The sequence below is a fragment of the Pinus tabuliformis genome, chromosome 9 (assembly GCF_031772625.1).
Source record: "Pinus tabuliformis cultivar Carrire ecotype Pingquan chromosome 9, CPIR1, whole genome shotgun sequence".
NCBI classification, from domain to species: Eukaryota; Viridiplantae; Streptophyta; class Pinopsida; order Pinales; family Pinaceae; genus Pinus; species Pinus tabuliformis.
In genome coordinates, this window is record NC_142307.1 from 207,414,820 (window position 1) to 207,486,908 (window position 72,089).

The 72,089-nt window shown below is 39.4% G+C and overlaps 2 protein-coding genes across 2 annotated transcripts; one reads left to right on the forward strand and one right to left on the reverse strand.

Moving 5' to 3' along the window:
• The first annotated feature begins 16,219 nt into the window (after window positions 1-16,219).
• Window positions 16,220-17,206, forward strand: LOC149147870 (uncharacterized). Its single transcript, XM_089441984.1, has one exon. It carries the CDS (start codon window positions 16,220-16,222, stop codon window positions 17,204-17,206), a length of 987 nt encoding a protein of 328 aa, XP_089298110.1.
• A 9,778-nt stretch (window positions 17,207-26,984) lies between these two features.
• Window positions 26,985-28,542, reverse strand: LOC149147871 (putative UPF0481 protein At3g02645). Its single transcript, XM_089441985.1, has 2 exons — window positions 27,586-28,542; window positions 26,985-27,482 (listed from the first exon to the last, which is right to left on the reverse strand). Exons 1-2 carry the CDS (start codon window positions 28,540-28,542, stop codon window positions 26,985-26,987), a joined length of 1,455 nt encoding a protein of 484 aa, XP_089298111.1.
• Between the last annotated feature and the right edge of the window lie 43,547 nt (window positions 28,543-72,089).

Below are 72,089 nucleotides of genomic sequence, written 5' to 3' on the forward strand. Positions count from 1 at the left end.
CGTGTTTAACAAACACTCTCCAAATCCAAGTTTGTATTCCCTCATTTATCTCTCCATTCTCTTTCTCCACATTCCTCCCCAAAACACAATCCTCCAAAACAAAATCAAGACCAAGGATCTCCCTCTCCTCTCATCATCCTTCCCCTTTTATGTCTCTTCCTCCCATCCACCTCAACCACCTATCATAAATGTCATGACTATCCCCTCATCCTTTCATTTAGTATCCTTAACTTTTCTTACCATATCTTCTCCCAAGTAGATTTGAGAAGACATTTTAGGGATAAGATATGGATATTTAATTTGGAAATTAATTGGAGAAGACCATATCTTCTCCCAAGTAGATTTTGAGAAGACATTTTGGGGATAAGATATGAATATTTAATTTGGAAATTAATTGGAGAAGACCATATCTTCTCCCAAGTAGATTTTGAGAAGACACCTTGGGATATGGATATTTAAATTGGAATAAATGGAAGGAGACCATATCCTATCCAAAATTAAATTTGAGAAGACAAGTTGGGAATTGAATAATAACAATAATAAAATTTATATCAGTAAATAAATTTACAGTTTCACAAATGTAGGTATGTACCAATATTTCTTGATAATTATAAATCAATATTTTTAGGTAATTTAAACACTAATAAAATTTGCATGATAAGATTAAGTAGGGCATTACATACACCCCTCCTTCAAAAAACTTCGTCCCGGAGTTAGAGTAAAAAAGATACAAGGAGTTTGAAAGCAGTTTGACAATAAGACATAACCAAATAGAGAGAGAGTTATAGTAGTAAAATTTGATAAGTCAGAAAATAATACGACTTCCCATCAAGAGTCTCCAACTAATCTATATCCTCCTATCCTTCCTAACCTACTTCTGTTCCCACCCTATTCATCCTCTGTTTTTATATACTATGGCATCAAATATACCAATCTAACCACTGATAAAACCAATATGGTGGAAGCGTCGACTATATCGACCTAACTTCCCCAGCAGGCAACTAGCAATCGTCATCACAGGTCTAGGGGAGCGTGTCCATCACTGCCCTCCCACGATTCCAGGTTTGGAGGTTACATGGTGGGAAATACCTCCATCCCTCCTCTCAACTAGAGTCAACAACCTAATATGGACCACACTACAGTGATGGTTGGATACTTGTCATCGAATAATCTAACCAAGTAGCCTTATCGCCTATCATTTACATTTTATCCATGTCATAAGAGTCCATATCAAGTAGATACCAATGTAATACAACAATGTACATCATACCATTCCTCATTGGATGTCTCGACCTTCCCCAATGGAAGAGTATATTTTGGTTATCATATAGTTCTTTCCAATATGCAAGTTAGTTCTCATCCATGCATATATATAACAACAAAATATATATAGATACATGATCTTAAACATCATATTATTAAGTCTAGTATATGTTAGCTCTGCTACATATTTGGGCACTTGGAGGGTCAAATACAGGTCTGGCCATGCGGTTTGTGCTTAAGGAAGGTTCGCATCAGTCATCTGTCATATTCTCCTTCACTTTTCTTATACTCTCATAACCCCCGCTATCTCTGTTTTCCTCCAAAACTCTGTATAAACCCGTATTCCCTTAGGTCCCTAGGCACAAAGTTTAAAACCATAAGACCGTGATCACATGACCACGCGCTTTCACAAGCCCTTTCCCCGTCACATCCGACGAAAACATGTGCAACTAAACCCCCGCCATCTTATCGCTGACCGCGCGATCCAACGGCATTCAGTTCTCCCACACCTGAGCTGCCCGCGCTTTAACTCGTGATCAAAGCGATTTCCTCCACCACGCGTCGCATGATGATTGTGATCACGAGCCCTCATATGATTACTGTTTTCCCCCAAAGGCGGTGCGATAAATACCACCTGCCGCCAAAACCATCCTCCCCGCCCGTTAACCTCGCGCACCTTCAACATCCGCCTCCGTATCTCCCAATACCCTCCGCCGATCGATTCTCGTCGTTGATTTGCGCGATCCAACGACCGATCTTTCCCCTCCGTTCATCCATACTGTCCACGTCCATAGCCATTCCATGCATCCGAAGGACGAAGGTGGCTAGTATTCAGTACTCTTCACAGTTACTCCTCAATGATCGTCTTCAACAAGCAGCATGGTTGAGAAGGAAAGGTACAAAGCCGAGCAAGTAAACACATTTAACAGTTATGGAATTCTATCCTCTATAGCAGTCCACCTTCCCGAGAAGGACAACAGAGCATCCAAGAATATCACTTTTGTTCACTACAGCAAGCAATTGTACTCAGAATTTATGCCAAGCAGTTAAAGTGCTTGTTGGTCCATTATGACCCCTCCACGCCTAGAATAGCATAACGTTTTTGTAATCAAACTCTATATATACCCAAAAAACAGATGTAATCAGGGTTGATGGTTGTTGTTTTGATGTAAGGTTCAACTTCTAGAGACTGTAACTGCTTTGATACTTGCAGCGTCTCGTCTTCATTTTCAGCTAATACAAACTTCTTTTGCTGTTAATTGCTCACTTTCCATCCCTTTTTTGTTCTAGGCTATGCTTGATATGCATTTTTCCTGAACTCTTGATGTGTAGCATTAGAGGAGTTGTCATCTTACCTTTGTGTTATAATCTTGTAGGTATTAGTGAATGTATTGACCAGGTTTCTTTTCACTTAGTGACAGAGAGCTATCATCCTGTCTGTGCACTAGGGAATTAGATTTGTAGACCTTTTTACTGGTTGCAGCCGGCCATCACAGGGTCCTGTGCATCTGTTGGTGTGGTCAGTATTCTCCATATTCACCCAATCCTTAAACTGTGAGTAATTGGTGGTCTAAAGCCTTGTAGTCTGGGGGTGTTCACGCATGTCTAGAGTCAAGCAAAGTAGGAGTGGTTATCTAGCTTGAATATGCATCATTCCTTCCATTCATCCATTTCCAACATTAAGTTGAGTTTGTGATGTCCCGAGCATCTCCGAGCTACAACCTAGGAGATTTTCTTGGGGTGATAACATCGATTGGCGCTATTTTCAGGGATAGGAGATTGAAGCTCAGCTTCCTTGGGAGAACGACATAGTTCCATGCTTTGTTGATAGACAAAGTCTGGACATAGTTCTGGTTGTAATCATCTATCTAGAGACTCTATTAGAGAACCTACCTGGTGGCGACTCCACATTCCAATTCTGGCTCAATTTGTGAGGCATACCTGGAGAAATCCTCAGAAATCACCAGCTGACCCAGTGCTTGACCCTGAGAAGATTGCTAAGTAGAAGAAAACCTCACTGAAAGGAGCATCAGGATCAGGTAAGTCTAACAAATATTATGCATCTCTGAAAGAAAATATTACAGCCGAGAATACACAGTTTGAAGATTTAGAGCCTAGCTTTGTTAGTAAAGAAAAACCTTCAGAGATTCATACAGATCCTTGTTCAGTCAATCCCCCTTTGGATCTCAGTCCAAAGAAAGCCTCCCAGACAGTCCATCATTTTCCCTCAATTCTGTCATCCATTTCATTAATTCCTACCATTCAATCTGCCAGTATCCTTCCACATATCCCAATTATGGCAGGCCAGCAAGCTCCCACAAAGATGGAAAGAAACATAGTTGCCAGGTATGGACCCTTGGTCTTGCCTGTTCCTTTGAATGTTATGCCTGTAGGAGAATATCAGAAATATATGCCCAAATTCACTGGTACAGAGGGAGTAATAGCTGAAGAACACCTCGAGTCTTTTTATAGTTATGCTGATAACTTAGATATCGGTGAAGATGATGTGTGGATGAGAGTTTTTGTTCAGAGCCTTGATGGAAAGGCTAGAAAGTGGTTCAGAGAATTGCCCCATAGGTCCATAATAGACATTGAAGCATTGGATTATGCATTCCTGAAGCAATGGGGAGATAGAAAAGACCTGCTCTACTACCATACAGAGTTTGGAAACCTAAAGAGGGAAAATGGGGAATCTTTGCTTGATTTTAACAAAAGATTTAACCATATGTATAGTAAGATACCAGATGAAGTAAATCCTACCCCCACCTCTGCCAAACTCACTTAAGCTAATGCTTTTGACTCTAATTTCTTCCTGCTTTTGAGAGAAAGAAGATGTGCCACTCTAGCTGATATGCAGGATGCAGCACTGGAGGTGGAATCAAATATTATAGCTGCAGAAAAGCTTAAAACACATGCTGATAGAAGAAGGCAGAGAGGTGAGGCTTCTTCTTCCTCTGCTTCATCTTCAAAACCTAAACTAGATAAGATGACCAAAATGATAGAGTCATTGGCTGCTGAGATATCTAAGCTAAAAGTTGAGCAGAATTCTGGCAAAGCAAGGTTTCAAAACACGTTTGCTCCAAGAAATCCAAATCCATTCAGAAGAGAAAATGAAAAATTACAAATCATTCAAAGGGGTAAAGAAGCAAATGAAGAACAAAAAGTTAAGGCTCCTTTTTAGAATGTAGTCATGGAGGAGGAGCAGTTTGAAGAAGAGGATGAAATTCATTGCATGGAAGATAAAGGTAGTGCTACCTTTTTGACATTGGCTGCATATGAAGAATCATTATTGAATGACCAAAGCAGTCAAGAGTGGGACAGAGAGGCTGTTTTGCAGACTGGTGAACAGCAAAGGTATAATCTGAGGTTAAAAGCAAACAATGTCAAGGAGATTCCTGCGCAAAGATCTGTTGTCCAAACAGAGCCACAGAATATCAGATAGAAAAGACTAGCAGCTGATCCAGTCATCCTCAAAGCACCAGCTCAAGAGGTAAGAGGTTCTGATAAGCCCCCTTCCCCTTTCAGTCTTGAGTCAGAAGTCCAGAAGCTAAAAATAGTTGTGCCTATGATAGAACTGGTAAAGAGTGAAGTTTTTAGAAAGCCTATCCTTGAGGACCTTGAGCTGAAAGCCATACAAACCCCCACTGACTATGTCAATTTGCAAGATGACAAGCGTGCAGTTGTGCTTAGCCCTATGATCGAACCCGTTGATAATAATTCTCCATCATTTTATGTCTCTTTTACCATTCATGACAAAATCCTCCACAATTGCCTGCTAGAAACAGGGGCCAGCCACAATCTGATGCCTAAAGCTGTCATGGAAGAGTTAGGCCTTGATATCACTAGACCATATCATGATTTATTCTCATTTGATTCAAGAAAGGTAAAATGCCTAGGATTGATCAAAGACCTGGCCATTACCCTAACTCAGCTGCCCATGAAGAGTATGATGATGGATATTGTGGTGGTAGATGTCCCGCCTAAGTTTGGCATGCTGTTATCTAGAGGATGGATTAAGAGACTAGGTGGGACATTACAGAATGGCTTATCTTATGCCACTGTCCGAGTTTTTGGAGGAGAAAGTAGGAGATTGTACAGAGAAGCACAACTGGCCTACATCATCAGTGATGAGAAGAATCCTTCTAATCATCCCATATATGCGGTGGACACTGATTTTGGAGCATGTATCCTCCAAATAGAAGAATCCCAGAAGGCCTCAATGCAGATCAAGAAACCAGTCAATTAGGCCGAGGGAGAGCATGGAAGTCTGGTTTGGGAGATGTTCTTTGATGGAGCATGTTCCAGGGAGACTGCAGGAGCAGGGGTGGTACTGATATCTCCAAAACAAGAAAGCACACATCTGTCCTTTAAGCTGGCTTTTCAAGCCACAAACAACATAGCAGAATATGAGGCTCTGATATTGGGCCTTAACGCAGCTAAAGACAGAAGAATCAGGAACATAAAGGTGTTTGGAGATGCTGACCTTATCATTCAACAAGTAAATAAAACATTTCAAGCAAAGCACCCAAGGTTGAAAGCATACAGAGATGAGGTATGGAGACTCAAAGATTCTTTTTATAATTTTTGTATCTCATATATCCCTAGAGCCAAAAATTAGCTTGTTGATTCCCTTGCCGTGTCTGCTAGCATGTTTATCCCTCCCATGCCTCCCAGACTAGTTTATGAAGTCCAAATGAAATGTAGACCATCCTTGCCTGATAATGTCCAGCATTGGAAAGTTTTTGAGGATGACGCTGAAGTGAATAGATTTCTGCAAGTCATTGATGAATTTTCTAAAATGAAAATTGACCAAGAAAATGAAGCCTTGGAAGAAAGTCCCCAATCCCAGCTTAGAAACAGAATTGGTAAAGATAGCATTGTCCAACTACCCAGTAATCATATACCTAAGGGTCTAGTTCCTTTAGAGAAGTTGTTTGACCAAAATGATGTCCCTTATAAGGCTGCACAAAAGGAATACCAATCTGCAGTCTGTAAGCATAATATAGGGAGTTCATATCAGCCTAGATATATAAATTTGTCCGCTCATTTGTCTGCTACCCAAAATGCTGAATACTGCAATTTAATGAGGCAATTTTCTGATGTCTTTGCCTGGGAATATAGTGACCTGAAAACATATGACAAAAAGATTATCCAGCATAAAATCCCTTTAGAGAAATACACCATCCATTTCAAAGAGAAGCTGAGACCAATAAATCCTTTACTCCTTCCTCTAATTGAAAAAGAAATAAAAAAGTTACTGGCTGCCAAAATCATAGTCCCTCTCAGATACTCAAAATGGGTAGCTAACTTAGTGGTAGTGAAGAAGAAAAGTGGAGAAATCAGACTCTGTGTTGATTTCAGAAACTTGAACAAATTCTCTAAGAAAGACAATTACCCTCTACCAAAGATGGAGCATTTGCTGCAGAAGGTCTCAGGGGCCAAAGTGATGTCTTTCCTAGATGGATTTTCAGGGTACAATCAGGTTGTTGTACATCCAGATGACCAAGAGAAGACTGCATTCACCACTCCTTGGGGCACTTTTATGTATTCCAAGACGCCTTTTGAACTAATGAATGTTGGAGCCACCTTTCAGAGAGCTATGGATATAGCATTTTTGGGGGAGAAGGAGAAGTTTGTCCTTATTTACCTTGATGATATAACAGTATACTCCAGCAACCATCATGACCATTTGCAGCATTTAAAGAAAGTGTTCCTGAAGTGTAGAAGGTTTGGGATTTCAGTCAATCCTAAGAAATCACAGTTTTCTTTAGAAGAAGGCAAACCGTTAGGACATATGGTTTCTGCTGCAGGTGTCAAAATTGACCCAGAAAGAGTAAGAGAAATACATACCTTATCTATCCCAAGATCAAAGAAGGATATCCAGTCCTTTCTGGGCAAAATAAATTTTGTGAGGAGGTTTATCCCAAACTTTACAGAACTTGTAAAGCACATTACCCCCATGTTGAGAAAGGGGTCAAAGACCAAATTGACTGATTCAGCAAGAAGATCCTTTGAGTCCATTAACAAAGCTATTACGGAGGCTCCCACTTTAATCAACCTAGATTACAGCAAGAAGTTCCACATATTTTCTTTTGCCTTTGAAGACACCCTTGCAGCAGTTTTATTGCAAGTAGATGAAAAAAACTTAGAGCATCCAGTGGTATTTTTCAGCAAAACATTAAGGGACGCTAGGCTGAGGTATGACATCATTGAAAAACATGCATATGCTCTTATCAAGTCTTTGAAAGCTTTCAAAGTTTATATTTTGCATTCCAAGATAATAGCATATGTACCCTCTACTTCAATAAAGGATGTCTTAACACAGCCTAATGCTGATGGAAGAAGGGCTAAATGGATTGCAAAATTAATTGAATTCAATATAGAATTGAAGCCCACCAAGCTGGTCAAAGGACAGGGCCTTGCCAGACTATTGGCTGAAGAAAATTGCAGATCATTGGACATAGATTTCGTGGGCACAATTGCAGAAAATGGTCAAACAGAAGAAGAGGAAGCAGCTAAAATAGGGAAAGAACAGTCATTATCAGAAAATCTAGCTTTTTGTGATTATTACTCTGCAATAGCTAAATTCTTGTTGAAGCTAGAAATTCCTCCAAACTTTACTCAAAGTCAAGCCATAACTGTTAAGCTCAGGGCAGCAAGATATTGCATTCATGAAAATCTGCTCTACTGGAGGGACCCATCTGGAATTCTTTTGAGGTGTCTGGATAAAGAACACTCAATATAGGCTATGCAGCAACTTAATTCTAGCATGTGTGGAGGCCACTGTTATTGGAAAACTACAGCCCACTAGGTCCTCAGAGCTGGGTACTATTGGCCCACCTTGTTTTCTAATGTCTTTTCATTTGTTAAATCTTGTGACAGGTGCCAAATATTTGAAGGAGAGAAGCAATTGAAGTCCCTGTCCTTGAAACCAATACATGTAAATGGAACTTTTCAGTAGTGGGGCTTGGATTTCATTGGAGATATCAATCCTGTTGAAAATAATACTTAGAGGGGGGGTGAATCAGTATTATCAAGTTCTTTTAACAAATCTTCCTTATTTACACTTTGAATTATTTTTGCATATCAGTACCATAAAATAATGAGCATGAACAAGAAAAACAGATAGTCACACCAAAGAACACCAGATATAAGGTGGAAAACCAATGTGGGTGAAAACCAACTGCTGCAATATGTCTCTATCTTCTTTCAAATTAGAAACTCCTGTTACAATGATTTTGTACTGGTGCAGTCCTTTACCAGTACGCAGGCTGCAACCTGCAGAGGGCTACAACTCTCTCTCGTTTTCCAGTCTCTCCCGGAAGGGAGCTACAACCCCCTACTTCTTTTCTTTCAAGGACCACTTTTCATAAATTTTCAAACTGGATCCAACAACAACATTGAAGCTCATAATCAAACAACCTTCTCAATCACCCAATCACCAGATCCATACATATACAATGATATTATGAGAGTTATCAACCAGATCTAGTACATAAAGATAAGTCATTAATCATGTTGTTATCTGAACTCAATACCAGTAACCAAACATCAGTTATGCACCCAAAACCCTGCAGAATAGTCAAAGGTAGTTAAAACAAATTTTAAGCAGGGATCGCAACTTCACTGGTATAGATCTGCGGATATCTGTACTACCTCCGCACCTGCGCCTTTTGTGGTGCCGCGACCACCGCACCTGCGCCTTCTGTGGCACCTCCGCACTGCGCCTTCTGTGGCGCCTCTGCACTGCGCCTTCTGTGGCGCCTCTGCACTGCACCTTCTGTGGCGCCTCCGCACTGCGCCTTCTATGGCGCCTCTGTGGCGTCTCCGCACTGCGTCTTCTGTGGTGCCTCCACACTATGCCTTCTGTGGCGCCTCTGCACTGCGCCTTCTGTGGCACCTCTGTGGCGTCTCCGCACTGCGCCTTCTGTGGCGCCTCCGCACTGCGCCTTCTATGGCGCCTCCGCACTGCGCCTTCTGTGGCGTCTCCGCACTGCGCCTTCTGTGGCGCCTCTGTGGCATCTCCGCACTGCGCCTTCTGTGGCGCCTCCGCACTGCGCCTTTTGTGTCTCCTCCGCACTTCCACAGCTGCATCGCTCGAGAGATCACCCTTCATAGATTCGCTATCAACTTCCCTTTCATAGATCAAACTTTTAAACAATAACCCAATATTTCAGATCTTAAGATATTCGATTTGCAAGAATGAATTAGCCAAGTGATCTCCTTTGCTTTATATACGCAAGCTTCTTCCTAAAATCATGGATCAATACCATAGATAACCAATACAAGGGGCCCAAAAACATGGGGCTCAATAATACCGAGGACTAACTACCATGGACCAAAGGTAAGTTCTCCAACATATACACACTTTTGACGAGGTACCATGGTCCAAAACCATTGGTTCAAATACCAAGGACTAACTACCATGGACCAAAGGTAAGTTCTCCAACATGAAAGTGCGTGAACTTTTTCTCTACATGAAATAAACTTTTCTCTACATGAAATAAACTTTTCTCTGCATAAAAGTGCGTGAACTTTTCTCTATATGAAATAAAATTTTCTCTGCATATAAGTGCGTGAACTTTTCTCTATATAGAATAAGCTTTTCTCTGCATATAAGTGCGTGAACATTTCTGCACTATAATTTATCATCTGAGATGAGTGGGTTGCCATCAAGTACAACATATGTATCATAAAGCCATACCAGAATCATAATGCCAACAATCTCCCCCTTTGGACTTGATGGCAACCTCAAAATCTTCAGCTCATTCTCCCCCTTTGACATCAAGGGCAAAGGGTTATGCTCCCCTTGCCCTTATCACATAGATTGTAGTCACACAATACAATCTATGTGATAAGAAAAGAAGATTATCTCACAATTCAATATATATCTTGTACATTATATTTTCGTAAATAAACTATATATATATATATATATATATATATATATATATATCTGTGTGTGTATGTATGTATGTATATATATCAAGGAAAATTTTAAGGATGGAATTTTTTTTTGAAGTTTCAAACATTGGCGAATCTCACTAATCCCTAATATGCAAATTATAAATGTTTATTGATATATTTGTAAAATTATTCAAATTTATAATTATTTTATATATAGTCTCTATATAATGTTGGCGATTTTTAAGGTAAAATAATTTTATATTCTAAAATTTGGGCGAATCATCTTTTATAAAATTGGAAATTGGCGAATCTTTTTTGTGGAAAAATCATGGAAAATTAGCCCACTGGGCGAACATTAGCCCCTAAAATTTTCCATATATATATATGTATATATATATATATATGTATGTATATATATATATATATATGTATATATATATATATATATATATATATATGTATATATATATATATATATATGTATGTATATATATACATATATATATATATATATATATATAGTATGTATGTATATATACATACATATATATATATACATATACATATATATATATATATATATATAAACATATACATCATTTAATGCAGTTGCATAGAATAACTTCAAGCTGAATACCTATTCACCTAGTAAAATTGTAACATTTACCCAAACTTTGCAAAACTCCAGTAAAATATAAAGTAGTACATTATTTATTTTTAATGATAATGTGGCGTGAAAATTACAAATACCAACCATTGGTAACCTGCACAATTACAAAGGCCCATCAGAATCCCTCATTATGTAAAACATCCCTCAGCTATAATGGACGACCTTCAATATGTAAAACAAACTGCACACAAAATGTTATAGATTCAGAACACTCTTAAACCATAGAAAAAATAAATAACACTCCTTTTCAAACCATAATTAAACAAGAAAAAACAAGCAAGAAAAATTAGTAGGCCATAGAAAAACCATTTATCATAATAAGAATTGAAAGACTAAAGAAGAGTTAGTTGAATATACCAACAATGAGATGTTCCTATCACTTCCCCTACTATTTGACAAGAGATTTAAAATTTTCTAAACAAACACGTTTTCAAAATGTAACTCAAAAAATGTAAAATAACCCACTACTATAGATTTCATAAAATAAATGCAACCACGTTTCATTTTTTTTTAATATTTTGTTTTCGGTTGAGAATAAAGCCAATGTTCATTCCGATTGACACAGAGCAGAGGAGCCGAGGGCAAAAATAGGGTTTCCAATGTGCTGATACCATTGCAGGCCTGGAGGTGGTATTCTCTCGATTCGCAGCACTGTATCGCAAAGGTCAAGAGCTGACCGACCGAATGGGGGCAGAGGGGTCTAGTGGGACCCCTACTTTCAAACAGATAATCATGCAGAAGCAGAGGCAAAATAAGGAGGAAGGGGTCAGGATTTCTGGGCTTGACAATAACAAGCAGAAAGGCAAAAGGAATAAGGAGAAAATACAAGGGGAAACTGACAAGCCAGACAGCTCAATGGAAGGCAAAGGCACAGTGGGTGAAAGCCTGACAGGAACTAAAGAGAAATTCACCTCAATAATTAAATCATCAGAAAAAGAGGAATGAAAAGCTGAAGAAGACAGGGAGCAAACAGATAATAGGCAAGGAAAGCCGGAAAAGGAGGGGGAGACAAGCACAAGACCCAATAAAAACTCTTCATCAAATCGGGTCTGCAAACCAAAAAAGACCAATAACCTCAAGGTAGTAATAACTGACCCAGAGATACAGGCATACAGAGAGCACATGGCAGAACATGCTGTCATTTGCAAATTTATGGGCATTTGGCCATCTGAAAGGACTCTTTGTCATTGGATCAAACAACAATGGAAGCCGAAGGGGGATGTAAAGCTTCATTTGGGAGCCAAGGGCTTCTTCACAGTTGTATTCTCCAACCTGGAAGACAAGGATAGAATCTTTGAGGGTGGCCCATACTTTTTGGCTTCAGCTGGTCTGTACATGTGACCATGGAAACCAAACTTCGCCCCAGAGAAAGAATCTTTCACCCAAGTCCCAGTCTGGATTTGTTTTTTCTCTCTCCCAATAGATTATTGGGGTCTGAATGCCTTGAAACAAATTGCTGACCAGTAGGGAACATTTATCAAGGCCTCGGAAGCAACTTTACAAAAGAGATATACATCTTACGCAAGAATATGTGTTGAAATGGACGTTTCCGGGGCACTGCATGAGGGGCTCTGGCTGGAATACAGGGACGAAGATTACTTTCAGGCCGTAGATTATGAGCAGATTCCCTTCCGGTGCCGCAAATGTCATGAACATGGGAATTTTATGAGAGATTGCCCTCTGATTAGGAAGGAAGAAGAGACCGAAACAGCACAAGCCAACAAAGATCAAGAAACCTTCATAAAACCTAAGTCTAGACAGAGAGCAAACAGAAGGAAGAATAATAAAGGTAATACAGGCAAAAACAACCACAACAACTCTTTCGTGATCTTAGATCTTGAAACAGATTCGGAGGACAAGCTCAAAACCCTAACATCAGATGCAGGGCATGATGAAAAGGAAGAACCAACCAGGGAAGGAATGGGGGAAGGGAACCTCAACAATGAAGTTCAAATGCAGGAGAGAAAAGAGGAGACAGAAGAAGAAACTGACATGCTCACCAGTGATGGTGGAAGTGAGGATCAAGAATGGGAAGAGGCGCTAGCCAAGGAGGGGATGAACCTAACAGTAACTGCAGAGAACTCGAAGGCCCAAGGAATAGAGAATGCACCGGAAGAAGAAATCAGGAAGGTAAACGACCTGTTCATAGCAAGGAAAAAAGCAGAATTAGAGAAGCAGAATAGGAAGCTAGGTATAGTAAAAGGCAATAGTTTCCATTCGAAAAGTTTTTTATGGAAATCATCTAGCTCAAAGCAGAAGAAAAGAAGAGGCCGTAGAACCAGTGGTGAAGTTCTACAGGAGCTAGGCATGATAATGATACACTCAGGGAAGATGAAAGCGCTTAGCGCCTTCCAGTCCTTCCAATGAAAATTAGTTAAACATGAAGATCATCTCATGGAATGCAAGAGAGCTTAACAGCCAGTCAAAACATAGAATCTTAAAGCGGAAAATCCAGAAATACAGACCGGAAATTATGTTCTTACAAGAAACTAAATGTAGCAGTTCTAGTATCAACAGTCTTTGTAGGAAGCTTGGGAGAAATTTAGAAGTTTTAGAGATTGAGAGCCAGGGACGAGAAGGAGGTTAATAGCTTCGCCAAGAGTGGCATGTTCACCTGGAACAACAGAAGGGGGGGAGAGAGGTTAATAGCTTCGCGCTTGGATAGATTTTTAATCTCAGAAAGCATTATCATGGATGGTATAACAGCATAATTATTTATCCTTCCCAGTGGCGGGTCGGATCATTGGCCGATCTCGCTTATTGTTGAAGTTCAGAGTACTCCAAGGAATAAACCATTCAGATTTGAAAAATTTTGGTTATACCACCCTAACTTCATCGAGATGGTTGAGAAATGGTGGTCTGAACCCCTGGAGGCAAGAGGCTCCAAAATGTTTAATCTACAAAGTAGGCTGAAAGCAACTAAAGAAAAGATAAAAGAATGGAACAGAACGGTTTTTGGAAATATATTCCAGGAAAAAGCCATTCTAGAGAACAAACTGGAACAGATTCATAGAGATGGAGCAGCAGGCAATTATAGTGTCGAAGCGTTTGAGCAGGAAAAATTTCTTTCACAGCAGTGGCACAGAAGATGTATACAAGAAGAGGTACTTTGGAAACAGAAATCTAGAGTCCAGTGGCTAAAAGAGGGGGAGAAGAATACAAAAAATTTTCATAGGTCAGCTCTAGACCATAGAAGTGCTAACAGGATTCTTGAGCTGAAAAACAATATAGGGGAGATATTAAAGAATCACAATGATATATCTGCTCTGCTCTCAGATCACTTCAGCTCAATTGCACAGGAACCGCCTATAAACAGAGAGGAGGCCATCAAGGAACTTACAGCAGCCATTCCTAAATCCATCACCTCAGATCAGAATTGGGCCCTTTGCAGGGAAATCTCTTTGGAGGAGGTAGAGGAGGCAATCAGGAGTATGCCTAATGATAAAGCACCAGGTCCAGATGGATTCACCATCAACTTCTACAAGGCTTGTTGGAACACTATTAAGCAGGAGGTATGGGAGGTAGTTGAGGACTCCAGATGCTCAGGTACTATTCTAAAATCCATCAACTCCACCTTTTTAGCGCTCATTCCTAAGGTGGAAGAAGAAAAGACACCTGATAAATTCATACCTATTGCCCTATGTAATGTTATCTATAAAATTATTTCAAAAGTCATAGCTAATAGACTAAAGTCGATTCTTCCTGGTATCATTTCGGAAGAGCAATCGGGCTACGTTGAGGGTAGACAAATTCTAGATAACATCTTGTTAGCACAGGAGATGACTCACTCACTTCATTCGAGAAAAGAGGCAGGAATGCTAATGCAATTAGATTTATCAAAAGCTTATGACAATGTAAGATGGAGATACCTTGAAGCTGTTTTGGATGCATTCGGTTTCTGCAGGATCTGGATCAAGTGGATACTTGCTCTCATCAAATCTCCAAGAATTCAATCCTTGTCAATGGCGCTCCCTCATCTCCTTTTACTCCTTCACGGGGAATAAGACAGGGGGATCCCCTATCCCCGTTCCTATTCGTAATCCTAATGGAAGGACTAAGTAGAACCATAGCCAAGAAGAAAGAATAAGGATCTATAAAAGGTCTGCAACCGATAAGATCGTTACCAGCCACAACACATCAACAGTTCGTGGACGACACCATGTTACATGGTACCCCCACTGTGAAGGAGGCTGTGGCTTACAGGGGTATCCTTGATCTCTATAGCCGAGCCTCTGGCATGGAAATTAATTTTTCTAAGTCCACAATTTTCTTTTTCAACTCTCATCCGGCAGTCCAAACTCACTTAGCCCAGCTTCTTGGATTCAGGATTGGGTCCCTTCCTTCGAAATATCTAGGGGCTCCCCTGACTCTGAAACCTTGGCAGAAAACTCACTGGGAGAAGGTTCTAGCCAACATGGAGAAAAAGTGCAAGCACTGGACGCACAGAGCCCTAAACCTGGCGGGTAGACTTATCTTAACCAAGGCTGTTCTGCAAGAAATTCCGCAATATTTACTTTCTATGCTTCCAGCTCCCAAGGGCATTCTGCAACAAATGAGAAACATACAGAGATCCTTTCTATGGAATGGGAATGGGGATAAGAAGAAATGGGCGTTGGTGGCGTGGAACAGGCTATGCCAGCCAAAATCTATGGGGGGGCTGAACTTAGTAGATCCTTCAGTGGTCAACAGAACCTCTGGAGCTAAGATTTGGTGGAAATGGATTAAAGAACCCAATTTACCTTGGGTGAGGCATTGGAATGAAAAATACACACCAGACTGTGATACTCAGGACCTCATAAGACTACAGGAAGTCCCGGAGGTTCGTCAATATGGAACCATGCCAGGAACAACAGGAGCTTAGTACAGGAGCACGGCTTTTGGGAGATTCGCAATGGAAGGCTTGCCATGTTCTGGGAAGATGCATGGCAGCAATTCCCTAAACTGGATACCCCAGAGCTATCTACCCTCAAGCGAATAATTCAAAACGAGGGTAGATACAGAGTTAATCAATATTAAATTCAAAGAAGTAGGGATCAGATCTAGAGGGACTGGATTAATTTAAATCCTGGGAGCACAAAGGAGAACAACGAAATCTTTCAGCAACTCAATGAGAGAATCCTCAAAAGAAAGATTCGGAAAACTGAAGAGGATGATAAGATAAGATGGGGTTTAAAAGGTAATGGTAATTTCTCATTAAAAGAAGCTAGGGACATAATAGAAAAGGAAGAACATGTAGAGGCCGTGCCCTGGTGCAGCAAAGTTTGGGACAGCCTATTCTGGCCGAAAATCAGGACCTTCCTCTGGCTTCTAATGAGAAACAAGACTTTAACTTGGGACAATTTGTGCAAGAAAGGTTTCAGGGGACCCTCAAGATGCCCTATGTGCCTCGTCGCAGAGGAATCTATAAACCACCTATTTAATGCTTGTGAATGGGCAAATCAGTTATGGAACTGGATGGAAGGAATTCTCAGTTGTTCTGCCCGAGATAGAGAATCCATTCACAGAACCATACTGAACTGGAAAAAAGACTTCTCCAACATACTAAGAGTCAACAGCATATGGAAGTCTGTTCCAAGCTTCTTACTTTGGTCAATTTGGAAGGAGCGTAACCGTAGAATATTTCAAGACGAACACAGGAACATAGAGTTCTCTAAAGACAATATAATAACCAATATTCAACAGCTAATTCAAACGAAATGCAGAGAGGAGTGTAACGAGAAACCTTCAGCACAAGACTTACGCATCTTGAATTGCTTTCATCTGGAAGCCACCAGCAGCATCACAGCTTCAAGACACATAACGCAGTCTTCCTCACAGATCGACAAATGGCAGCGTCCGCCGGAAGGTGGATTGAAGCTGAATTTTCATGGGGCCTCGAGAGGCAATCCCGACATGGCAGGAATTGGAGGGGCATTACGTAACCGACATGGAGAAATTCTACATATATATTACAGAGGGCTTGGGGAAAGCACAAATAATGAGATGGAATTTGCAGCGCTTGAGCATGGTTTGAGAATTTTAAAATCCCTATGTAGTTGCAATGTAATTGTGGAGGGGGATTCATCACTGGTTATATCAACAGCTAAGAGGATTCAGGGAGGCACTAAGGCAAACAAAGCCACAAAACATTGGCGGCTCGCCAAGGTGACAGAGAATGTAGCAGAACTAATGGCTGGAATGAAAGGCCCAGTCTTTCATGCGGTAAGGCGCAAGGCGAACGGGCTTGCGGACTACCTAGCGAATTGTGGCATGGACAATCAGGATAGGGGGTGGGACAGCTGTTGGGAGGAGGTGGACTGCCCGAACCTGAAGGCGAGATGTTTACAGTTGGCACAGCAAGATCTATACGAAACCGACCGGGCTTGACCGGCAACGGTTTCTGTTTCCGGGACCGTAATCCTGGAGTTACCGGTAACAGCTTGGGATTTCATCACGGGAGCTGGACGACTAGACAGATGCGGCGGTGGTCATCATGGAAAGAGAAGGCCAAATATGGAAACTATCAATATGGTTCATGCCACGAGAGATTCCGTAGAGTCCGCTTGCGAGAAAGGGACAGCTGGCTCAACCTTGATGGGAAGGCTTTCAGCTACATTTATGTTAGGTCAGGGAGAAGATGTGTGATTTGTGCGGATATCTTTCGAACTAATAACGAAAGTACCTCCACTCTGCATCGTAGGGGAGAGCGCATTATGGGAAACTCCATGGAAAACATCTATTTAACGGAGAGTCGTGGCTCTGGTTCTTTTACCTCAGCTCAAAGCACTGCGAGAGACCACAACTTTTCTGTCTGTAGAAGTGATCACAACGATAAGTTCAGAGGGTATAGTATGGAGGCGGGGAGCTGCAGGTGTTCGGCAGCCCACCATGAACTATGAACAGCGCAGAACATGTACGAGACCAGAGCAGCATCCAGGAGCAAGCGCAAGATAGCGGAACTGGAAGCGTCTGTGAAAGAGGAAGAAGCGCAGCGACCGGAGGGGATCATTGCGGAGGAGGTTGACTGGTTACATGACCCGGGCACTCCTTCCAAAAGATCCACTCAATATGTTCGGACCAAAGCGGAGAGCTGGAGAATCATAACTCTCCTTGCGAAAGCCCTGGATTCAAAGGAAGAAGGGAAGCAGCAATCTGGGAAGGGGAACTCCATTTCGGAGGATCAATTAGCTAAATTTCATGAAATCCATGAATCGTTGGATCGAAGAATCTCCATAGTGCATGATGCTATAGAAACTGTCAACAAGAAATTGACTCTGCTTATCAGGCTTCTTCGGCAACTCTGAGCCCGGACCCCCTGATGCAGGAGCAAAAGATGAAGGAAGCACAGGAATTCCAATCCATGCAAGATATGCAGGCCAAAGTTGACAAGCACGTTCTGGACGTGGGCTTAGACGCAGTCAGTCGAATTGGTGGATTTCCTCGCACCGGCGGGTTTCCTTAGTTTCTTATTTATGGTTGTCTTATGTCTTCTGTCATGGCTTCAACTTTATGCTAGATAATTATGTTTTTCTGTCACTCTGCTTCTGTCATGGCTTCGGTCTCTTGCAAGATAGCTATGTTACTCTGTTTCTGTCCAAGTTTTGATAGTGTTGTGGCGATAAGTTATTGTTTTAAGAGTAAGCCGCCCTGCGTGGTGTGCAGCTTAGTTTTGAAAGCTCAGGGCTGGTTATCAGCACGTTTTACTTGGTCCATCTAAGGTTCGATCTGCTTCGGCAGACTTTTTTGTAACATATTTTGTTCTATAATATAAATATCTGACTTACAAAAAAAAAGAGAATAAAGCCACATTTGGCACCATTTCATTTCGAAGTTTGAAAAAAACACATTTCAAAAAATGTAATGTAACCCACCACTATATGTTTCAAAAAGAATACAACCATGTTCCATTATTTGGTAAAAAATTATTTTAAACAAGGTTTAAACACCTAATTTAGATGTGTAAGAAATTTAGAATTTATAATTCCATCCGTTGATGTAGTGGTGACAATGAGAATATGTTGGCATCTTTCAATTTAAACAATCAGATAAAAATGATTAATTAAGAAAATGATTAAAGTGGCCAATTCCAATAGGGGGGACGCCTATCAATGTAATTAAATATGAACTTTCCTAAATTTACTTAGCTATCTGTAGGTTCAAGTAAAAAACATAAATGAAATTGAAATAAGTTTTAGTCAATATTATTTATTTTGATATTATCTATAATAGATTATCCATAACATGATATAAGTCAATCGTATTTGAATTTAATATAGGTAAAAAAATAATATATGATAACATTTATATAATTTTATATAATGTTATCAACTTTCCTAAATTTACTTAGCTATCCAAGTATTTCAGTCAATTCCTTATGATTGAAATAAGTTTTATTCAATTTTAAAAGATGTGGAGATGTAAAAGTTACTAATAAGTTTCATTCGATTTTATTTCATTTGACGTTATCTACAAGAGATTAGACATTATATATATATATATATATATATATATATATATATATATATATATATATATATATATATATATATATATATATATATATATATATATATCTGTGTGTGTGTTCTATTTGTTGCACTTTTTACAATCCAATATGAATTATGGAAGATGAGAATAATAAGAATGTGATTAGTTACAAATAGTTTACAACTTCAACAAGAAAATATTTCAATTAAATGAATATTTTATTTGAGATGAAAATTTAAGTATTTTATTTATGTTTGAATTATTGTGACAAAGAAATCAATGCACATCGTCAATAATTTTTTTTTCTTACATTGAAATCAATGCAAAAAGTTAATCTAATTACCTTGAAATTAGTATACACCATACATTTAGAGACATCAAATCACAAATCAACATCTTCACTTAAATCAATGCATCTAATGCAAGCAATCAAAAAGGGTCATTAATCGACATCTATGTTAAAATCAATGCATCTAATGCAAACAATCAAATAGGTTTCGAAATCAACATCTACATTGAAATCAATGAATCTAATGTAAGTAATACAATAGGATTAGAAATCACATCTACACTGAAATCAATGTATATAGTTCTAGAAATGAAAGAGGATTAGATATCAACATCTACACTCAAACCAATGCATCTAATTCAAGAAATCAGGATTGCAAATTAACATCTTTATTTCAATCAATTTATTTGATGCAAGAAAACAAATAGAATTAGAAAGCAACATCTACATAGAAATCAATAAATCTAGTGAAAAAAATTAAATAGGATTAGAACTCAAAATATACGCTGAAATCAATGCATCTAGTGCAAGAAATCTTCTTCCCTTTCTCTCCCCCCTGCATCTATATCTATATCTCCCTCTATCTCTCTTTCTTTGTCTCTATATCTAACCCCCCCAAAAACACACACAATCTCTCTTCATATCTATCTATCTCTCCCTCCATCCCTCTCTCTATCTCTCTCATCTTCCCTCTCTCCCACTTCCATCCATATTTCTATCTTCCTCTTTCTCTCCTTCATTGTCTCTCCATATCTCCTTGTGGACATGTTGAAGAATGTAAATAGTGTCAATATTCATAACTGTATTTGATTAATGATTAAATGTATTTGTCAGAAGGAAGAAAAGAAAATTTATTTTGAAGCATGCGTTTCATGCTATTTTATTTATTTTCTAGGTCTAAAGCCTCCATTGTAGGCTTCTAGGGTTTATGTCATGATTCCTAGTCCTTTTCATCATATAGTAGAGGCTTCTTGGTCTTTGTTTATTAATAAATGAATTTATTTTGATGTAAATAGAGTCAAATAAGCCTCCTCCACAGAGTTGGCCTCAAAGAGGATAAGTTGGCCTCATTTGGATCATTTTACAACTGATAAGGATTATATATTGGAAGCTACATGACCTGATTTGGAACACAAGACAAGCAAGTTCAATCTATCGTAGCTGGAGAAAAAAGGAAGAGTGAAATACCTAAGGAGAAGGAGAAAATCCTAACAAAGAAGAAGGAGACTTTTGTCAAGGAAGAAGAAGCCAATTTTTTCTTTTTTCTGCCACACGTGTCATTTTCTGAGTTGTTGTAGGAGGGATAAAATTTCAGATCTACAATAGGGCCAAAATTATGGAAGAGGAGGGGTAAAATTCTATGTCGTAGTTGGGTTAAAGTTGTTTGACTAGAAGAGACTATCAATTTTTTGTTAATAATCTTAGAACGCTGACTTGGTTGAGTGAGGGAAGTCTTTTGGTCTAGTCTAAGGTATTAAATTATCTCAACTTGATTTGAATCTACTGGTGGAAGAGTTTGACTGGGATTTCCCCTTCATAGGGGGTTTTAGCCTCATTTGAGTACCTGTATCTAGTGTAATTGATATTTATGGTTTTTATATGATTATTTCTTAATGAGAAGAAGATAAAATAAGAACTTAAGGAAAGTTAAAAATATACAGTAATATCACAAGTAATTGTCAACATAAGAAAATATTTATGCCTTTTTTATTTTCTACAAAACATACACATTGTTTCTCCATATATATCCATATCTCCTTCCCTCTCCCTATCCATCTCTCTTCCTCTTCTCCCTCTCTTGATCCCCTTCTATCTCTCTTCTTGCCTACTCTCCTCTCTCCCTCTCTCCATCTCCCTAGTTACTCCCTCTCACTTTCTCTCAACCTATCTCTCTTTGTCTTTCTTCTTACCTCCATCTCTCTCCCCCTCCAAATCCATCTCTCTCTCTCTCACTCCCTCTTTCCTCTCACTCTTCCTTCATCTCTCTTACTCTCCCACCTATGTCTGTCTCTCCCCCTCATCTCTCTCTCTCTCTCTCTCTCTCTCTCTCTCTCTCTCTCTCTCTCTCATCATTCAATTATGTCATTATATCCCTCCCTTTCTCATCCTACCCGCCCCTTCTCTTCATCTATCCTTCTTTGTGTTTCTATCTCACCCCCAAACATACACACTCTTCCTCCATCTCTCCCTTGTCACTCCCTCTCTCTCTCTCCACCTTTCTCTCCCTATGTATTTCTTCTTCCCTCCCTATATTTTCCTCCAACTCCATGTCTCTCTCCCTCTCTTTCTCCTCCACTCTCTCCTCGTCTCCCGATCACAATATTTGTGTCTCCCTCTTCTCTCTCTTACTCTTCTCTCCCTCTCTCTTTCCTCTCCTTCTCTCTTTCTTCGCTCCTCTTCTCTCCCCCTCACTTTATCTCCATCTCTTCCTTGTCACTCCCTTTATGTCTCCACCTCTATAACTTTCGGTCTTTGTTCTTTCCTCCCATATATATTTGGAGGTAATATACATCCTAATATATTAATATGTATTATAATATTATTTTTTTTTATATTATGTCAAAGTTGATATTATATCAATTGAAAATTATTAAATTTAATAATATTAAAATTAAAATAGAATTATATTGAATTTTTAATATTAATATCATATTTAATAATAATAATAATAATAATAATAATAGTAATAATTATTTAATATTAGATCTAATGAGGTTTTTATATGACATGATAATAGAAATTAGAATAAAATTACATCAAATTAATATGACAACTTTTATTACAACTTTGACTTACTTGTCTTTAAAAGTTTTAATATATCCATAAAAAATAGTTTTTCCTTTTAAAGGTTGATCTTATAATATAGATTTAATTAAAAGAAATACTAAAAAAATTTAGAGCCATTTTATATATAACTTAAAGGAGTTTTTATTCTTTGTGTTAAATTAACCTTTTTCTTTTGATTTAAGAAACAATATTGACTTTGATAAAGAGTAAAGATGTTTAAAATTTTACACAATCTAGAATTTTAATGTGCTAAAAACTTTTGTGGAAGGTAAATTTATGATCCATTCAAATTCAAGGTATATGATAAGGTATATTTTGAGCATGGACAAACATACTTACAAATTGTCCCCATACTAGGCCGTAGAATGCACCTCTCGGTGCAATAACATAATTTTTTTCTAATGAACTATTCATAACCTAGATCTAGTTGAATTTTTATTTTCAGTAAACTAATATCATATCGACTTGTTTAAATTATTAATGGATTAAATTTTATATCTTTCACGATTCTAATTCTATGGAATTCACATAAGGATCCTATCTTGAAAATATTATTTTTACAAAGGCTCGATTGAACTTAGTAGCTCGATTGAGTCTCTAGTTAACCACGTAAATGGCTTGATCAATGGTTTCTTAAACCATGTTCAATCTAATTGAATTTAAAATTGAAGTGCTTGATTGATATTATTATGTCCTAAAAACCATAATTTTAGCACCTCTTATACATATTTCTGTGTAACACCATTTTCTACCCTAGTGGACTTAGGAAAAAAATTGTCCTTTAAGTGGTGACGTTGATCATGTTGGATTCATGAAGGAATCCTCTATCCAATGGCATATGAGTTTGACATTTTCAAATTCATATAATATTTTTCATCTAATTTCTTTTAAACATAATGCTTGAAATTGTTTTTGAGAGTTTCAAAGAGGCTAAATAAAAAATCAATAACATAAAATATAAACAACCAAAAAATTTCAAAAGAGTACTCTTGGATTTTCAATTTATTTAAATAGTTGAAAAAAATCTTACATGAACTCATGTTTCTACAAATCGCAATTGAAAAATTACTTAGCCAACATCGAAAAATAATAAAAAATAAACTTTTGGTATGAAAACTTAGTTCTCTCTGTGTAGATCATGCTCATGTATATATATATATATATATATATATATATATATATATATATATATATATATATATATATATATATATATATATATATATATATATATATATATATATATATATATATATATATATATATAGATATATATACATTTTAGACTAAGGTATGTTATGCGAACACATGCATGCTTCTTAACATGCACAAAAATTTGCAAGGACAAACATCTCATTTAATGGAAAATTGACATATTATCCAATACTAAAATATTTTACAAAAAATATTATTAAGAACAAAACATAATTCCCACAAATTTTCCATTTACTCTGAATCAAAATTCACAATGCTTATATAAATTTTGAGGGCTTCAGGTCGATAAAAGAGTAAAATTTTGACATGTAACCCATCTTGGTGCATTCATCCGTGGGGAATACGGAAATTGTGAGAGGAATAGAAAGAGGGATACATGAGGGGGGGAAGAGGGGGAGATTGGAAAAGGGGTACACAGAAAGGGGGGATTAACGAAATAAAGAAAGAGAGAAAGAGAGAAGGAGAGGGAGAATATAAAGAGAAATGAGAAAAGAAGAAAGAGAGGGGAGTGAATATAGAAATGGAGAGGAAGATAGAGTGAGGGATAGGGAGAGGTAAAGGGACAGAAATAAATAAATAAAGGAGTAAATAAAGAGGGGCCTTCTGGAAGGCGTAAGAGAGAGGGAGGGGTAGGAGGAAAACATAGGAAGAGTGAGAGAGAGAATGGGATAGCGAAAGAGAGAGGGAGTACATGTGTGGTAGAGAGATAGAGAGAGGATTAGGGAAGGAGAGAAAGGAGGATATAGGAGGGATACATAAGAGGAGAGAGAGAGGAAAATAGATAAGGGGAGATAGAAATGTAGGTAGAGGGAGTGGGAAGTACGTAGAGATGTGTGGAGGGATAGAGGGACAGATGGTGAGATAGAGAGAAAAATAGAGGGTTTTAGAGAGAGTGCGTGTGTAAAATCGAGGGGGAGAGAGATTGTGTGTGTGAGACAAGGAAAGGAAGAGAGGGAGGGGTAATAGAAAAAGGGAGAGAGAGAGAGAGATAGAAAGAAGGAGAGACAGGGGGAATTATAAATTGTGAGAGAGGCTTAAGGAATAAGAGAGTGAGAGAGAGAGAGAGAGAGGGAGGGAGAGAGAGAGAGAGTGTGTGTGTGTGAGAGAGAGAGAGAGAGAGGGTGGTGTAAGGAAATGGGGAGAGAGATAGTAACGACGAAAACATGAGGTGGAGAGATATAAAGGGATAAGGAAAGGGTCTAAGAGAGGGGCGAGGACTAGAGAGAGGGAGAGAGGGAAAACGAGTATATTGAAAGGGGGGAGAGAAAGAGTATAGAGAAAGGAGGGAGAAAAAGAGTGATAGGGAAAGGAAAAGATATAGAGGGGTGGGGAATAGGGGAGGCATAAAATATGATATGGAAATAATTAGGGATGGGGGGGAGAGGCTTAGTGGGCAAAGAGAGAGTCAGAGAGAGAGAGAGAGAGGGTTAGGGAAGGGGTAGCTGGGAGAAAGAGAGAGTGACGGATAGTGAGAATTGGGAGGGATGGTGAGAGAAAGAGTGAGTGATGGAGAGAAAAACATGTGTATATTATTGTGGTAGATGTTTGTTATTGAAACATGTGCACATTATAAATGCACACATGCTAGGTTAATGTGCACACATTATAAAATTCAAAAATTAATTGCTAGCTTCACCATTTTCCATTACATGGTGGTAAAGGTGGCCACTTTAGTTTTAAGTTCATATTTACAAACCCCTTGTTCCACATATAGACAAAATAGCCGGACCATGCATATTTTTTCACCATATATATAGAAAAGTGGGTGTGTCTATATAAAAATTATCAAAAAATAACTTTGCATAAAATCTATTTGTTATTTACAATGATGCAAATTTGCTTCGAAAGACTCACATACCAAATTTGAGCCTAATGCTAAAATATACGTTATGTTTTATAGAAAAATAACATACTAATATCATGAAAGCAATTTTTTTTTAACTATACAAATTTACCATAGATTAAAGTTATATATTTAAAAAGACAATTCCATTATATATATGTCATCTCTTTGCACCATGTCTTAAAAATATGTGTAAATATCTCTAATAATTCTTCTTAGTAATAACATTTATAATTAGAAGGCCCTAATAAATTTAATGTACAATATTTATCTTATCATATTTAATGAAAATGCATGCTTACATTCCTCTCTCCTTTTGGAAAACAATGAGTAATCTATTTAATGGAAATGTATACTCACATTCATCTTTTTAGAAAAGAAAAAATGTTCTACCTTTAAATATAATTTTGTATATTTGTTACTACATTAGAAAATAAAAAACTAAAATCAAAATTTCAATATATAAATAAAAAAATACCAAAACTAAAACCAAAATTTCAATATATAAATAAAAAAATACCAGAAGTAATTATGGATAATGTCAAAGATATAATATAGAGGTGTTTTGCATTAAAATTTCAATAAATAAATTAAAAATTACCGGATGTAATTATGGATAATGTTAAAGATATAATATAGGGGTGTTTTGGTAAAGTGAAAGGTTATTTCCATCCCAAAAAAATAAAAAATAAAATTGAAAATCAGTATGTAGTGGGTTGCAAGTGCTTCATGATTAGAAAACAACGTAACACTCTCACATGTCTAATAATCCAAGAACTTAGCTACTCTCACTAGACCTGCCGAGAAGCCCATGAAAAGGCAATCACATGGTAAGATGCCACCCATGCGTACATAGAAAATCGGCTACATATATGAAATCTATTAGGAGGTTACGTAGAAAATCTAGTTTTTTGTATTAGATCTACAGTTATAGGTTAAGAGTTGGCCATGTTAAATGATAAAAATGCAAGTGTTGAGTCGGTCATGTTAAATGATAAAAATGCAAGGCTAACCAGATCCCAAAACAGCTTTAGTCACAGGCAAAGAAAAATGTGAAGAAGAATGGCAAATAACTAGCTTAAATAATAAATATGTTGCGAAGGCACAGGGTAAAAAAGGTATCGCGTCATTTGTGTGAAGCAATACCTTGTGGGTTTGTCATTGTTTTGAAAAGGCTGACTTCGCTATTTCACTTCTCGTCCTCAAATTGACAGACACGTTATGAAGATGAAAAATACAACAATAGATATATGCATATTCCATGTAGACACAAGGTTCTCAATCCTACCCAGCAGGATTGCGGGTGGCTCCCAAATCAATCCACAGCCAACAGAGAATGAACAAGCAAAATTAATGGAAGTGGCAGTTCTACAGGATTCTCTATACTTTCAAATACAAACAGGTGGCGAGATTTCTCTGCCTACCTCTACTGTTTTGCTCAGTTTCTGCAACGATAGACAGAGCAGTACGCCTGCAAGCATGTGACGATCAAAAGTATCACCGCAGCTACCAGCGACAGGAACTTCCACGAGGCAAATATATAGTCATTCATAAACTTCACCACGGTAACTTTCCGTTCCACGATAACATCTCTTTAAATCACGTACAACTTTGTCTAAATATCCAACATTTATGACACTAGCGCAGTGACCCAAGCTGTTCCATAGGTTCGCAACCTCTCTGTCACTCAGGAGACCGTTACAAATAATTCCGCTCTCTCTCAACAATTTCACATCTTTTATTCCGTCAATCATGCCGTTCATGAAATCTGTATATTCTCTGAAAACAAGCGCACCAGGCGCTGCAGAAGCTTCAAATGCAATCAGATTTCTCAGGATTACCTCTGTGTTGGTGTCGAACTTTAGCTTTGGGAGATAAAGAATGGAAGCTTTCTTATCAAATAGTATTGTGGTGAGATCGCCATCCGTTGGAGAGAATGTGACTCCGGCAAGGTACAATTCGGCCACAGATGGAATAGCCAATTCCTTACGCGAGGGCGGTATGATTTGAGAGGATGGTTCTTTCGCAGTTGTGCTTGCACACTTAAACACACTCAGATGAAGAAGTGTGGCTAACTCCATCAGACACTGCCGAAACGGGTCCAGCGTTTATAGATAAGAGAGCTTTCCATAGCAATTTGAAGACTTCTGTAACGGTTGACATGTCCGCTGGATCACTCTCATCGCCATCTTCATCGGTTGGAATTGGAGTAACTGTTGAAATGTCTGCCGGATAGGGAGCATCTCGCTTTCGATAGTTGGAAAGAGGGCTGGCGATAGCGGAGTACAGAACCTCCAGCAGGTGGCCTCTCTCGTTTATATGGAGAAATGAATTCTCAGGTACCTTGAAGACGAAAGGTGATAATTCTTGGTAAACCAGCTTTAGCAGGATTGACAGCCTCTCCTCTGCCTTGGCTTTAGAACCCAACTGCAACTCCAAAAGCATTTTCATTAGAAGGAGTGGCAATTGATTTTCGAGCATCATCAAATCTCTTAAAATGTAGTTATCCGCCGCACCATGGCAAGTAGGATATAAGGCTCGTCCCAGATTCTTGACGTCATCATGGGAGCTTTGGTCAAGGTATCTGACATAAAACTGCAGACACTGGAGAAGGAAGACGGCGTCCAGAGCCATGATCCACCCCAAGGTTTCTTCATTATAATCGATGAAATTGTGATAGCAGCTCCGGATTTGCCCGTCGTATTTTTTAAACTCATCTACAACGACCAGCTGAAAGTTGCCTACTCCATTAATTGTTTTGTGAAATCTATAGGCAGCTTCCAATTTGTGGCGATCCATGTCATATTTCTCAGATTTCCCGTGATGATAGGGGCCAATGGAAACTGACTGCGGAATGTAAGTTTCAGGCTTCTCAAACAATAACTCTCTTGACACATTAAACACCGACACCGACGCACATAATTCCTTCTCCTCCTCCTGTTCTTCTAGTTCATTGAGGCGTTCCTTAATTTGAATAACCCAACTATCGCCATGGATCTTCATTTGAGTAACCGAACTATCGCCATGGATCTTCATTTGAGTCACCCAACTATCGCCATGGATCTTCACTTGAACCGCGTCCGCGTTGGTGTTGCTTGCCATGTTCTGATATTAGAGAAAACTGTTGAAATCTAATTTCAACTCCGTGCGTACCTTACCCAAAACCGCCAAAGCGAAACCGGAAACCCGCTTAACTTTCTCGGACCGCCTTCCAGCGAAAATCGGTTTCCGTATACTTGGCTCCGATGGGATTTGGTGCAGACGCGTGTCACACACCTGACATCAGCCGAAGTAACTTTCTCGGAAGCTAAAGTCCTGCTGCAAACTGCCTTCCGATATCCACTCCATCCATCTGATTTGATTTCCTTCATGTTGTCAGTCGTCGATCCTTGAAGGTGCACGGGCCTACGTCAATTTAATTTTGCGTGGAGTGTTTGTCTTTTGTTTTGACCGCCGTGGAGGAAACGACATGGCTTTAATGCATTTACGTAGGATTAGCTGGAGGCCCCTTTTAAATGGTTATGGGCACGTTATTATATTTTTTGTATATGCATGTACGTAGTTTAGGTGTGGGCCTTTAATATTATTATGGGCCACGTTTTTTTATATATGTTTTATATATAATCCCGCGCCCTTATGTATATGCGTTGTAAAAAAAAGTCAATGGGTTGTAGTGGCTGCTCGTGGTGTATTTTTTTGGTATTGTAGTGTGTGAAAAGAGTATAGAGGACAGAGTAAAAATGGGGGCAATATGCAGACCATTTTGATAACACGCACACATGAATAAAAGGAGGAACGCAGAAAAAGAGGAATGAGAAGATTTGCACAGCAGTGCATGAACAAAAAGAGCAGAGGAGCGTAAAAGTATTGTGTGTGTGTGCTTTTGTTGAGTAATGGTGAAGCTCGCAGCAGAAGATATTGCACGGCAGTGCATAGTTTTTTTTTAATGTATTGGGTATGCATTGAAATGCAGGAGAAAAGAGCACACATTTTTTTTAAATGGCAAATGTAATGAAATTTTTACTGTGTACGTAAAAATTGTTTTACAGCAGTAATGTAAAAAGGGTTTTACAGCAGTAAACCCAGCAAGGTGAAATCTCAGGTGGAGAGAAAAGACAGAGTTTTTGTTTTTGATGGGTGAATGTAAGTTTTGGTAAATCCCTCTCAGAAAAGAGGATGAATGTTTGTATGAGGCTTTATATTTTAAGCAATAGAAATGTTTTTATGCTGTGTAATGGACTGTTATGAGTCATTTGGTTTTATTAGCTTCGCTGTGCAAAGGTCCTAGAAGAAATGGAAACAAAGCATTGTCTCTGTGGTGAATGTTTGTCTGGTTTTGGTATTTCCCATTGAAAAATACCCAACAGTGGTATCAGAGCTAGTCCAGGCTCTTTGATGGTGACAGAGCTAGTTCAGGCTCTTTAAAAGTGTCAAAGAAGTTGAAGGAAAGATTCTTGTTGCAGCAGTCAAACCTCTCTAGCAGAGTGAAGCCACAGCCAAAAGGCTTAAGGTATTTCTCAAAGCTTTCCTTTGTGTTACTGTTGAAGGAACAGTCAGTGATTTAAAAAGAAAACACAGTCAAGTATTTAAAGCCTAGATAAGAATGGCAAGGTCAAAGAAGAAAGCCTCCAGGCCTGTTAAAAATGTGTCTCCCCCCTCTACTAAACTAGAAGGCAATCCATTAGAATACATTTTATTTGAAACCCCAAAGTTTGATGGAAACTTTGATGTATGGGAAATAATGATGAGGGCTTTCCTAATGTCTGAGGGGATTGAAGTCTGGGAGTCAGTGATTGATGACAGCAAGATGGATAAAGAATCCATGGAGTATGATGCACAAGCAGCAAAGACTATCTTGGATGGACTCCCTGATTCAGTAAAGAAGAATCTAGGAAAATACTCATCAGCAAAGGATATTTGGGACAGACTGCATGACCTTCATGCAAAGGGAGCACTGACCATGACAATGAGTCAAGAAGAACCCATCATAGAAGCTGAGAATGAAAAGCTTGACCTCATCAAGCTTCAAGTAAAAGAAAGGGATGAAGAGCTAGCCAAGCTCAAGAAGGAGCTTGATCAATGCAAGAAGAAACATCATGAAGAATTCATATTATGACAAATCAGCTAAATAGTGCAAAGAAGCAGGCAGATGTCTTGATAAGTCAACTTTAAGAAAGACACAAGAGAGTGAATAAGCTTGTGGAAGAGATTGGACAGTACAAGGTAGAGGTCTCCTCCCTTAAGTCCGAACTACAAGAAGCCAGGAAGCAGGCACAAGGAGCTGAAAAGAAGATGGAGAGCAGTCAAGCAGAAATCTCCAAAATGAAGACAGATATTATCTCCTTCAAAATAGTAGCAGCTGAAGCTACTCATAGCAAGGAAGAAACTGAGGGACAACTAGCAAAGAAAAATAATGAATGTGAAAAGTTAGAAGAAGAGATTGTCCACCTCAGGAAGGAGGTTGAAGGGATGAACAAGATCATGAAGAGCTCTCAAGCTCTGGATGACATGCTCAACTATCACAGATCTCCATTTGATAAATCAGGACTTGGGTATGTAGGTGAATCCTCAAACAAGGATGAGGATGCTTTAAGCAAAGGAGATGTGAAGAAGCAAGAAAGAGATTGTGATGCTCCTAGTTCCAGCAAAGGCAAGGAGAAAAATGAAGGCAGCAATAGAAGAAATCCTGCTCCAAGCAGAAAACCAGCTCCAAGAAGAAATGTAGCTGATGTCAAAGTGGCAAGATGAAATGATAATCAACAAAGGATCTCAAGGCAGCAAGGCTTCAGAAGTACATCAAGAAAGCCTCCATCTCCCAGGTACCAAAGTTCATTTTATGGTTATTGTTATGCTTGCTCAAACTTTGGTCATATGGAAAAAGACTGTAGAGCATTTCATAAAGATAAATGTTGTGGTCTCCGAAAATCTCCAAGAGACAATTTTAGAAGAAATCATGAAATGTCATTCATGAAAAATGTAGAATGTTTCAAGTGTCATAACATTGGGCATATGGCACGAGATTGTAACTTGACATGGGCTCTTACACAAGCTAGAGCCATGCAAAAGAAGAGAGTTACACAAGTATGGAGAAGGAAGGAAAGGCAACCTGAAAACCCCTTGAACTCCCCAGTGGATCTAAATTTGTTTTGAGAAGAGTCTGCCAAAAGAAGACAAGCATACACTAAAGGGGAGCTTGAATTTTTGTTTGCTGAACTGTATTAACAGTGATTTGTTGATGGAGGATGTATTGCAGCGCAGCAGTTGCAAATGAAATCTTTGTTAATCCCTCTAGAAGGAAATATGCAGCAGTGATGAAATCAACAATGTTTTTGCTTTTTGTTTATGCAATATGCACAAAAATGCATAAAGAAGAAAAGATGGCAGCGCTGAAATGTAAAGAGCAGCAGCGAGATAAGAGAAAAATGCAAAGCATGGAAACCCTCACAGCAGTGGGAAGACAGAACATAAAACAACAGTTTGAAATTTTTTTTATGGTGCACATGGATTATAATGAACAGCAGTTTGAAATTTTTTTTGTGGTGCACATGCATTGAAATGAATAGCAATGGAATGTAGTTTTCCTTTTATGTAAAGTGAGAGAATACACTCACAGCAGAATGAGTGTAATGCACAACAGATGAAATGTTTTGTATTGGGAATGAAAATGCAAAGCAATGAGAAGAAAATGAGAAGAAGGCAAAACGCAGCAGAACGTAAATGCCCAATGGCTGAGAATGCAATGAAATTCTTTCACACAACAGTAAAAAAAATGTAATGTTTTTTTATGCAATGCAACATGCACAGAAATGCATAAAGAAAAACAAGGACAACAGATTTTTAATGCACCCTAGATGTATAAGAATGTGTGTGGCAGCAGAAAGCCAAAGGAATTGCACAGTAGTGCATTGTGTAATTAAAAAAAATGAAGACTAAGATTGTGTGAAGCAAGGGTGCATAAGAAAAGGCAGCAGCCTGTGATATTTTTTTTGTGGAGAATGAAGTGCCAAGAGTATGGGCACACAGCAGTATGATAAAACAAAAGGCAGCCATAGTGCAAATTGCAGAGGCAACGCAGCAGCAAATAAAAACCCAGGGATGACAGTCTATGGTTATGGGTATGGACAGCAGTGAATATGAAAAATGCAGCAGCATGAAGTTTTGTTGAAGAAATGAAAGGTAATGGACAGCAGCACATGTAAAAGAAATTTTTTTCTTTACAACAGTAAATGTAAGTGCAGGTGTAGACGTAGTAGCGTGGAGTAGACACAGCAGTGTGGGGTAGACGCAGCAAAGAAGATGGCACAACAGTGCAGGAGAGAATATGCAGCAGCATAAAAGAACAGTGCAATGATTGTTTGTTTTTTGAAACTGCATGTAAAGCAGTGTCTGTTTGTAATCCCTCTGTTAATGAGGAAGGTGTTTTTTAGCACAGTCATTTGGTGAAACCCTCTATTAAAGAGGAAGGTGCTTTTCAGCACAGTGTCGTGGTGAATCCCTCTATCAAGAGGATGATGCTTTTCAGCATAGTCACAGGTGAATCCCTCTATCAAGAGGAAGGTGCTATTCAACACATTGTTATGGTGAATCCCTCTGTCATGAGGAAGGTGCTCTTCAGCACAGTCACAGGTAAATCCCTCTGTCATGAGGAAGGTGCTCTTAAGCACAGTTTCAGGTTAATCCCTCTATTAAGAGGAAGACAACTTTGTTTGTTTGTGAACTGCATCAGAAGCAGTTGGTGAATCCCTCTATGTGAGGAAGTGTCTGGGTATGTTTGAACGCCCAGCAGTTGAAATTAAAGGGGAGTGTTGAAATCTAATTTCAACTCCGTGCGTACCTCACCCAAAACCGCCAAAGCGAAACCGGAAACCCGCTTAACTTTCTCGGACCGCCTTCCAGCGAAAAGCGGTTTCCGTATACTTGGCTCCGATGGGATTTGGTGCAGACGCGTGTCACACACCTGACATCAGCCGACGTAACTTTCTCGGAAGCTAAAGTCCTGCTGCAAACTGCCTTCCGATATCCACTCCAGCCGTCCGATCTCCTTGCGTGTTGTCAGCCGTCGATCCTTGAAGGTGCACGGGCCTGCGTCAATTTAATTTTGCGTGGAGTGTTTGTCTTTTGTTTTGACCGTCGTGGAGGAAACGACATGGCTTTAATGCATTTACGTAGGATTAGCTGGAGGCCCCTTTTAAATGGTTATGGGCACGTTATTATATTTTTTGTATATGCATGTACGTAGTTTAGGTGTGGGCCTTTAATATTATTATGGGCCACGTTTTTTTATATATGTTTTATATATAAGCCCGCGCCCTTATGTATATGCGTTGTAAAAAAAAGTCAATGGGTTGTAGTGGCTGCTCGTGGTGTATTTTTTTGGTATTGTAGTGTGTGAAAAGAGTATAGGGGACAGAGTAAAAATGGGGGCAATATGCAGACCATTTTGGTAACACGCACACATGAATAAAAGGAGGAACGCAGAAAAAGAGGAATGAGAAGATTTGCACAGCAGTGCATGAACAAAAAGAGCAGAGGAGCGTAAAAGTATTGTGTGTGTGTTTTTGTTGAGTAATGGTGAAGCTCGCAGCAGAAGATATTGCACAGCAGTGCATAGTTTTTTTTTTAATGTATTGGGTATGCATTGAAATGCAGGAGAAAATAGCGCACATTTTTTTTAAATGGCAAATGTAATGAAATTTTTACTGTGTATGTAAAAATTGTTTTACAGCAGTAAACCCAGCAAGGTGAAATCTCAGGTGGAGAGAAAAGACAGAGTTTTTGTTTTTGATGGGTGAATGTAAGTTTTGGTAAATCCCTCTTAGAAAAGAGCATGAATGTTTGTATGAGGCTTTATATTTTAAGCAATAGAAATGTTTTTATGTTGTGTAATGGACTGTTATGAGTCATTTGGTTTTATTAGCTTCGCTGTGCAAAGGTCCTGGAAGAAATGGAAACAGAGCATTGTCTCTGTGGTGAATGTTTGTCTGGTTTTGGTATTTCCCATTGAAAAATACCCAACAAAAACAACGCACACAAATGTTTTGTATATTGGAGGAAAGAACCCACACAAATGTTCCAAAATATATCTATGAGTTCAGTGACTGTGCAGCATTATATGGAGTAGTTCATTTGGCGAAGGCAGTGGTCTTGTTCTGTAATGTACGTTATGGAATCATGGATCGATAACATATCATAGAATCATGGATGAAATAATCAAATTAGAATTTGAAGTACAAAGTGTCACTCACTGGTGAAATTCTATTATACTGGCTTATTGTAATCATTTTGATATCTGTTAAAATAATATATATCAGAACTATTTAGGAATAAAATTATTAAAACAGAAAAAATATTTTAGTGCTAGTTATAAATTTATATTAAAATAACTTTTAAAAATAAAAAAATATATATTTATTAATTTTTGAAGATTTATATTTATATAAAAAAATATTTATAGTTTTGATAATGTTTATTATAAATTGCGCTAGAGTATATTTTAAAATTGTAATGTTTGTTTTATAGGGATCACCACAAGGTTATTTAAGTGCTGTTGTTTTCTTTGAATAAAGGTGATGTTGTGGTTTTTTTTAATAAAGGTGATGAGTCAGCCTTCTAAAGAGTCAGCTTTAGAAGAGTCAGTTTTTTGATGTTATTCTAGGTGGACTGCTTTTCCTTGAATAAAAGTGATGAGTCAGCCTTTTCATTCAATAAAAATTGTCTTTACAAGTCAGACTTTTCATTGAATAAAAATTGTCTTTACTATTAATTTGACAACTGACTTATAACAAATTTTTCCCCTATGCAAAAAAATAATTAAAAAAAATGTTTGAAAATAAAAAATTATTCATTTATTAATTTTTTAAAAATAAAAAATTATTTATTTATTTATTTTTGAAATGATTTTTAATTGGTAGTGAATATCGAATAGCTAGTTTAAAATCCATTTATCAACCAAATAATATTTTAAAAATAAAATAGAATTATATCAAAATCATTATTGCACACGTACAAAATAAATGTCCACAAATAATATTATTGAACTTATGCAGGATTAATTTAATTGTTGAACCTATACAGATGATGAGTTCTCAATTCTGATGTTCACATGTGAACGCTGCATTATTCTCATGTCACCATTGTGTCTATTGAGTCGAAAGCCGTATTCAGCGCTTCAAATGCTTTTGCTGAAAATTGAACCACGCTCGTGTCTCTCTGTGTCTCTGGGTCGAAAGCCGTATTCATGAGCGTACGAGACATGCCATTGAATTCAGACAAAAATTGAGACTTTGAGATGCATGTTCGCTCTCCATTCAACTCCTCTGTAAGGAGGAGATAGATGCATGTTCGCTATGCATTCAAGTCATAGGCAATCATACTAAAATATATTCTGATTATTCTGTCACTATACAGGTGACGAGTGCTCAATTTTGATGTTCACATGTGAACGCTGCATTATTCTCATGCCACCATTGTGTCTATTGAGTCGAAAGCCGTATTCAGCGCTTCAAATGCTTTTGCCAAAAATTGAACCACTCACGCGTCACTCTGTGTCTCTGAGTCGAAAGCCGTATTCATTAGCGTAAGAGACCGGCCATTGAATTATGAGTCACACTTTATATTCAGACAAAAATTGAGACGTTGAGATGCATGTTCGCTATCCATTCAACACCTCTGTAAGGAGGAGATAGATGCATGTTCGCTATGCATTCAAGTCACAGGCAATCATACTAAAATATATTCTGATTATTTTGTCACTATATAGGTGACGAGTGCTCAATTCTGATGTTCACATGTGAACGCTGCATTATTCTCATGCCACCATTGTGTCTATTGAGTCGAAAGTCGTATTCAGCACTTCAAAAGCTTTTGTCGAAAATTGAACCACTCACGCGTCACTCTGTGTCTCTGAGTCGAAAGCCGTATTCATTAGCGTACGAGACCGGCCACTGAATTACGAGTCACACTTTATATTCAGCGCTTCAAATGCTTTGGCCGAAAATTGAACCACTCTCGTAGCATCCCTCCTCAACTGCAATGAACAACCTTCAATATGCAAAACAAATCGCCCCACAAAATATTATGGATTTAAAACACTCCCAAACCTATGATACATAAATCTAGAACCTGCAAGGATCTACCAACGTATAAAAGATGAACATTAAAACGCTTAGGAAAAATTAAATAACACTCTTTTTCCCACCATAATTAAGCTCATCTTCCAAATATACTTATATTGAATTTTTGATATTAATATATAATTTTAGTAATAATAATAATAATAATTTGTTAATATTAAATTTAATATTATAATAGAAATTATAATAAAATTACATCAAAATGACAACATCTGATTATTCTGTCACTATACAGGTGACCAGTGCTCAATTCTGATGTTCACATGTGAACGCTGCATTATTCTCATGTCACCATTGTTATTCTCAGAAAGGCTACATGAGCGCTTAAACGCTCTAAATATTTTTGCCGAAAATTGAACCACGGTCGTGTCTCTCTGAGTGGGAAGCAGTATTCATGAGCGTGACGAGACAGGCCATTTAATTACGAGTCACACTTTATATTCAGACAAAATTGGGACGTTGAGATGCATGTTCGCTATCCATTCAAGTGATGGGGCCAGCCCATGTGGTCCCGCCTGTAAGGCCTCCGAGCTACAGTGCGACAGGCGCCGGGCGGGCGATCGTGCACGAGGGCGCGGGCGGGCACACGGGCGCGCGGGCAAGCGGGAGTACGACGAGCTGCGACATTGGTGCGACGATCGTACGCGTTAAATGTGACGAAATGCGACGATATGGAGCGTGTGGAAAAATGGCCAAGTGTTAGTACACTTGAGCATATATGGGAGTTTATATGCATATTATATGAAAATAATATGAACATATTATATGCGATATGAACATATTATATGTGAATAAAATATAATATAATCAAGCCACATGTAAAGGGGATATGTGAACATATGACAAAAGAATATAATGGACCACATACGAAAGGTTTATATGCGTGGAATAAAGTATAATGAAAGCCGACATATGGAATAATCCTTAAGGGGTGTTCATATTGATATTTGAGTAGTCGGCCTAAGGCTTAACGCATGGATGATATGCGTATAAGTAGAAGATGGTTGCTCCTCATTTGGAACAAGGACATTCGCTCAAGATCTTCGCATAAAGGGGTAAAAGAAGTGCGCAGTCTTAGGTGGGTGAATGCGCATATCTCATGCGCATTGGGCTTGAAGGAAGTGCGCAGTTTATCCTAGTTGAAGGTTGACAAAGAGTGCCATTGTGAGTGGATTCTTGTACCCAGTTTTATGCAGGTTTTGTAGGGAGGTTGAGTGGCTCGGGTGAGCACTCTCTCTTGTGCAAGGGTGCATGGAATGTTGTAAAAGGGAGGTGGCCTGTCTTTTGTAAAAATTGGTTAAGTGTGAGACTTGGTTCAGCCAAGACACACTTGTTGTAAAATCTGATATTCTTGACATAATATTATTGTTGGGCAGACTGTTCGGGGAGTTGCCCCTCCCCTTTACACTTGTATTGTTCTCGGTTTATTGTTGATGGTTAATGAATAAGAATGTTCTCTGTTGAAGTATAAAGGATAACATTTTATTCGGTTATAAGAACATAAGTTAAGTATGTTCATGTTGGAATAGGCGTAGCCCATAAACGTTAGTATTGTTAAAAAGAAAGCGTTCGGTGGTGCCGCACCTCGCTACAAGCGGTTGGAAGACCACCGCAGGTGTAGGGGCGTGACAGTTGGTATCAGAGCTCGGTTGGAGCTGGTGACAGATGAAGATGTCTATCTTACAGAGATTGGGTTATACATCCTTGAAAGAATTCGGAAGAAGTCTACTTGAAGAGTCAGAAAGAGTAACACAAGAATTTGAAGAATGTGGCAAAAGGATGTTTGAAACAAAGAATACTCTCCGTACCTTGATTAAGGAAGGGGTTTCTGATATGGAGAAAGCTCTTCAACTTGCAAAGGAAATAGAGTTGATTGAAGCTGAATTCGAGAGGCTCAAGATAAGAAAGAAGGAATTGGGACATCTCATGGCCTTGAAGAAGGAAGCTGAGGAAGAACTTCTTCAACCCGGTTGGACAATGGAGCAAGGTGAAGGTGCAGATTGTGCCATCAAGGAAGAGGAAGTCGTGATGGTCGAGGATGTTGAAGACATGACTACGATGAGGGATGAACTTGAGGCTGATCAATTTGAACCAGGATCGTGCAGTTTGTCAACATGTATGGATGAGGTCACTCACATGGAGGAGCCTCATGATGATGAAGTAAGTATTGGTACTTGTGTTTCATTTGGGCATTTGGGAGATGGACCGTGTGCAGGAAAGGGCAAAGTCGGTTTGCCAAGGCAAGGAGACATCTTACCATGGATGACTATGATGGAACCTTGTATGGAAAAGCAAGGATTGTCAACTATTGCAGAGCTTGTTGGGGCTACTTGTGACCTTATGGTTGAAGGTGCATAGGCCCTTGACAAGGGTGGGACTTGATGATCGTTGTGGAGGATTGGGTCATGCTTTAGCCACTTTGGCTAAGTGCCCAGCATGACTCATGGACAGATTGAGGAGGGCACACACTTGAGATGTTTTGGGTGGACTTCTCATGGCCGAGACCAAGAGGTAGTCTTGGTGGACACTTTGGTGGAGGAGCCATGGTGAAGGGACTCATGACATGATGATGGGATGGTTGAGTGACCGAGTTCACTAAACCGAAGATTGAAAGACTTGGATGGACTTGTGAACAGCTATGAAGTATTCCTACTACATGGGGAGCTGAGGCATTTTGTATGCTTGCTGAGGTGTTGGTTGGGGATGGTTTATGGATCTCATGATGACATGAGATTGTTGTGACTTTTAGGGACTTCATGTACGGTGGACTTAGAGGATCTGATGCATTGAGGAGCTGAGGTCAGGTGACTTTGATGCAGTATGGGATGCATACTTTCAAAGTACATGTATGGGCATGGCTTGGAAGAGTGACTTGATGTAGAGGATCGGTATGAGGCACTTTGGAGTGATGGAGTTACAACGATGATGATGATGATGATGCTTTGGTGATACACATGAGCATGGATTATGGAGATACATACCTTGGTATGATGAGCTTGGTGGCAGTGGTCACTAGGCCGGGACATAGTGGGGAAAGAGTCTCTACATATGTTGCAAGGATGTTTGCCTTGTGTAGAAAGGTCGACATCCTGAATGATGATCTTGGTGGAGAGCTACCGAGATGGTATGTTGTCGGGGACGACAACGATTTCAGGTGGAGGAGAATGTAAGGCCTCCGAGCTACGGTGCGACAGGCGCCGGGCGGGCGATCGTGCACGAGGGCGCGGGCGGGCACACGGGCGCGCGGGCAAGCGGGAGTACGACGAGCTGCGACATTGGTGCGACGATCATACGCGTTAAATGTGACGAAATGCGACGATAAGGAGCATGTGCAAAAATGGCTAAGTGTTAGTACACTTGAGCGTATATGGGAGTTTATATGCATATTATATGAAAATAATATGAACATATTATATGCGATATGAACATATTATATGTGAATAAAATATAATATAATCAAGCCACATGTAAAGGGGATATGTGAACATACGACAAAAGAATATAATGGACCACATACGAAAGGTTTATATGCGTGGAATAAAGTATAATGAAAGTCGACATATGGAATAATCCTTAAGGGGTGTTCATATTGATATTTGAGTAGTCGGCCTAAGGCTTAACGCATGGATGATATGCGTATAAGTAGAAGATGGCTGCTCCTCATTTGGAACAAGGACATTCGCTCAAGATCTTCGCATAAAGGGGTAAAAGAAGTGCGCAGTCTTAGGTGGGTGAATGCGCATATCTCATGTGCATTGGGCTTGAGGGAAGTGCGCAGTTTATCTTAGTTGAAGGTTGGCAAAGAGTGCCATTGCGAGTGGATTCTTGTACCGAGTTTTACGCAGGTTTTGTAGGGAGGTTGAGTGGCTCGGGTGAGCACTCTCTCTTGTGCAAGGGTGCATGGAATGTTGTAAAAGGGAGGTGGCCTGTCTTTTGTAAAAATTGGTTAAGTGTGAGACTTGGTTCAGCCAAGACACACTTGTTGTAAAATCTGATATTCTTGACATAATATTATTGTTGAGCAGACTGTTCGGGGAGTTTCCCCTCCCCTTTACACTTGTATTGTTCTCGGTTTATTGTTGATGGTTAATGAATAAGAATGTTCTCTGTTGAAGTATAAAGGATAACATTTTATTCGGTTATAAGAACATAAGTTAAGTATGTTCATGTTGGAATAGGTGTAGCCCATAAACGTTAGTATTGTTAAAAAGAAAGCGTTCAGTGGTGCCACACCTCGCTACAAGCGGTTGGAAGACCACCGCAGGTGTAGGGGAATGACACCGCCACTCCCAAGTGGATGTGTAATGCTCCTATGAACCGGACAGTATAGAATTGATTTGGTAATAAATTCAGATTGATTTACAATCGACTTGGGTTAGGCATGTACTGTGGTGGTCTTATCGGCGGACAACTGTCCCTCCTCGAGATCCTGGAAAGTTACTCAGCTTGGGTTTTACCCTGTTCGTGCCCTTTGGGTTATTATTGTTACTTGGTCGTTTAGCTCTGCAGTCTCTTCGATTTTCCTTTGTATTTGTTGTATTGTCTGCGGAGAAAACACAATGCGGTACTTGCCTGCTCGGTTAACTGTATAGAAAATGTTTGGTTGCGGTTCTATTATTCCAGTTCCGGCCTGTATGCCTCGACTGTCTGGTGTCGCTTGGGTAAGTTCGGCTACTGTATTGTTTATATGTTTGTTCCTCTGTCGTTTGTCGTTTTCCACTGGCGTCGATGTTTGTCATGGTATTGTCTGTTTGTTTCCCTCAAGAGTCCATGGTTATTTGAGCATTATAAGTTAATGGCATTCTGGTTACAGTCTCGATTCGTCAGCCTCCATGTTCGATGGGTTTCACGGCTTGCCCTGTTCGGCTCTCTGCTAACTCAATTGGTAAGTTCTCGTTCTCTGCCAGACTTCTTTTCCGCTGCTTATTTAGACTCTAATAGCTCGGCTCCTTTGTGACCAGGGTTCATCCGTTTGAGGGTTTTGCTTTGCAATTGCGGCTCACCTTCAGGTATTATTTCTCGTTCACTCTCTCAGCATTTTCCCTTCCAATTTCTTAGTTTCTTGCTTTCCTTCAAGGGTTGGTAACTAACCCTTCCTCCTTTCGTCCCTATGCAGGTGGAGTCATTCGCTGGGTCGAATGCATTGGGCTTCCGGCCATTCTGGATATCTTCAGGGTAGAATTGTTTTTTTTTCTTGTCTGTAATGGATTCTTGTATGGGTCGTTGGTTTGGTTGTTGGCTACTATAGTGAATAGTTCTCACCACGGCTTTTGTTCATGACCCTGTCAAACCCTAGGCTTGTGAACTGGGTAGGGTTTGAAGCTACGTTGAACACTAATTTGTATGCTGAGATGGACAATTAATAATTATATTTATGCTGAGATGGATTGTTAATTGTATCTGGAAAGAAAATCTTGAGTCGCCTTACAGTTTCGTTTGCATACCTGGAAAATGTATTTGTCTGGGCACTGTAACTCATGACCGGTGCTGGTTGGTGTCACCTCTCATTTGTTTATTTGTCCTTCCGCTGGTTCGAAGTCTGTCAAGAACATATAATAGGTTTTGTACATGAAGGAAAAATAAAATATAAGCACAGCATGGAATTGTACAGTCTCTATTTTTTAGGACGCATGTAAGAGTTGTTTGTGCACTGAAAAACAAGATGTATATATTTATTTATGTTCTTTCTTTTCTCTTCTCCCTCCCAAACCCCTATGGGCTTGCTTTCCCTCATTTTTGTATCATTGTTCCCAAGCAGTTGGATAACTGTTGTCAGTTGTTCAATTATCAATTACATCAGTTATTTCATATTTGACATTTATGCATGGCTAGCTTGTTTCCCTATGTTTGTTTTTACAATAGTATATAATTGTTCAGCGACTAATGATTCTAACTAATATTATTGTTCCTAATTAGAACTCGTTACAGTATTCTAGGCATTTTTAAACAGAAACCAAAAACAACAGATAATAAAAATAATTAAAAATAAAGAAGAAACAGACATGTTGTCTGTTCTGTGAGAGTTCTCTGTCCTTCTCAGAAACCATGCCACCCTTCTTTCTATCTCTGCCCTGTTAACCAGATGCTCCTGCATCAGGCTTCCGGAGTAAAAGAAATTTCATGGCTCCGTTCCATGAGTTCCTCCACCGAATAACCAGCCTTCTGAATCTGTGTCGCGTCGAGCCACGAGTTGTCCTCCATTGGACGGTCTCTCCACTTGACGAGGTAACGCAGATATTCCTTCCTGCGCGTCTTCTTGGCTACCTGGGTGCTGAGGATCCCTTCAATCTCATGGGTCCGGGCCGAAGGTAACTGTTTCTTCCAAGAACTGCTTTCTAATTGGGTGTCCCATTCTGGCTGTACTGCACTATCATCCTCTGCTTGGGCATTATATGGGAACAGATCCGCCACATTAAAAATAGGTGATATGCCTATGTCCGGTGGCAGCTGAATCTCGTAATCGTTGGCTGAAAATTTTCGTAGGATCTTTCATGGACCAATTTTCTTATATTTTAACTTATTTTATGTGCCTTTAGGAAACCGTTCCCGGCGCAGATGCGCAAGGACCTCGTCTCCAACATTAAAATGCACCTCTCGTTGTTTTGAGTGTGCTTGCTACTTGTATTTCTGTACGCTGTCCTGCAACCTTAGTTTGACTTTTTCATGAAGCTCGCTCATTGCTTCTGCAAAATCTTCCCCATCCACGCTTCTCCGTTCCAGCTTTCCCAAATCTCGCAGTTCATGTATTCCTCGAGGATGCATGCAATACAAAATCTGAAATGGGCTAAGTCTGGTGCTACGATTGGGTGAATCGTTATAAGCGAATTCCGCCTGGGCAAGAGCTCGATCCCATAATCGTGAATTTTCTCCAGTCAAACTCCGTAATAAATTCCCCAAGCTCCTGTTCACCACCTCCGTTTGGTCATCAGTCTGCGGATGATACGCAGAGCTGAAATTCAATTGCGTGCCCAACTTTTTCCACAGGGTGCGCCAAAAGTGTCATGTGAACTTTACGTCCCTGTCTGAAATGATAGTTTTGGGTAGGCCATGTAATCTAACAACTTTCGTGAAAAACAGGTGTGCCACGTACGTGGCGTCACTAGTTTTCCGACAAGGAATAAAATGAGCCATTTTTGAAAATCTATCTACCACCACCATTACCGAATCATACCCCGGCTGTGTTCTAGGCAGTCCGAGAACAAAGTCAATGCTGACCGAGTCCCATGGCCTGCTTGGAACGGGTAGTGGTGTGTAAAGTCCAGTATTCTGACTGTGTCCCTTTGACAGTTGGCAGACTTTACACCTGTTTACCAATATTTGTACATCCCTGCTCATTTTGGGCCAATAATAAAAATGTCCGAGTTGCTCCAAAGTTTTGTTGATTCCGAAATGTCCCGCTAATCCACCACTATGCTTCTCCCATACTATATTCTCCCTCATTGAACAGTCCGAGATACATAATTGCCCACCTCGGAACAATAATACTTCCTGTAAATTATAGTCTAACCATGGGCTTGCGTTTCTCAATACGGGATTTTGACAGGCTTCAAAAGCTTCCTTGAAATCTGTGTCCGTCTGATAAAAATCTTTCAGATGTTCGAATCCCATCACCTGTATGCTGCTTTCCTGTAGGAGCAAGGCTCTCCTGCTCAAAGCATCTGCCACTTTGTTGGCTTGCCCACTTATGTGTTTTAACACAAAAGTAAAACTCTGCAAATATTCTACCCACTTGGCGTGCTTATGGTTTAACTTGCGCTGCTGCATTACATATTGTAATGCCGAATTATCAGAAAACAAAACGAATTCGTTGCCCAGTAGGTAGTGTCTCCAATGTTTTAAAGCTTGGACCACTGCATAAAATTCCTTGTCTTATGAGGAATATATTTTCCGACTCTCATTTAGTTTTTCACTAAAAAATGCCACTGGTCTGTCTTCTTGACTGAGCACAGCGCCAATAGCTGTTCCACTTGCGTCACATCGAACCTGGAAAAGTTTATTAAAATCGGGCAGTCTCAAGATTGGCCTCTCCGTGATCTTTCGCTTCAAAAGCTGAAAACTGTCTTCTGCCGCCTTGGTCCAGCAAAAAGGTTGACTTGCCTTTTTGATGGTCTCTAACATTGGTGCGCAGATTTCGCTGAAATTTCTAATAAATTTCCGATAAAAACTTGCCAGTCCATGAAAACTACGTACCTCAAATAAGCTTTTTGGTGACGGCCAATTTATAATTGTTGCAATCTTTTCTGGGTCCATTTTCAATTCATTTTCTGCAAACACAAATCCCAAATAAACCAGCTCCTTCTGCAGGAAAGTGCATTTCTTCAAGTTTATCAGCAGTTTGTTCTGTTGTAACTTCTCTAACACCCTTCGAACATGTTGAAGATGTTCTCCCTTCGTTCTGCTGAAAATCAAGATATCATCAAGATAAACTATCACGAACTTGCCAATAAATTCCTTTAACATCTCGTTCATCAAACTCATGAAAGTACTAGGAGCGTTGCTTAATCCAAATGGCATGACCAGCCATTCGTACAGTCCCTCATTGGTTTTAAATTTTGTCTTCCACTCATCTCCTTCCCTAATCCTGATCTGATGATAACCACTCTTCAGATCTATTTTTGTAAAATAAGTTGCCCCACTAAGACAGTCCATCATGTCGTCCATCCTGGGTAAGGGAAATCTATATCGAATCGTGATTTTGTTAATAGCTCGCGAATATGTACACATTTGCAATTATCCACCCCTCTTAGGTGCAAGTACTGTTGGTACTGCACAGGGGCTCAAACTTTCTCTGATCAGTCCCTTATCTAGCAACTCCTGTACTTGTTTGCGAATTTCTTCATTGTCTTTCGGACTCATCCTATACGCTGCCTTGTTTGGCAAGCTTGCTCCCGGTATAAAGTCAATGTGATGGCTGATACTCCTCTTGGGAGGCAATTTATCAGGTAAATCATCAACCACAATGTCTTGGAATTCCTTCAACAGCTCCTGAATTTCTATAGGCAGTTCTGATTTTCCTGTGTTCAGCAACATCGGTCTCGTCCTCCTCACAATTGCATAATTGACCTCATTTTCCTCAATCTGCTTCACAAAATGTTTTCCTCCAATTAATAGTGCCTTTGTTCCACTCGGTTCCACTGCATCCTCTTCCCTGATGGGTACAAGTGTATGTTTGATCCCATCTTTCACAAATTTATAACAATTTGTCTTCCCATCGTGTGTCACCTTCCGATCATACTGCCACCGTCTCCCCAGCAGTATATGGCACACGTCCATTGGCATAATATCACAGACCACCACGTTGTGATATTTGCCAATGCGAAATTCCACTTCACACTGTCCATCAACTAATAACTGGTGGCCTTTCTGTAGCCACAACACCCTGTAAGGTGTGGGGTGGTTAAGTCGCTTCAGTCCCAGCTTTTTCACCATTTCGGTGGCAACCAAATTGTCTGTACTTCCGCTGTCTATTATTAATTTACAGCACTTCCCAAGTGATTTGCAAACTGTTCGGAACAGTGCCTTTCGCTGGGTCTGTTCAGCCACCTCCTTGGCTGGTTTCAACAGTACTTTATTTAAAATTAAAGCTTCCCCTGTTTCTGCCATGTTTTCTACCTCCCGGGGTTGTGCTTCAGCTTCCTCAGGCTGTGCAACAAGTGTTCCCCTCTGGCCCGCATGCTCAGCTTCTGGGCATTCGAAGGATCTGTGCCCCCACTTATGGCACCTGTAGCACTGGACATTAGTCCCTCTTTCGCGGCCATTTCCTCTCCCCGCTAGTATGGCCGACCTCCTCTGGTGCTTTCTCCTTTCTCTGCTGTCCCTGAAGCTCTGGAACTGCTGCCTTCCTCGCTGTTTACGGCAGTTCTCCCTCTGCTGTAGGACTGTCCTCGTCCTCTGCCATTTCCTCTCCCTCTCTTGTTGTTCTGTCTCCTGTTGATTTTTTCCTCCGCCTTTACAGCACTTTGAAAGGCTTCTTCAACACTTCGGCGAGAGAGAATGCTGATCTTGTCCAATATTTCCATTCTTAAGCCATTCACGTACCTTGTTGTTTTTTCGGGAGTATCCTCTGTATAACCAACACGTAAATTTACACGATAAAACTCTTCTGTGTATTCTTGGACAGTCATACCTTTCTGCCTTAAATTTTGTACTCGCCGATAAAGTTCAACCTGGTAGTCTTTAGGTAAAAATCTACCCTTCAGTTTTGCCACCATCCTTGGCCATTTTCTTATCGGCAGTTTGTTCATTCACCTTCTGTCCGCTTGGACACTATCCCACCATAGGGCAACGTGTCCTTTTAACTTGGTCGCATCAAATCTAACTCTTTTGTCCTCACTGATCTCCTCATTTTCAAAATATTTGTCTAATTCACTCACCCAATCCAGCAAGACATCCGCGGACAGACTACCATCATAGTTAGGGATCTCCGGTTTGGGCTTGCTGCTGGCTAACAGAACTGATCGCAACAGCCTCAACTCTGGGGCTTCTTCCTCTGACCCATTTGTAACAGTTGTTGCCTCATCTTCACTGTCATCCCCAAGTTTCGGGTCTCGTCGCCTACCCGCCTCTACTACTTCCAATCGAGCTATAACGATTCTCAGTTGTTCTCTCAATCCTTCATCTGCTCCTCTACATGCACCTCTTCCACGTCCTCGTCTTTGTACTTCCATCTTCCTCTACTTCCTCAAAACGCTGCTCTGATACCACTTGATGGGGCCAGCCCACGTGGTCCCGCCACTCCCAAGCAGATGTGTAACTCTCCTATGAACCGGACAGTATACAATTGATTTGGTAATAAATTCAGATTGATTTACAATCGACTTGGATTACGGCATGTACTGTGGTGGTCTTATCGGTGGACAACTGTCCCTCCTCGAGATCCTGGAAAGTTACTCAGCTTGGGTTTACCCTGTTCGCGCCCTTTGGGTTATTATTGTTACTTGGTTGTTTAGCTCTGCAGTCTCTGCGATTTTCCTTTGTATTTGTTGTATTGTCTGCGGAGAAAACACAATGCGGTTCCTGCCTGCTCGGTTAACTGTATAGAAAACGTTTGGTTGCGGTTCTATTGTTCCAGGTCCGGCTTGTATGCCTCGACTGTCTGGTGTCGCTTTGGTAAGTTCGGCTACTGTATTTTTTATATGTTTGTTCCTCTGTCATTTGGCGTTTTCCACTGGCGTTGATGTTTGTCATGGTATTGTCTGTTCGTTTCCCTCAAGAGTCCATGGTTATTTGAGCATTATAAGTTAATGGCATTCTGGTTACAGTCTCGGTTCGTCAGCCTCCAAGTTCGATGGGTTTCGCGGCTTGCCCTGTTCGGCTCTCTGCTAATTCAATTGGTAAGCTCTCGTTCTCTGCCAGACTTCTTTTCCGCTGCTTATTTAGACTCTAATAGCTCGGCTCCTCTGTGAGCAGGGTTCGTCCGTTTGAGGGTTTTGCTTTGCAGTTGCGGCTCACCTTCAGGTATTATTTCTCGTTCACTCTCTCAGCATTTTCCCTTCCAATTTCTTAGTTTCTCGCTTTCCTTCAAGGGTTGGTAACTAACCCTTCCTCCTTTCGTCCCTATGCAGGTGGAGCCGTTCGCTGGGTCGAATGCATTGGGCTTCCGGCCATTATGGATATCTTCCGGGTAGAATTGTTTTTTTTTCTTGTCTGTAATGGATTCTTGTATGGGTTGTTGTTTGGTTGTTGGCTACTATAGTGAATACTTCTCACCACGGCTTTTGTTCATGACCCTGTCAAACCCTAGGCTTTTGAACTGGGTAGGGTTTGAAGCTGCGTTGAACACTAATTTGTATGCTGAGATGGACTGTTAATAATTATATTTATGCTGAGATGGACTGTTAATTGTATGTGGAAAGAAAATCTTGAGTCGCCTTACAGTTTCATTTGCATACCTGGAAAATGTATTTGTCTAGGCACTGTAACTCGTGACCGGTGCTGGTTGGTGTCACCTCTCGTTTGTTTATTTGTCCTTCCGCTGGTTCGAAGTCTCTCAAGAACATATAATAGGTTTTGTACATGAAGGAAAAATAAAATATAAGCACAGCATGGAATTGTACAGTCTCTATTTTTGAGGACGCATGTAAGAGTTGTTTGTGCACTGAAAACAAGATGTATATATTTATTTGTGTTCTTTCTTTTCTCTTCTCCCTCCCGAACCCCTATGGGCTTGCTTTCCCTCGTTTTTGTATCATTGTTCTCAAGCAGTTGGATAACTGCTGTCAGTTGTTCAATTATCAGTTACATCAGTTATTTCATATTTGACATTTATCCATGGCTAGCTTGTTTCCCTTTGTTTGTTTTTACAATAGTATATAACTGTTCAGCGACTAATGATTCTAACTAATATTATTGTTCCTAATTAGAACTCGTTACAGTATTCTAGGCATTTTTAAACAGAAACCAAAAACAACAGATAATAAAAATAATTAAAAATAAAGAAGAAACAGACATGATGTCCGTTCTGCGAGCTGTGTTCTCTGTCCTTCTCAGAAACCATGCCACCCTTCTTTCTATCTCCGCCCTGTTAACCAGATGCTCCTGCATCATCAAGTCACAGGCAATCATACTAAAATATGTACATTTTCAACATTAGTGGTGTACTAAAGATAGGCCATCTTTAAGTTTATTGTAGATTCCTCGAATATTTTGAAATCTGATGGACATGGGCGCAGTTAATTTTTTGACAGCACCCACGTTGCTTGGATTCCTGAATATTTGGGGAAGACTTAAGCTCACAGGTAAAGATATATTAGATAGTTAGTTGTTATATTTATTTTTATTATAAACTTTTAAGATATATCAAAAGAAATATATTTTCTACTATTATTTTCATAAAATTGAGTTTGGTTATGGTTAAATATTTAGTTATTAAATTTATTTTTATTATAAATTTTTAAGATATATTAAAAGAAATATATTTTATAGTATTATTTTCATAAAATTGAGTCTTCTCATTGATTGTATGGTTACGGTTAAATATCTAATGTGAAAAGAAGATAAAAATTATAGATGGGAAGAAGTTGCTAAAATTATTTTCAGCTCAAAATATAATCATTAACTTCTTAAGCATTGATGGACATGCGAAGATACAATTAAATCTTTAGGGAAAACATGAATATACCATCTTACATTACAGTGGTAATATTAAAAGTATTATGCATTTGTTTTTAAACGAAAGTTTTTGGTGCAATAAAGAGTTAAAAAATCAAAAGAAAATAAAATACTACAAGAAAATGGTCCATCTTTCTGTAGAGAATAGAAAATAAAATTAATTTTTTGTTTTCACTACTATATAGAAGAAAATCAACTTCCCTAAAATATGAACCAACTTTGTTTAACTTTTTAGTGAAAGCAGAGATTGAACAATTCTCAAAATATTATTTTCAACTCAAATTATAACCATTAATTTCTTAAGTGAAGATTGACAAAGATAACAAAATATAACTAAATTTTTAGGGAATACATAAATATGTCATCTTGTAATACACTGGTAATAATAAAAATATTATTATATTTGTTTTTAAAGAAAGATTTTGATGCAAAATAGAGTTAGAAAATCAAATGAAGATCAAACAGGAATCTTTGATCTTTATTAGACCTAAAAAGTAAAGCCTAAACAAAATTTTGTTAGAGTTTTCAAAATATACACCAAAAGGGGTGAATTTACAAACTTATAAATCATCAAAAATATGAATCTTTATTAATTTTATTAATATCAAAAAATATGAAGCCGTTAGCATATACATTATTTTGAATTAAGCTCATCTTTCTTATGACTTTCCAGTATAACTTTATTTTTTCAAGTTAGATAAGAGATTAATTTTAACTAATTTAAAAATATATATATAATAATAATTATAAATTATATATACTTTTTATTTCGAGATTTTAAAAAAGAAAATTATTAATTTAAAACTTTATTTATATTTATATTTTAAATATTGGTTATACAAAATTTATTAATAAACTTTATTTTCATACTTGTCTATTTATATAATTTATTATTATTTTTCTATATCATTTAAATTAAAAGTAAATGTTTTTGGTTCGTCTTACAATTTTCAAAATTACCACTCACACAAACCAGCTACAACAGCTACTTCGTTGGTAGGCTCGTGTGGCTCATGATTTGGTATCGGACCGGCCTTGTCCCTCAAGACTTTGCTTTGCTTGGAAACCTGTCCGCGAATTGGGAAGGAATGGATATCCCAAATCTAAAAGTAAAACTAAATATCACACACAAAAAAATCAGTTAATTAATTACTGTTTTTGGATTACTTTATTGGGCAAAGTACATAAATTTATATAAAATATTATATATTATTAGGTTTTTGGTTAGGTTTTTTTATTAACCCAGGTTTACGTGATGCACCTATAATTGTAGAGAAAAGAATTCACCCATGTGAATATAAAAGGAAATGTCAATGTCTTATAGTATGTGCACGATGTGGTGGTTGGGGCGGTTGGCTTTCGCACCCCAGCTACGTTCGATTCTTGCGGGAGGCCATTTGTTTTGGTGATGCTCTTCACGTTTCGGCGATATGTATATATGCTGGCTTCGGCCACATATGTTGTATGTTGATGATGCTCTTCACGCTTTAGCGATATGTATATCTGCTGGCTTCAGCCTCATATGTTGTATGTTGATTCTTCAGCTGGCTTCGGCCACATATGTTGTATGTTGATGATGCTCTTCACGCTTCGGCGATATGTATATCTGCTGGCTTCGGCCTCATATGTTGTATGTTGATTCTTCAGAGGGGATCTCTCCCCCACTGAAAAAAAAAAAAAAATAGTATAAAGTATGTGAATAAAAAAGGAAATGTCTTATTTAATATAAAGTAAAAGTGAATAAAAAAGGAAATATCTTATTTAGTATAAAGTAAAGTAAAAGTAAATGTAAATGTGTATTTTTTTTTTTTTGGGCATTTATAATAATTGTGAATATAAAAGGAAATGTTTTATTCAATATAAAGTAAATGTGTAATTTATTTTTTTGATATTTATAATAATTAAATAGATAAGGGTGTTATTTTAAAATAAGGTTTCTAAAATTTTAATTTAATAATGAATAATTATTAGGTTTAGGTAGGATGGATTTAATATACACTAAATATTCTAGAATATTCTTAGTAATAAAAAGGTTTAGATTTATTTCAAAAGTTATTATGTCATTTTTTTCCTTTTAATTAAATTGATTAATTTTTAAAAAAATATCAGATGAACATGAGTTATGGTTTTTTTGGGCATGTGAAATTAGTAAGCCATTTTTGCAAATATGTTGCTACAAATCTATTGTTGCAAATTGAGTGCTACAATAAAATTGCTACAACTCAAAGCACTACAATTCCATTGTTACAACTCAAAGTGTTGAAACTCCATTGTCTCAACTCTATTTCTATAACTCCACTATTGCAATTTAATTAATGCAACTCATAAACTACATCTTTGCTACCACAATTTCACTAATCAATTTAGGTGGCAACAACACCTATTATGACACCATGATTAGGCCAAGTTGCAACTCTAGCTTAATGAACCTAATGCTACAACTTTGGAGTGTTGCAACATTGAATGTCTTGCAACTCACACCAAAAAAGACTCTAGTTATTTTTATGGGTCCAACACCATAGCACAATAAAGGCATGGGATGTAGAAATTATGATGTAGATTTGCAACTGGTTATGAAATTTTCTAAATCACAAGACACAAAGCTACTTTACTGCTTTGTAGAATTCAATTCACAATCAAGAACAAAAATAATAAACATGTAATAGGAAAATCACACATACACAATGATTTATCTAAGGGAAAGAAACCGCTCAAAACCCCTCCTATCTGCATTACATTAATCAAAGAATAGAGACATAATACATATGCTTTCTCAAGCCTAAGAACAACCTGTGAGTGTATATTCTATCCCTCTTCCTAATTGATTGACTCTGGCCAAAACTTAGCCAATTTTCAAGCCCTCCAAGCTCTTATTTCCTTGCATTGTTCCTTGAGAAATCAACTCCTATTATTTAGGGATTTCTCTCTCAATTGATTGCGCAATCCATAAGGTTTGATCTCTGATTACATGCACCACCTGTACACATTGGAATAGTCTACAACTGATAGTACATTGCCTTGGAATCTCCATCTCAACTGAGTAACTGGAATTCTCTGCATGAAAAAATTATTTTGGGAAGATTGATAAGTTATCTGGATGATCACTGAGTGTGACTAAAGTCTCACTGCACAACTTAACCTTCCACTAGTTCCTCCAACAATTAGAACTAGTTTAACTCACAATAACTCAATTTAAATGAATTAGATTGCTACAAATTAGCAATCACTCATGCTTATCTGAACTCAAGGCCTCCAACTCAAATTAACTAAGTTAACTGAGTGACAAAAGCCATGTCGCCTCAGTTAACTACCACCAAGATTTCTTCTGAAATGGAAATTCAAATTTTCTCTAATTTGACCAAGGAAAAGTCAAACTGATATTTTCTTACTTCATTTTTCAACACTTCCTCTCAGCAAGAAAGGGATTATAGCATGTCTGTTTCCATAGGAAGTAACATTTTGTTGTTGATAATTTATGGAATCTTGTATCAATCTTTTGAAGAGCCCAACGTTTTGGGTGAACACTTCACCCACCTTTAGGGGTAGGAAGCAAATTGAGGATGGGTGAAGTGTTCACCCGAAACATTGGGATCTTCAAAAAATGCACATAGGATTCCAGAAGTTCTCAACAAAAAGAAAGGGATTATCTATCACCCCTATCTTGCCTCTATGGAACTCGAATTTTCCTCTTGAAAAAGCCTTTGTCAAAATATTTTCATAATATTCCTCTGTTGGAATGTATTCCAACAACATTATCTTCCTATGCACACAATAACATAGATGGTGATACCGGATATCTATATTCTTGGATCGATCATGAAATATAAGATTTTCAAAGAGCTTGATACAACTATGATTATCACTGGTAGATCACAGTTGAATCCATCATCTTACCTATGAGGATCTCTCTTAGGGTCCTCTAACTAAAAACTAAATTTATCAAATTTTAAACACAATAAGATGGGAAATAACTTATTTATATCTAAACATTTATTTGATGATAATATACCATTAAAATTTATTTACCACAATTTAAATAAGTAAGAATTTTATTTCAACCATTTACATAAGTAATCAATAAGCGGAGAATACGTGTTCCAATAGCTTAGTTGAGATGCTCCTAAGCTCTTGACTCTGTTGGGATGCTCCTCTTGACTACCCAACTGGATTTGCCTCCCAGCAAACTAGGAAGTATTTCCTAGCTCAGGGAACCTCCATAGGTTCCCTAGCCCTCCAAGCCCAAGTCTAACTAGATGTAGTGTGTTCGTGTTTAACAAACACTCTTGTATACCCTCATTTATCTCTCCATTCTCTCCCTTCTCTTTCTCCACATTCCTCCCCAAAACACAATCCTCCAAAACAAAATCAAGACCAAGGATCTCCCTCTCCTCTCATCATCCTTCCCCTTTTATGTCTCTTCCTCCCATCCACCTCAACCACCTATCATAAATGTCATGACTATCCCCTCATCCTTTCATTTAGTATCCTTAACTTTTCTTACCATATCTTCTCCCAAGTAGATTTGAGAAGACATTTTAGGGATAAGATATGGATATTTAATTTGAAAATTAATTGGAGAAGACCATATCTTCTCCGAAGTAGATTTTGAGAAGACATTTTGGGTATAAGATATGAATATTTAATTTGGAAATTAATTGGAGACGACCATATCTTCTCCCAAGTAGATTTTGAGAAGACACCTTGGGATATGGATATTTAAATTGGAATAAATGGAAGGAGACCATATCCTATCCAAAATTAAATTTGAGAAGACAAGTTGGGAATTGAATAATAACAATAATAAAATTTATATCAGTAAATAAATTTACAGTTTCACAAATGTAGGTATGTACCAATATTTCTTGATAATTATAAATCAATATTTTTAGGTGATTTAAACACTAATAAAATTTGCATGATAAGATTAAGTAGGGCACTACATACACCCCTCCTTCAAAAAACTTCGTCCCGGAGTTAGAGTAAAAAAGATACAAGGAGTTTGAAAGCAGTTTGACAATAAGACATAACCAAATAGAGAGAGAGTTATAGTAGTAAAATTTGATAAGTCAGAAAATAATACGACTTCCCATCAAGAGTCTCCAACTAATCTATATCCTCCTATCCTTCCTAACCTACTTCTGTTCCCACCCTATTCATCCTCTGTTTTTATATACTATGGCATCAAATATACCAATCTAACCACTGATAAAACCAATATGGTGGAAGCGTCGACTATATCGACCTAACTTCCCCAGCAGGCAACTAGCAATCGTCATCACAGGTCTAGGGGAGCGTGTCCATCACTGCCCTCCCACGATTCCAGGTTTGGAGGTTACATGGTGGGAAATACCTCCATCCCTCCTCTCAACTAGAGTCAACAACCTAATATGGACCACACTACAGTGATGGTTGGATACTTGTCATCGAATAATCTAACCAAGTAGCCTTATCGCCTATCATTTACATTTTATCCATGTCATAAGAGTCCATATCAAGTAGATACCAATGTAATATAACAATGTACATCATACCATTCCTCATTGGATGTCTCGACCTTCCCCAATGGAAGAGTATATTTTGGTTATCATATAGTTCTTTCCAATATGCAAGTTAGTTCTCATCCATGCATATATATAACAACAAAATATATATAGATACATGATCTTAAACATCATATTATTAAGTCTAGTATCTGTTAGCTCTGCTACATATTTGGGCACTTGGAGGGTCAAATACAGGTCTGGCCGTGCGGTTTGTGCTTAAGGAAGGTTCGCATCAGTCATCTGTCATATTCTCCTTCACTTTGCTTATACTCTCATAACCCCCGCTATCTCTGTTTTCCTCCAAAACTCTGTATAAACCCGTATTCCCTTAGGTCCCCAGGCACAAAGTTTAAAACCATAAGACCGTGATCACATGACCACGCGCTTTCACAAGCCCTTTCCCCGTCACATCCGACGAAAACATGTGCAACTAAACCCCCGCCATCTTATCGCCTACCGCGCGATCCAACGGCATTCAGTTCTCCCACACCTGAGCTGCCCGCGCTTTAACTCGCGATCAAAGCGGTTTCCTCTACCACGCGTCGCATGATGATTGTGATCACGAGCCCTCATATGATTACCGTTTTCCCCCAAAGGCGGTGCGATAAATACCACCTGCCGCCAAAACCATCCTCCCCGCCCGTTAACCTCGCGCACCTTCAACATCCGCCTCCGTATCTCCCAATACCCTCCGCCGATCGATTCTCGTCGTTGATTTGCGCGATCCAACGACCGATCTTTCCCCTCCGTTCATCCATACTGTCCACGTCCATAGCCATTCCATGCATCCGAAGGACGAAGGTGGCTAGTATTCAGTACTCTTCGCAGTTACTCCTCAATGATCGTCTTCAACAAGCAGCATGGTTGAGAAGGAAAGGTACAGAGCCGAGCAAGTAAACACATTTAACAGTTATGGAATTCTATCCTCTATAGCAGTCCACCTGCCCGAGAAGGACAACAGAGCATCCAAGAAGATCACTTTTGTTCACTACAGCAAGCAATTGTACTCAGAAGTTCTGCCAAGCAGTTAAAGTGCTTGTTGGTCCATTATGACCCCTCCACGCCTAGAATAGCATAACGTTTTTGTAATCAAACTCTATATATACCCAAAAAACAGATGTAATCAGGGTTGATGGTTGTTGTTTTGATGTAAGGTTCAACTTCTAGAGACTGTAACTGCTTTGATACTTGCAGCGTCTCGTCTTCATTTTCAGCTAATACAAACTTCTTTTGCTGTTAATTGCTCACTTTCCATCCCTTTTTTGTTCTAGGCTATGCTTGATATGCATTTTTCCTGAACTCTTGATGTGTAGCATTAGAGGAGTTGTCATCCTACCTTTGTGTTATAATCTTGTAGGTATTAGTGAATGTATTGACCAGGTTTCTTTTCACTTAGTGACAGAGAGCTATCATCCTGTCTGTGCACTAGGGAATTAGATTTGCAGACCTTTTTACTGGTTGCAGCCGGCCATCACAGGGTCCTGTGCATCTGTTGGTGTGGTCAGTATTCTCCATATTCACCCAATCCTTAAACTGTGAGTAATTGGTGGTCTAAAGCCTTGTAGTCTGGGGGTGTTCACGCATGTCTAGAGTCAAGCAAAGTAGGAGTGGTTATCTAGCTTGAATATGCATCATTCCTTCCATTCATCCATTTCCAACATTAAGTTGAGTTTGTGATGTCCCGAGCATCTCCGAGCTACAACCTAGGAGATTTTCTTGGGGTGATAACATCGATTGGCGCTATTTTCAGGGATAGGAGATTGAAGCTCAGCTTCCTTGGGAGAACGACATAGTTCCATGCTTTGTTGATAGACAAAGTCTGGACATAGTTCTGGTTGTAATCATCTATCTAGAGACTCTATTAGAGAACCTACCTGGTGGCGACTCCACATTCCAGTTCTGGCTCAATTTGTGAGGCATACCTGGAGAAATCCTCAGAAATCACCAGCTGACCCAGTGCTTGACCCTGAGAAGATTGCTAAGTAGAAGAAAACCTCACTGAAAGGAGCATCAGGATCAGGTAAGTCTAAGAAATATTATGCATCTCTGAAAGGAAATATTACAGCCGAGAATACACAGTTTGAAGATTTAGAGCCTAGCTTTGTTAGTAAAGAAAAACCTTCAGAGATTCATACAGATCCTTGTTCAGTCAATCCCCCTTTGGATCTCAGTCCAAAGAAAGCCTCCCAGACAGTCCATCATTTTCCCTCAATTCTGTCATCCATTTCATTAATTCCTACCATTCAATCTGCCAGTATCCTTCCACATATCCCAATTATGGCAGGCCAGCAAGCTCCCACAAAGATGGAAAGAAACATAGTTGCCAGGTATGGACCCTTGGTCTTGCCTGTTCCTTTGAATGTTATGCCTGCAGGAGAATATCAGAAATATATGCCCAAATTCACTGGTACAGAGGGAGTAATAGCTGAAGAACACCTCGAGTCTTTTTATAGTTATGCTGATAACTTAGATATCGGTGAAGATGATGTGTGGATGAGAGTTTTTGTTCAGAGCCTTGATGGAAAGGCTAGAAAGTGGTTCAGAGAATTGCCCCATAGGTCCATAATAGACATTGAAGCATTGGATTATGCATTCCTGAAGCAATGGGGAGATAGAAAAGACCTGCTCTACTACCATACAGAGTTTGGAAACCTAAAGAGGGAAAATGGGGAATCTTTGCCTGATTTTAACAAAAGATTTAACCGTATGTATAGTAAGATACCAGATGAAGTAAATCCTACCCCCACCTCTGCCAAACTCACTTAAGCTAATGCTTTTGACTCCGATTTCTTCCTGCTTTTGAGAGAAAGAAGATGTGCCACTCTAGCTGATATGCAGGATGCAGCACTGGAGGTGGAATCAAATATTATAGCTGCAGAAAAGCTTAAAACACATGCTGATAGAAGAAGGCAGAGAGGTGAGGCTTCTTCTTCCTCTGCTTCATCTTCAGAACCTAAACTAGATAAGATGACCAAAATGATAGAGTCATTGGCTGCTGAGATATCTAAGCTAAAAGTTGAGCAGAATTCTGGGAAAGCAAGGTTTCAAAACACGTTTGCTCCAAGAAATCCAAATCCATTCAGAAGAGCAAATGAAAAATTACAAATCATTCAAAGGGGTAAAGAAGCAAATGAAGAACAAAAAGTTAAGGCTCCTTTTTAGAATGTAGTCATGGAGGAGGAGCAGTTTGAAGAAGAGGATGAAATTCATTGCATGGAAGATAAAGGTAGTGCTACCTTTTTGACATTGGCTGCATATGAAGAATCATTATTGAATGACCAAAGCAGTCAAGAGTGGGACAGAGAGGCTGTTTTGCAGACTGGTGAACAGCAAAGGTATAATCTGAGGTTAAAAGCAAACAATGTCAAGGAGATTCCTGCGCAAAGATCTGTTTTCCAAACAGAGCCACAGAATATCAGATAGAAAAGACTAGCAGCTGATCCAGTCATCCTCAAAGCACCAGCTCAAGAGGTAAGAGGTTCTGATAAGCCCCCTTCCCCTTTCAGTCTTGAGTCAGAAGTCCAGAAGCTAAAAATAGTTGTGCCTATGATAGAACTGGTAAAGAGTGAAGTTTTTAGAAAGCCTATCCTTGAGGACCTTGAGCTGAAAGCCATACAAACCCCCACTGACTATGTCAATTTGCAAGATGACAAGCGTGCAGTTGTGCTTAGCCCTATGATCGAACCCGTTGATAATAATTCTCCATCATTTTATGTCTCTTTGACCATTCATGACAAAATCCTCCACAATTGCCTGCTAGACACAGGGGCCAGCCACAATCTGATGCCTAAAGCTGTCATGGAAGAGTTAGGCCTTGATATCACTAGACCATATCATGATTTATTCTCATTTGATTCAAGAAAGGTAAAATGCCTAGGATTGATCAAAGACCTGGCCATTACCCTAACTCAGCTGCCCATGAAGAGTATGATGATGGATATTGTGGTGGTAGATGTCCCGCCTAAGTTTGGCATGCTGTTATCTAGAGGATGGATTAAGAGACTAGGTGGGACATTACAGAATGGCTTATCTTATGCCACTGTCCCAGTTTTTGGAGGAGAAAGTAGGAGATTGTACAGAGAAGCACAACTGGCCTACATCATCAGTGATGAGAAGAATCCTTCTAATCATCCCATATATGCTGTGGACACTGATTTTGGAGCATGTATCCTCCAAATAGAAGAATCCCAGAAGGCCTCAATGCAGATCAAGAAACCAGTCAATTAGGCCGAGGGAGAGCAAGGAAGTCTGGTTTGGGAGATGTTCTTTGATGGAGCATGTTCCAGGGAGACTGCAGGAGCAGGGGTGGTGCTGATATCTCCAAAACAAGAAAGCACACATCTGTCCTTTAAGCTGGCTTTTCAAGTCACAAACAACATAGCAGAATATGAGGCTCTGATATTGGGCCTTAACGCAGCTAAAGACAGAGGAATCAGGAACATAAAGGTGTTTGGAGATGCTGACCTTATCATTCAACAAGTAAATAAAACATTTCAAGCAAAGCACCCAAGGTTGAAAGCATACAGAGATGAGGTATGGAGACTCAAAGATTCTTTTGATAATTTTTGTATCTCATATATCCCTAGAGCCAAAAATTAGCTTGTTGATTCCCTTGCCGTGTCTGCTAGCATGTTTATCCCTCCCATGCCTCCCAGACTAGTTTATGAAGTCCAAATGAAATATAGACCATCCTTGCCTGATAATGTCCAGCATTGGAAAGTTTTTGAGGATGACGCTGAAGTGAATAGATTTCTGCAAGTCATTGATGAATTTTCTGAAATGAAAATTGACCAAGAAAATGAAGCCTTGGAAGAAAGTCCCCAATCCCAGCTTAGAAACAGAATTGGTAAAGATAGCATTGTCCAACTGCCCAGTAATCATATACCTAAGGGTCTAGTTCCTTTAGAGAAGCTGTTTGACCAAAATGATGTCCCTTATAAGGCTGCACAAAAGGAATACCAATCTGCAGTCTGTAAGCATAATATAGGGAGTTCATATCAGCCTAGATATATAAATTTGTCCGCTCATTTGTCTGCTACCCAAAATGCTGAATACTGCAATTTAATGAGGCAATTTGCTGATGTCTTTGCCTGGGAATATAGTGACCTGAAAACATATGACAAAAAGATTATCCAGCATAAAATCCCTTTAGAGAAAGACACCATCCCTTTCAAAGAGAAGCTAAGACCAATAAATCCTTTACTCCTTCCTCTAATTGAAAAAGAAATAAAAAAGTTACTGGCTGCCAAAATCATAGTCCCTCTCAGATACTCAAAATGGGTAGCTAACTTAGTGGTAGTGAAGAAGAAAAGTGGAGAAATCAGACTCTGTGTTGATTTCAGAAACTTGAACAAATTCTCTAAGAAAGACAATTACCCTCTACCAAAGATGGAGCATTTGCTGCAGAAGGTCTCAGGGGCCAAAGTGATGTCTTTCCTAGATGGATTTTCAGGGTACAATCAGGTTGTTGTACATCCAGATGACCAAGAGAAGACTGCATTCACCACTCCTTGGGGCACTTTTATGTATTCCAAGACGCCTTTTGGACTAATGAATGTTGGAGCCACCTTTCAGAGAGCTATGGATATAGCATTTGTGGGGGAGAAGGAGAAGTTTGTCCTTATTTACCTTGATGATATAACAGTATACTCCAGCAACCATCATGACCATTTGCAGCATTTAAAGAAAGTGTTCCTGAAGTGCAGAAGGTTTTGGATTTCAGTCAATCCTAAGAAATCACAGTTTTCTTTAGAAGAAGGCAAACCGTTAGGACATATGGTTTCTGCTGCAGGTGTCAAAATTGACCCAGAAAGAGTAAGAGAAATACATACCTTATCTGTCCCAAGATCAAAGAAGGATATCCAGTCCTTTCTGGGCAAAATAAATTTTGTGAGGAGGTTTATCCCAAACTTTACAGAACTTGTAAAGCACATTACCTCCATGTTGAGAAAGGGGTCAAAGATCAAATGGACTGATTCAGCAAGAAGATCCTTTGAGTCCATTAAGAAAGCTATTACGGAGGCTCCCACTTTAATCAACCTAGATTACAGCAAGAAGTTCCACATATTTTCTTTTGCCTTTGAAGACACCCTTGCAGCAGTTTTATTGCAAGCAGATGAAAAAAGCTTAGAGCATCCAGTGGCATTTTTCAGCAAAACATTAAGGGACGCTAGGCTGAGGTATGACATCATTGAAAAACATGCATATGCTCTTATCAAGTCTTTGAAAGCTTTCAAAGTTTATATTTTGCATTCCAAGATAATAGCATATGTACCCTCTACTTCAATAAAGGATGTCTTAACACAGCCTAATGCTGATGGAAGAAGGGCTAAATGGATTGCAAAATTAATTGAATTCAATATAGAATTGAAGCCCACCAAGCTGGTCAAAGGTCAGGGCCTTGCCAGACTATTGGCTGAAGAAAATTGCAGATCATTGGACATAGATTTCGTGGGCACAATTGCAGAAAATGGTCAAACAGAAGAAGAGGAAGCAGCTAAACTAGGGAAAGAACAGTCATTATCAGAAAATCTAGCTTTTTGTGATTGGTACTCTGCAATAGCTAAATTCTTGCTGAAGCTAGAAATTCCTCCAAACTTTACTCAAAGTCAAGCCATAACTGTTAAGCTCAGGGCAGCAAGATATTGCATTCATGAAAATCTGCTCTACTGGAGGGACCCATCTGGAATTCTTTTGAGGTGCCTGGATAAAGAACACTCAATAGAGGCTATGCAGCAACTTAATTCTAGCATGTGTGGAGGCCACTGTTATTGGAAAACTACAGCCCACAAGGTCCTCAGAGCTGGGTACTATTGGCCCACCTTGTTTTCTAATGTCTTTTCATTTGTTAAATCTTGTGACAGGTGCCAAATATTTGAAGGAAAGAAGCAATTGAAGTCCCTGTCCTTGAAACCAATACATGTAAATGGAACTTTTCAGTAGTGGGGCTTGGATTTCATTGGAGATATCAATCCTGTTGAAAATAATACTGAGAGGGGGGGTGAATCAGTATTATCAAGTTCTTTTAACAAATCTTCCTTATTTACACTTTGAATTATTTTTGCATATCAGTACCATAAAATAATGAGCATGAACAAGAAAAACAGATAGTCACACCAAAGAACACCAGATATAAGGTGGAAAACCAATGTGGGTGAAAACCAACTGCTGCAATATGTCTCTATCTTCTTTCAAATTAGAAACTCCTGTTACAATGATTTTGTACTGGTGCAGTCCTTTACCAGTACGCAGGCTGCAACCTGCAGAGAGCTACAACTCTCTCTCGTTTTCCAGTCTCTCCCGGAAGGGAGCTACAACCCCCTACTTCTTTTCTTTCAAGGACCACTTTTCATAAATTTTCAAACTGGATCCAACAACAACATTGAAGCTCATAATCAAACAACCTTCTGAATCACCCAATCACCAGATCCATACATATACAATGATATTATGAGAGTTATCAACCAGATCTAGTACATAAAGATAAGTCATTAATCATGTTGTTATCTGAACTCAATACCAGTAACCAAACATCAGTTATGCACCCAAAACCCTGCAGAATAGTCAAAGGTAGTTAAAACAAATTTTAAGCAGGGATCGCAACTTCACTGGTATAGATCTGCGGATATCTGTACTACCTCCGCACCTGCGCCTTCTGTGGTGCCGCGACCACCGCACCTGCGCCTTCTGTGGCGCCTCCGCACTGCGCCTTCTGTGGCGCCTCTGCACTGCGCCTTCTGTGGCGCCTCCACACTGCGCCTTCTGTGGCGTCTCCGCACTGCGTCTTCTGTGGTGCCTCCGCACTGCGCCTTCTGTGGCGCCTCTGCACTGCGCCTTCTGTGGCGTCTCTGCACTGCGCCTCCGCACTGCGCCTTCTATGGCGCCTCCGCACTGCGCCTTCTGTGGCGCCTCTGTGGCGTCTCCGCACTGCGCCTTCTGTGGCGCCTCCGCACTGCGCCTTCTGTGGCGTCTCCGCACTGCGCCTTCTGTGGCGCCTCCGCACTGCGCCTTCTGTGGCGCCTCCGCACTGCGCCTTTTGTGTCGCCTCCGCACTTCCGCAGCTGCAGCGCTCGAGAGATCACCCTTCACAGATTCGCTATCAACTTCCCTTTCATAGATCAAACTTTTAAACAATAACCCAATATTCAGATCTTAAGATATTCGATTTGCAAGAATGAATTAGCCAAGTGATCTCCTTTTCTTTATATAGGCAAGCTTCTTCCTAATACAAGGGGCCCAAAAACATGGGGCTCAATAATACCAAGGACTAACCACCATGGACCAAAGGTAAGTTCTCCAACATATACACACTTTTGACGAGGTACCATGGTCCAAAACCATTGGTTCAAATACCAAGGACTAACTACCATGGACCAAAGGTAAGTTCTCCAACATGAAAGTGCGTGAACTTTTTCTCTACATGAAATAAACTTTTCTCTACATGAAATAAACTTTTCTCTGCATAAAAGTGCGTGAACTTTTCTCTACATGAAATAAAATTTTCTCTGCATATAAGTGCGTGAACTTTTCTCTATATAGAATAAGCTTTTCTCTGCATATAAGTGCGTGAACTTTTCTGCACTATAATTTATCATCTGAGATGAGTGGGTTGCCATCAAGTACAACATATGTATCATAAAGCCATACCAGAATCATAATGCCAACAATCTCCCCCTTTGGACTTGATGGCAACCTCAAAATCTTCAGCTCATTCTCCCCCTTTGACATCAAGGGCAAAGGGTTATGCTCCCCTTGCCCTTATCACATAGATTGTAGTCACACAATACAATCTATGTGATAAGAAAAGAAGATTATCTCACAATTCAATATATATCTTGTACATTATATTTTCGTAAATAAACTATATATATATATATATATATATTATATATATATATATATATGTATATATTTATTATATATATATATATTATATATATATATATATATATATATATATGTAGATATGTATATATATATATATATATATATTATATATATATATAGAGATATATATATATATATATATATATATATATATATATATATATATATATATATATATATATATATATATATATATATATATATATATATAGATTAACATATACATGATTTTATGCAGTTGCATAGAACAACTTCAAGCTGAATACCTATTCATCTGGTAAAACTGTAACATTTACCCAAACTTTGCAAAACTCCAGTAAAATATAAAGTAATACATTATTTATCATTAATGATAATGTGGCGTGAAAATTACAAATACCAACCATTGGTAACCTGCACAATTACAAAGACCCATCAGAATCTCATTATGTAAAACATCCCTCAGCTATAATGGACGACCTTCAATATGTAAAACAAACTGCACACAAAATGTTATAGATTCAGAACACTCTTAAACCATAGAAAAAATAAATAACACTCCTTTTCAAACCATAATTAAACAAGAAAAAACAAGCAAGAAAAATTAGTAGGCCATAGAAAAACCATTTATCATAATAAGAATTGAAAGACTAAAGAAGAGTTAGTTGAATATACCAACAATGAGATGTTCCTATCACTTCCCCTACTATTTGACAAGAGATTTAAAATTTTCTAAACAAACACGTTTTCAAAATGTAACTCAAAAAATGTAAAATAACCCACTACTATAGATTTCATAAAATAAATGCAACCACGTTTCATTTTTTTTTTAATATTTTGTTTTCGGTTGAGAATAAAGCCAATGTTCATTCCGATTGGCACAGAGCAGAGGAGCCGAGGGCGAAAATAGGGTTTCCAATGTGCTGATACCATTGCAGGGCTGGAGGTGGTATTCTCTCGATTCGCAGCACTGTATCGCAAAGGTCAAGAGCTGACCGACCGAATGGGGGCAGAGGGGTCTAGTGGGACCCCTACTTTCAAACAGATAATCATGCAGAAGCAGAGGCAAAATAAGGAGGAAGGGGTCAGGATTTCTGGGCTTGACAATAACAAGCAGAAAGGCAAAAGGAATAAGGAGAAAATACAAGGGGAAACTGACAAGCCAGACAGCTCAACGGAAGGCAAAGGCACAGTGGGTGAAAGCCTGACAGGAACTAAAGAGAAATTCACCTCAATAATTAAATCATCAGAAAACGAGGAACGACAAGCTGAAGAAGACAGGGAGCAAACAGATAATAGGCAAGGAAAGCCGGAAAAGGAGGGGGAGACAAGCACAAGACCCAATAAAAACTCTTCATCAAATGGGGTCTGCAAACCAAAAAAGACCAATAACCTCAGGGTAGTAATAACTGACCCAGAGATACAGGCATACAGAGAGCACATGGCAGAACATGCTGTCATTTGCAAATTTATGGGCATTTGGCCATCTGAAAGGACTCTTTGTCATTGGATCAAAAAACAATGGAAGCCGAAGGGGGATGTAAAGCTTCATTTGGGAGCCAAGGGCTTCTTCACAGTTGTATTCTCCAACCTGGAAGACAAGGATAGAATCTTTGAGGGTGGCCCATACTTTTTGGCTTCAGCTGGTCTGTACATGTGACCATGGAAACCAAACTTCGCCCCAGAGAAAGAATCTTTCACCCAAGTCCCAGTCTGGATTTGTTTTTTCTCTCTCCCAATAGATTATTGGGGTCTGAATGCCTTGAAACAAATTGCTGACCAGTTGGGAACATTTATCAAGGCCTCGGAAGCAACTTTACAAAAGAGATATACATCTTACGCAAGAATATGTGTTGAAATGGACGTTTCCGGGGCACTGCATGAGGGGCTCTGGCTGGAATACAGGGACGAGGATTACTTTCAGGCCGTAGATTATGAGCAGATTCCCTTCCGGTGCCGCAAATGTCATGAACATGGGCATTTGATGAGAGATTGCCCTCTGATTAGGAAGGAAGAAGAGACCGAAACAGCACAAGCCAACAAAGATAAAGAAACCTTCATAAAACCTAAGTCTAGACAGAGAGCAAACAGAAGGAAGAATAATAAAGGTAATACAGGCAAAAACAACCACAACAACTCTTTTGTGATCTTAGATCTTGAAACAGATTCGGAGGACAAGCTCAAAACCCTAACATCAGATGCAGGGCATGATGAAAAGGAAGAACCAACCAGGGAAGGAATGGGGGAAGGGAACCTCAACAATGAAGTTCAAATGCAGGAGAGAAAAGAGGAGACAAAAGAAGAAACTGACATGCTCACCAGTGATGGTGGAAGTGAGGATCAAGAATGGGAAGAGGCGCTAGCCAAGGAGGGGATGAACCTACCAGTAACTGCAGAGAACTGGAAGGCCCAAGAATAGAGAATGCACCGGAAGAAGAAATCAGGAAGGTAAACGACCTGTTCATAGCAAGGCAAAAAGCAGAATTAGAGAAGCAGAATAGGAAGCTAGGTATAGTAAAAGGCAATAGTTTCCATTCGAAAAGTCTTTTATGGAAATCATCTAGCTCAAAGCAGAAGAAAAGAAGAGGCCGTAGAACCAGTGGTGAAGTTCTACAGGAGCTAGGCATGATAATGATAATGATAAACTCAGGGAAGATGAAAGCGCTTAGCGCCTTCCAGTCCTTCCAATGAAAATTAGTTAAACATGAAGATCATCTCATGGAATGCAAGAGAGCTTAACAGCCAGTCAAAACACAGAATCTTAAAGCGGAAAATCCAGAAATACAGACCGGAAATTATGTTCTTACAAGAAACTAAATGTAGCAGTTCTAGTATCAACAGTCTTTGTAGGAAGCTTGGGAGAAATTTAGAAGTTTTAGAGATTGAGAGCCAGGGACGAGAAGGAGGTCTTGCAACTATTTGGGATACAAGGGAAATCCAGATTTTATCAGCTGAGGCGAACAAACACTTCATAGCGGTGGATTTTCAACCCACAGGTAACTCTGGGTCTTTCCTTTGCATCAACATTTATGGTCCTCAGAAATTAGAAGATAAAATAAACTTTTTGAATTCAATAACCAAACTTATTGAAAGATATCCAAGGTCTAAGTGTATACTGGGGGGTGATTTCAATATGATAACCACCCTTCTGGAAAAAAAAGGGGGTCTAAGGAAACTTAATAGGGACGCGGAAGCCTTTACAAGTTTCATTGAAACTGTCAAAATGGTAGACATATACCCCAAGAGTGGCATGTTCACCTGGAACAACAGAAGGGGGGGAGAGAGGTTAATAGCTTCGCGCTTGGATAGATTTTTAATCTCAGAAAGCATTATCATGGATGGTATAACAGCAGAATCAGATATCCTTCCCAGTGGTGGGTCGGATCATTGGCCGATCTCGCTTATTGTTGAAGTTCAGGGTACTCCAAGGAATAAACCATTCAGATTTGAAAAAATTTGGTTATACCACCCTAACTTCATCGAGATGGTTGAGAAATGGTGGTCTGAACCCCTGGAGGCAAGAGGCTCCAAAATGTTTAATCTACAAAGTAGGCTGAAAGCAACTAAAGAAAAGATAAAAGAATGGAACAGAACGGTTTTTGGAAATATATTCCAGGAAAAAGCCATTCTAGAGAACAAACTGGAACAGATTCATAGAGATGGAGCAGCAGGCAATTATAGTGTCGAAGCGTTTGAGCAGGAAAAAGTTCTTTCACAGCAGTGGCACAGAAGATGTATACAAGAAGAGGTACTTTGGAAACAGAAATCTAGAGTCCAGTGGCTAAAAGAGGGGGAGCAGAATACAAAATTTTTTCATAGGTCAGCTCTAGACCATAGAAGTGCTAACAGGATTCTTGAGCTGAAAAACAATGAAGGGGAGATATTAAAGAATCACAATGATATATCTGCTCTGCTCTCAGATCACTTCAGCTCAATTGCACAGGAACCGCCTATAAACAGAGAGGAGGCCATCAAGGAACTTACAGCAGCCATTCCTAAATCCATCACCTCAGATCAGAATTGGGCCCTTTGCAGGGAAATCTCTTTGGAGGAGGTAGAGGAGGCAATCAGGAGTATGCCTAATGATAAAGCACCAGGTCCAGATGGATTCACCATCAACTTCTACAAGGCTTGTTGGAACACTATTAAGCAGGAGGTATGGGAGGTAGTTGAGGACTCCAGATGCTCAGGTACTATTCTAAAATCCATCAACTCCACCTTTTTAGCGCTCATTCCTAAGGTGGAAGAAGCAAAGACACCTGATAAATTCAGACCTATTGCCCTATGTAATGTTATCTATAAAATTATTTCAAAAGTCATAGCTAATAGACTAAAGTCGATTCTTCCTGGTATCATTTCGGAAGAGCAATCGGGCTACGTTGAGGGTAGACAAATTCTAGATAACATCTTGTTAGCACAGGAGATGATTCACTCACTTCATTCGAGAAAAGAGGCAGGAATGCTAATGCAATTAGATTTATCAAAAGCTTATGACAAAGTAAGCTGGAGATACCTTGAAGCTGTTTTGGATGCATTCGGTTTCTGCAGGATCTGGATCAAGTGGATACTTGCTCTCATCAAATCTCCAAGAATTCAATCCTTGTCAATGGCGCTCCCTCAGCTCCTTTTACTCCTTCACGGGGAATAAGACAGGGGGATCCCCTATCCCCGTTCCTATTCGTAATCCTAATGGAAGGACTAAGCATAACCATAGCCAAGAAGAAAGAATAAGGATCTATAAAAGGTCTGCAACCGATAAGATCGTTACCAGCCACAACACATCAACAGTTCGTGGACGACACCATGTTACATGGTACCCCCACTGTGAAGGAGGCTGTGGCTTACAGGGGTATCCTTGATCTCTTTAGCCGAGCCTCTGGCATGGAAATTAATTTTTCTAAGTCCACAATTTTCTTTTTCAACTCTCATCAGGCAGTCCAAACTCACTTAGCCCAGCTTCTTGGATTCAGGATTGGGTCCCTTCCTTCGAAATATCTAGGGGCTCCCCTGACTCTGAAACCTTGGCAGAAAACTCACTGGGAGAAGGTTCTAGCCAACATGGAGAAAAAGTGCAAGCACTGGACGCACAGAGCCCTAAACGTGGCAGGTAGACTTATCTTAACCAAGGCTGTTCTGCAAGCAATTCCGCAATATTTACTTTCTATGCTTCCAGCTCCCAAGGGCATTCTGCAACAAATGAGAAACATACAAAGATCCTTTCTATGGAATGGGAATGGGGATAAGAAGAAATGGGCGTTGGTGGCATGGAACAGGCTATGCCAGCCAAAATCTATGGGGGGGCTGAACTTAGTAGATCCTTCAGTGGTCAACAGAACCTGTGGAGCTAAGATTTGGTGGAAATGGATTAAAGAACCCAATTTACCTTGGGTGAGGCATTCGAAGGAAAAATACACACCAGATTGTGATACTCAGGACCTCATAAGACTACAGGAAGTCCCGGGAGGTTCGTCAATATGGAACCATGCCAGGAGCAACAAGAGCTTAGTACAGGAGCACGGCTTTTGGGAGATTCGCAATGGAAGGCTTGCCATGTTCTGGGAAGATGCATGGCAGCAATTCCCTAAACTGGATACCCCAGAGCTATCTACCCTCAAGCGAATAAGTCAAAACGAGGGTAGATACAGAGTTAATCAATATTAAATTCAAAGAAGTAGGGATCACATCTGGAGGGACTGGATTAATTTAAATCCTGGGAGCACAGAGGAGAACAACGAAATCTTTCAGCAACTCAATGAGAGAATCCTCAAAAGAAAGATTCGGAAAACTGAAGAGGATGATAAGCTAAGATGGGGTTTAAAAGGTAATGGTAATTTCTCATTAAAAGAAGCTAGGGACATAATAGAAAAGGAAGAACAGGTAGAGGCCGTACCCTGGTGCAGCAAAGTTTGGGACAGCCTATTCTGGCCGAAAATCAGGACCTTCCTCTGGCTTCTAATGAGAAACAAGACTTTAACATGGGACAACTTGTGCAAGAAAGGTTTCAGGGGACCCTCAAGATGCCCTATGTGCCTCATCGCAGAGGAATCTATAAACCACCTATTTAATGCTTGTGAATGGGCAAATCAGTTATGGAACTGGATGGAAGGAATTCTCAGTTGTTCTGCCCGAGATAGAGAATCCATTCACAGAACCATACTGAACTGGAAAAAAGACTTCTCCAACATACTAAGAGTCAACAGCATATGGAAGTCTGTTCCAAGCTTCTTACTGTGGTCAATTTGGAAGGAGCGTAACCGTAGAATATTTCAAGACGAACACAGGAACATAGAGTTCTCTAAAGACAATATAATAACCAATATTCAACAGCTAATTCAAACGAAATGCAGAGAGGAGTGTAACGAGAAACCTTCAGCACAAGACTTACGCATTTTGAATTGCTTTCGTCTGGAAGCCACCAGCAGCATCACAACTTCAAGACACAGAACGCAGTCTTCCTCACAGATCGACAAATGGCAGCGTCCGCCGGAAGGTGGATTGAAGCTGAATTTTGATGGGGCCTCGAGAGGAAATCCCGACATGGCAGGAATTGGAGGGGCATTACGTAACTGGCATGGAGAAATTCTAAATATATATTACAGAGGGCTTGGGGAAAGCAAAAATAATGAGATGGAATTTGCAGCGCTTGAGCATGGTCTGAGAATTTTAAAATCCCTATGTAGTTGCAATGTAATTGTGGAGGGGGATTCATCACTGGTTATATCAACAGCTAAGAGGATTCAGGGAGGCACTAAGGCAAACAAAGCCACAAAACATTGGCGGCTCGCCAAGGTGACAGAGAATGTAGCAGAACTAATGGCTGGAATGAAAGGCCTAGTCTTTCATGCGGTAAGGTGCAAGGCGAACGGGCTTGCGGACTACCTAGCGAATTGTGGCGTGGAAAATCAGGACAGGGGGTGGGACAGCTGTTGGGAGGAGGTGGACTGCCCGAACCTGAAGGCGAGATGTTTACAGTTGGCACAGCAAGATCTATACGAAACCGACCGGGCTTGACCGGCAACGGTTTCTGTTTCCGGGACCGTAATCCTGGAGTTACCGGTAACAGCTTGGGATTTCATCACGGGAGCTGGACGACTAGACAGATGCGGCAGTCATCATGGAAAGAGAAGGCCAAATATGGAAACTATCAATATGGTTCATGCCACGAGAGATTCCGTAGGGTCCGCTTGCGAGAAAGGGACAGCTGGCTCAACCTTGATGGGAAGGCTTTCAGCTACATTTATGTTAGTTCAGGGAGACGATGTGTGATTTGTGCGGATATCTTTCGAACTAATAACAAAAGTACCTCCACTCTGCATCGTAGGGGAGAGCGCATTATGGGAAACTCCATGGAAAACAGCTATTTAACGGAGAGTCGTGGCTCTGGTTCTTTTACCTCAGCTCAAAGCACTGCGAGAGACCAAAACTTTTCTGTCTGTAGAAGTGATCACAGCGATAAGTTCAGAGGGTATAGTATGGAGGCGGGGAGCTGCAGGTGTTTGGCAGCCCACCATGAACTACGAACAGCGCAGAACATGTACGAGACCAGAGCAGCAGCCAGGAGCAAGCGCAAGATAGCGGAACTGGAAGCGCATGTGAAAGAGGAAGAAGCGCAGCGACCGGAGGGGATCATTGCAGAGGAGGTTGACTGGTTACATGAACCGGGCACTCCTTCCAAAAGATCCACTCAATATGTTCGGACCAAAGCGGAGAGCTGGAGAATCATAACTCTCCTTGCGAAAGCCCTGGATTCAAAGGAAGAAGGGAAGCAGCAATCTGGGAAGGGGAACTCCACTTCGGAGGATCAATTAGCTAAATTTCATGAAATCCATGAATCGTTGGATCGAAGAATCTCCACAGTGCATGATGCTGTAGAAACTGTCAACAAGAAATTGACTCTGCTTATCAGGCTTCTTCGGCAAACTCTGAGCCCGGACCCCCTGATGCAGGAGAAAAAGATGAAGGAAGCACAGGAATTCCAATCCATGCAAGATATGCAGGC

What these genes read in the sequence shown, in the direction of transcription:
- LOC149147871 (XM_089441985.1), bottom strand. Translation starts at nt 28,542, where the DNA reads ATGGCAAGCAACACCAACGCGGACGCGGTTCAAGTGAAGATCCATGGC. An exon ending in ACATGTCAACCGTTACAGAA is followed by an intron (nt 27,483 to 27,585) that starts GTCTTCAAATTG and finishes AGTGTGTTTAAG; the next exon opens with TGTGCAAGCACAACTGCGAA.
- LOC149147870 (XM_089441984.1), top strand. Translation starts at nt 16,220, where the DNA reads ATGTGCCTCGTCGCAGAGGAATCTATAAACCACCTATTTAATGCTTGT.